The 50,543-nt window shown below is 37.6% G+C and overlaps 3 protein-coding genes across 6 annotated transcripts in view; all 3 read left to right on the top strand.

The window, feature by feature from the left end:
• Positions 1-451: 451 nt before the first annotated feature.
• Positions 452-33,519, top strand: scarb2b (scavenger receptor class B, member 2b). The gene is made up of 12 exons (XM_060890411.1): positions 452-925; positions 9,526-9,683; positions 13,872-14,016; positions 15,737-15,931; positions 16,084-16,175; positions 17,193-17,312; positions 20,121-20,305; positions 26,445-26,563; positions 26,844-26,917; positions 27,187-27,238; positions 27,764-27,916; positions 30,017-33,519. Exons 1-12 carry the CDS (start codon positions 800-802, stop codon positions 30,122-30,124), a joined length of 1,527 nt encoding a protein of 508 aa, XP_060746394.1. The 5' UTR covers positions 452-799; the 3' UTR covers positions 30,125-33,519.
• A 2,080-nt stretch (positions 33,520-35,599) lies between these two features.
• Positions 35,600-40,407, top strand: LOC132860372 (UPF0729 protein C18orf32 homolog). The gene is made up of 3 exons (XM_060891560.1): positions 35,600-35,724; positions 39,580-39,779; positions 40,038-40,407. Exons 2-3 carry the CDS (start codon positions 39,600-39,602, stop codon positions 40,110-40,112), a joined length of 255 nt encoding a protein of 84 aa, XP_060747543.1. The 5' UTR covers positions 35,600-35,724; positions 39,580-39,599; the 3' UTR covers positions 40,113-40,407.
• Positions 40,408-41,905: 1,498 nt separating this feature from the next.
• ric1 (RIC1 homolog, RAB6A GEF complex partner 1) overlaps positions 41,906-50,543 on the top strand; it is a 46,428-nt gene continuing 37,790 nt past the window's right edge. For 2 of the 4 annotated variants that reach the window (XM_060890795.1, XM_060890793.1), the window contains exons 1-2: positions 41,907-42,372; positions 49,929-50,036. In XM_060890795.1, the coding sequence (XP_060746778.1) occupies positions 42,232-42,372; positions 49,929-50,036 (249 nt within the window). In that variant the 5' untranslated portion in view covers positions 41,907-42,231. Of the gene's footprint in view, positions 42,373-49,928; positions 50,037-50,543 lie in introns of all 4 variants that reach the window. The other 2 variants (XM_060890794.1, XM_060890796.1) reach the window with 2 other exon arrangements.

The following is a 50,543-nucleotide window of genomic DNA, read 5'->3' as shown; positions in this document are numbered from 1 at the left end:
TAGGATTTTTAAATATTATTTACTGTTTTTAAATCTTTTCTTGAGTTTATAAGCCATGACCCATAATGACATTTATTACATTTTATAATTTATTTTTATGTATTATTATTTAAACCAAAGTTAACTAATTATTGTAATCTATCTAAAATTAGTAGTATTATATTATCTGTTAGAAGCAGTGAACTCTGGCAAATCTGGCATTTTGACTGCTTCAGCTACTCAAAATAACATCTCTGACTAATTATATCAGTCTTGAAGAGTTTTTGGCAGCTGTTAAGGATGCAATCCATACAATCCATGCAGTTGTTTTTAATCAATTCTGGGGAATCTGATGGAAAAGATTTCAAACTTGTAGTCCTGCATAACAACTTTGAACTATTTAATCTGGCAACCCAGCTCAGTTTAGTCCCTCCCTCTACCCACACTGCTCATTCATAGGAACGGCTGAGCACGCTGGACCTGCAGATAGCATGCTTCTGAAGTCGCACAAACTTCTGAAGTATTTCAAACCTAAAGTTTGAGGTTAAACTTTTTGCCTTTTTCAAGCTGCTACCTCCCTTTGCGACGATCTTATCTAAATAGATTCCCTGAATGTTTTTGCTTAGGGGGAACAAAAAAAGTGAACTTGAGAAAACACATGGTTTCAGACTGAGTGTGGACTTTTGAGTTTACCAGAGATTTGGCTTTAGACTTTTTAAGAATTCAGAGCTTTATGCTCTGTTGTGTTTATAGTTTTAGATTTTTTTAACTTTAGATTCTTTCACTTTTGAGGTTTTTTTTTGAGATTCCCAATATTTGGATGATGACGTGCAAGACCTGTTTAATCTATGCCTCTATAGTAACAGGTGTGCTCATGCTCGTAGCAGGCTTTGGCATCCTCTTGGCTGTTGATCTGAAAACACGGATGGAGCAGAAGCTGAAAGCAGTAAGTTTTTACAAACACCATTGTACAACACATACCTGCATCCTCTTTGTGAGATTTTATTTGAGACTCTGTGACAATCAGAGGCTTTCGTTGAAATGTCTGGCGTTCTTTCATGTGCCTTGGTGTTTTCCTTCTCTATGATGCAATGACAAAAATAAAACGGACCAGCGATTTTACTTGCAGGAAATGGAATACAATGTTAAATTAGCCCTTTGTCTAGTTCTTTTATTTTTTGTTTTTTTATTTTATTGTTTGCTGTGATCATTGATTTCTCACTAGGTACTCAGCAGTGTCCTATTTCTTCACTTTCTGGCTATATGTACAGTTTTATACTGAACGTCACACAGGCACTGTTACTATTTAAACATAGCAACATATCTTTCATACACTTTGAAAAATCATTAATAATGGACTTGGATTGAATTATGGAATTTCTAGGCAGTTTCAGAACGGTGGGCTCTTGTCTGCATTTATAACAGAGCACATTATATTTTGGCTGATTTTCAAAGTTGTAAAATAAAATGCTATTGTAATTGTAATTGTAATTGACTTGTGGTTGCAGTTTCTCAGTGTGTATGATGTCCTACTGAAAAGAAGGTCATGAGCTCCCTGTTTTGTACTGCTGAGCCTTTGACCCTGGTCCTTAAACTAAAAATTATGATACAGTGAATAATCTAGTGGCACAATCATTTCTCACTAAAATGAGTAATGACCTGACACCTTTTACAAATCTTTTTTAAGATCTGATTCTTGTATTTACACAGCTGTTAAAAAAAATCACCTCAATAGCAATTATGTGTAAAAAAGTGACTTATTTATTCCAAATAAGAGCAAACAGATGGGCCACCTTGATGAGTCAGTAAAATGCATCACTTGGGGGTGACGGTGCACTGGGCAGTGAGTTAAGATTCTGTAAATAGCAAGAACCAGCTACTGGGCATGATATTTTTTAACACAATTATGGCAGATGGCACACACTCTTATCGAGAGTGTTTTGCAATTACTGCATTTATGAGCAGTACAGCAGTGATACTTTGGTGGTCCTGGGATTTTTCTCACAACCTCCAGACCATTAGTTCTACACCTTAACCACTGAGCTACCACTTCTTATTTTTTAACACAAAATGTGCTTTACCAGGCAACCAGTAAGTTATAACACTTTAGTTATACACTTCTTATTCTTCAGGCAGGGATGAGTGAATGGAATAAGGAAGGCATGTCCAATCATATCTGCAAAGGGCCAGCAAAGGGTCTGGGGGCAGGTTTTCATTTTAATCACTCCGGAGCCAGACCTTGTACACGCTGACTAATGAAATACTTGCCAGGAAGTGTCGACGATATAAAACACATGCCAGATCTTTCAGAACGTGTCATTAATTAAAAGAATGAGAATAAAACATTAATATCAGTAATCTGCTGCTGGCTGTTTGGAGGTGCACATACTTCAGCTTCATTTTCCATTTAAGTTTGCATTACTGATTACAGACAATTTGCTAATCAAATGGTGTGCAGATTTCATCTAAGTGTAAAAAGTTCATCATAATAGTTATGTTCAGTTCAATACCTTACTTTTGTGTACTTTTGAGTCCCTCAGCCCAGTCCCTGCAGGAAAATACCCTCCAAGGTGGTGCATATCACATGAGACCAGCTTGAACATATTATAACACATATATTTAAGGCTAAATCGATTTCAGAATGTTATTAATGGGTCATCATGTAGTTAACCAAAATCAATAGAATGTCTAACATAACGAATTAAACACAAGACATCGATTTTTATTGCTGTCATATTGACAGGAAATTAGCCAGCATACAATAAATCAGGATATACAGCACATTCACCTTCTTTTTATTTAACTAAGTAATCTTAACAAAGGATTACAGGACAAAAGAATTTACTGAAAAGGAATAAATAAAGTATTTCTGATTTCTTATAAATGCTATGTCTATGGAATTATACATATACAGCTAGAGGTTATTTCATCCAGAGCATCATTTCCACTACTAAAATATGATCCACATCTTGAAAATGTATTTGTTGTAACTCAACCACTTCTTACATTCACACCACCTGTGGCTTATCAAATAAATACCAAAAAGATATTTCAGCCCACACCCATATATACCACCAATACCAACCACACCCATATAAAATCACTGATATGATGTGATGCTCTTGGGATTATGATCATACACTCCAGGCTTACAATGACATTCATTATGAGCTATTATTAAGACCTATTCAGATTAAAGTGGAGTCACTGTTACTAGCCTAATTCCATTATGCCACAGCTAACTTGTGTCTCAATTAATTAGTTAGTTGTAATAGGAATATGTGTAAAAAATCGTTAAGGAGTGAGCCTTAAGTTAAAGGCACTTCATTTTAATGACAGTTCTGTTTGTATCAAAGTTAAATTGGAGAAACTGCAGACGTTTGCATGAAATTAAGCTTGAGTTTGCAACTCGAGTTTGCTCAAAAATAAATTTGGTCTAGCATGACTGAAAAAGGAAATCCCTCTTGTCTTAGAAATAATGCTGACAAGCCTTAAAAAACATGTTTCAGGTGCAGATGTTTGCATAAAAGTGTATCAGCATGTCTTTTTTGTTATCACATACCAGAGTTGCTTTTGTGTTTTTGTGTTTTTTAAACAATGGACATTGTCTCAAAGCAGCTTTACAGGACATAAGAAACATAATACAATATATATATATATATATATATATATATATATATATATATATATATATATATATATATATATATACATACACACACACATATATATATATACATACACACACACATATATATATATATATATATATAATACAAACATTAATAGAATACAAAAATTCAAGATTAATACTAGACTTAATTATTTAAACGTGTTTGTATTTATATTAAATGAACAAGCTTGAGGTGACTGAGGCAACTAATTACAAATATATTCATTCGAATATATTCAATTAGACTATAGAGGAGAAAGAAAATATTTCAAATGCTGCTTTTGTATGTACAGGATATCACTCTGAATTTCTCAATAATTACATTTAGTTAGTAATTACATAACAACACTTGGTTAGTTGTATTAATTTATAGTTACGTTTAATACTGTGGAACATCCGCAAATCAACTTTGTTCCTCTTTATCACTTATTTTATGGTCGAATTCAACAGCACTGTGTAGTAAAGTTTGTATTTGTTTTGCACACGCTGAATCTGTGCACAAACAAACTTCAAAAAAAAAAATCAAAATGATGTTCAAAAAGAAATAAATAGGGTTAAAACAATGTTAAATTGTGACTTACATGTAAAATTTGTTAGATTTTAGTGTGGCTATAGAAAACTGATTATTATTATAGATATATAAATGTATTTTAGTTTTATTACGGCTGTGCGTGATTGGCAAGCAGAGACACTTGGATTATAAACCTAACAATCGTTTCATACATCTCATTTCTCGTTCAAACCATTTAAACCGTTATCTGTAACTCTTTTTCTTTATCCATGGGAAAGCATTTATGTAGCCACATTCACACACTCCCACCCAACCCCCAACCACCACCATTCACCCCTCCAACCACTGAAAAAAATCCACAGACCCTGCGCCCCTGTTTCACACACTTCATTCTTGTTCACTTTCAACTACACACCCTCTCGTATCTGTTTCATGTCTTTCCCCTCCCTTGATCTAAGGAATGCAAACTACAATAAGTGCTGTACTTGGAGAGAAAGACTGTTGATGATGGATGAAAACAGATAGTAATTTGCATAAATTTGTATACAATAAATCTAATCAGGAGGGGGAGGGGAATCCACATCAAACTGAGACTCAACAGTCTAAAAATAAAAACCCAAACAAACAACGCTGTAGTTGTTATGAAAGAGAAATTCCTTTTTTTGGTATAATGTTTGTCCTGGACGTTGAAGACAATGTTTTGTTTTTTTTTCTTCAAAGTTGAAAAAATCCTTTTGATCTTAAAATACGACAAAAACAAACAAACAAAAAAAAAAATGAACATTCACACACACACACACACACACACACACGGAGCCAAAGGGCCCCTGAACACTGTCAGATATTCTTGTGGGAACATCTGTCTGGTCCCCCTTACGATTTAAAAACATTCCCACCCAGACATCACACAGAAAGCTGTACACACCAAAACAAATCACAAACCAAAACATTCATACCCTACGCACTCTCTCAGTTTTCCTCTCTCTCTAAATTTCACATTGTAAGTAAATTAATTTTATTTCATAAAGCACACATAAAAACAAGGAAAGCAACACACAAAGATCACACACACAAATGTGTGTTTAAAGACATCCACTGACATGAATATTAATGCTGATTGTTTTATAACCTTGACAAATCTCACTTTCTCATTATTATATGCATAAATTTTAGTGAGGTATTAATATTATACATGTATATTAATATATAACCCAGATGATTTTCAGATGATTTATAAACACTTGTTGACTCAATTCACTTGTTTGTTTAACCTCAGCTATTCGGCGTGGCCTCGAGTCATATAATTTGCTGACTTCTGACTTGACTTCACATAATGAACGAACACTTGACATGACTTTGCAACAGACTACTCAATTACCCATACTTTCATAGTTAAAAAGATTGCCTATAAAGTCTATATGATTTGCGTATATTTACTGTAGTATTTATTATTATGACTCCATTATGTCTAATATAAGCCTTGAAATGTAAAGTTGAAGATGAGGCAAACTTGACTTATTAATAACATCAGTTGAATGGCAAGACTTTGAGCTTACTTGCGATTTGCAGAAACAATGAATAGGTCCTAGCTTTGTGCACGGATACTACAGCAGTTCCTCAAGTCGTTGCATTCACATGTTCCCCTTTTGAAATTAGTCATGTCATGGAAATGTATATATTGTGTTCCACTGTGTAAATAGATAATAAATCTTTGCGAAACTGCGATCAGTTAATTTATGCTTTTATTCACACTCCTTTACACATCCATTCTATCTCTTTGTTTTATCATGGACAGTATCTTACCTGCATATTTATTATTTTTGGTGGCATTTTTGAAGTTCTCTCACTCACTCACTCATTTTCTACTGCTTATCCGAACTACCTCGGGTCACGGGGAGCCTGTGCCCATCTCAGGCGTCATCGGGCCATTTTTGAAGTTATTTTTGATTTTGAAGATATTTCTGAATTGATATCAGTTTTAAATTGTTATGTTATGGCTTTAATGTATTGTTATGGCATTAATGTTGATTCAAGGTGTTGAAATTTTACCAAAAACTTGCACTCTTATATTGGAACACATTATTGGTTCTATAATAACAACCTAGTAATAACACAGTAACAATAACACAGTAATTTAAATGATGGCTGAACCATGTAAATTTATGAAGTTTAGTTGCTGGTTCAGTTTTCTCTGTGTGTGTGTGTGTGTGTGTGTGTGTGTGTGTGTGTGTGTTTTTGGTGTCGCCTTTTGTATTTTTAACAAGCTGTCTTTTTTGTCTTAATAATCTGCATGTTGACGGACAAATGGTTTATATCTGTTATAATTAATAACAAGAGTTCATACTGTAGATGTTACTGCACATCGAATGCTAATAGAGAAAAAGTATGAAGTGCCATTTTCATCAGTAATGAAGATTTCTTGGGGGCACAGTGGCTTTGTGGTTAGCATGTTTTGATTAGCGTTTACATGTTCTCTTCATGCTTCTGGGTTTCCTCCAGGTCATCTGGTTTCCATCCCAGTCCAAACATTTGTTGTAGGCTAGTTGGCCTATCTAAAATTATATGTAGTATGTGTGTGCTCTACGATTGGTTGGCATCCTGTCCAGTGTGTCCCCTGGGACCCTATGTAGGATAAGTGGTACAGAATATGGGTGGATGAATGGATGAATGGATGATGGTGGTGCTATATTGTGGTATAAGAGCAATAAGCGCATGCTGTTATTGGAAAATCAATTTCAAGGTAGATCCGAATCACGTTTTAGTCTTCATTTATACCATAATACTGTTGAATTCTCAATTTTAATTGGTAACAAGGTGTTAATTTGTTATAACAGTAGCTCTGAAACTCAGATTATTTATTAAATAAAGTAAGTAAAGCGAATTAAATGATGGAAACTATAATAGTCATCATTTGAAGAAGAGGGCACGATAGATTGTGTAAGATGGTTTGGAAACACAGACATGGATGTCATAACATGAATCAAGGACATTCTTGGCAAATTGAAACACTATATGTTTGCACCCTGGTGAACTGGACAAACATGTCGATGGTGACATAAATAAGTCTCTTGGAGAAATAACTGAGTATAAAGTTATAACAAATATCAAAACAATAATTGTAGAAATAAAGAAATTTAGAAACATGATTAAATTGTATTGCAAATGAAATTTGGTTAATGAAACTAAAACTAAAACAAACATAAAGCAGCAAAAACAACTAAAAGAGAGAGTTGTGTATGGCAGGAAAATTGGAAGCAAATGTTTTTCCCTGAAATAAAAAATTGAAAAATGAATACTCATTTTTGAATTTCTAAAGAAAAACTTTTTCTCCCAATTTTCTTGCCATACACAACTCTGCTGTTTTATGTTTGTTTTAGCTTTAGTTTCATTAACCAAATTTCATTTGCAATACAATTTAATCATGTTTCTAGATTAAAAAAAAAATCTAAATAATTAAAAAGAAATAAAAAATGTAAAAATTAATACACATTTTTGAATTTCTAAATTAAAATCAGATTAAAACGCTTAATCTCTCTGCTTGTGATGAACTTTATTTGAGCAAATAAACTTCCCTTCTGGACTTTATCACTGTTTGAAAGACTCCGGAAAATTTGGGAAACATCCTGAATGTTTACATAGCCAGTATTTTACAGGCCAAATTTTATAGCCTGCTTTTTCTTGTTTTTACTTGTTTTAATGAACCTGAAATATCATTGTTGTTTTCATGTTTGTCTCATAGTGATCATTATCAGGGAATAACGAGAAAAGTGTTATTAGTGTTAAGTGTTATTAATTTGCTGTTACCCTCCTGCCAACACATTGTGAGAAACAAGCTTGTGCCTAATTTCCTTAGGTTTTTTTTGTTTAAGTCTCACTGATCCGATAATAATCTACATTGTGTATTGTATATTAAACAGTATAGTTGTGTGGCATATAATCTAGGGAGCTTTTCTGTGTTGCTGGGACACATACTTGCTAGGCAATGAACAATAAAGGGACTAATTATTGCCCTTGAATCTTTTTTTTACTGATTTAACTGTAACAACAACGTTGACTTGGTTTTGTTCAATCAATGTGACGTTATTCTCAAACAACCACAAACACCCTCTGTTTGCTCTTTACAGTATATGACTTCATGTGTGTTACTTAATGTTCCCAGTGGGTCTAAATTTCTCCGTCTCAATTTCTGTTTACTTCACAAATGTGTTAATACTAATAAAGTTTTAAGGACTTTCTCCCTCTCTTTGTCTGTGTTTCATGTTTGTATCTTTTTTATCAATGCCTTTCTCTATCTATCTATCTATCTATCTATCTATCTATCTATCTATCTATCTATCTATCTATCTATCTATCTATCTATCTATCTGTCTTCTGTCTGTCTGTCTCGATTTCTCATGTGAAAGGAGTGTGAATATCACCAGATGTCACAAAATGTCACATTCTTTTATGGGAGTGGTGCAATGATCTTTGTGGTAGTAAGAGTGTTTGAGAACTTTCAGAGAAATCTTCACACGTTCATAATATACAGTAAGCACTTTATGATATCCATCCCCTTTTTCACTTATCCTCTCTCTCTCTCTCTCTCTCTCTCTCTCTCTCTCTCTCTCTCTCTCTCTCACACACACACACACACACACACACCATTTATTCATCGCTCCTAATTCTTTCCCTCTTTGTCCCCCCTTGTCACTTTCTCCCACTTTAACTGTGCTCCTCTCACTCTCATGCATTTCACATTTCTCTTCCTCCGTTTTTTTTTACCTTATCCATCTTTTCCATATCTCTCTCTCTCTCACACACACACACACACACACGCTCTACTACCTATGCTCCTTTCTGTCTACTGTGAAACTATTAACTAGTCCACTTAATGAATACATGGCCACTGTTCAGTAGCAGGAATTTTGAGACTAAAGATTGTGATGGGAATCTTTTCACAGAATAACCCTAGTTTGCTTCTGGCATTTTCCATCCGTGGGACTGAAGAAACCTTTTTACGCATGAGAACTTGTCTCTTGCATGCAAATTTCTCTAACAAAAACAAAAAAGCACTGCTTCAAATGAAGCCTGGTGGTGCGCTGATATGCTGCTGTGATAGTGGTTTTTGAACAAGACATGTAAAACAGCTGTTGTGTACGCACACTAAGCTAATATGTATAGATAAATACATGACACATTTCTTGTGGATGTTATAAATGCTTATTTCTTACTACAGTGCTATATTGTTGTGCTAGAGGTCATGTACATTGTGCTGTTGTTGCCATGGGAGACAGTGATGGCAGCTGGGTGTCTGAATGCACACGGGTCACGTGATTGTCACCAACTAAAGTGGAATGTGTGTGTGTGTGTGTGTGTGTTGTAGGAGATCACGCTGACTGAGGGCAGTAAAGTGTTCCAGTCATGGAAGAATCCTCCCCCTCCTGTCTTCATGGAGTTTTTCTTCTTCAATGTCACAAACCCAGATGGATTCATGGATGGAGAGAAGCCACACCTCACACAAATGGGACCATACACTTACAGGTAACACACAAACATGGCATATAGACTGCTTTAGACATTAATAATTGATCTGAAAAGGAGGTGTAAGTAAACACCTATTATACAGACCCAGATAAAATTAATAATCACCAAATAAATCACCAAACTAAAATGAATTAACTTACAGCATACCAAGGCCAATTTATTATTAGGTTGTTTATTTTATTTTTTTTTCCGGTTAAACGGCTCTATACAACTTCTATCTCACTTAAGTGTGCAGTTGGTCTCTAGATCAAACTGTGCTCGAAAGGCAGTCTGTACACACAAGGGCTTTTACAGGCAGGAACAGCAGATAGCAGCCAGTCCACAAAGGACATATCTGGCATGTGTTCCTGTACACCACGCTAGACAAAGTCCAATCCTGCAGGGTCTCCTTTTATAAAGTTTTCTTTTTCTTTAATCACAATTAATGCTACAAATCAAACTATATTACACAAAAAGTTTAATTCAATAAGGAATTCCAATGCTTGGTGGAACATTTACTTTTATATTTTTCTGCAACTCAAATTAAAATAATAAATAAATAAATAAGAGTGTCTTTTGAAAGGCATTTGCATGCCTATAGATAAGGAACAGTGACGACTGATGCGTCCTTCGGTGGAAGCACAGCATCGCTTTCATCTTTTGGGCTGGTTTCCTGTTTAATTCTCAAAATTAAGAGCATCCGGAGAAAGTTGATCTGATCGGTTATGTTATGCTAAAAAGTAGCTATATACTTACAGCTATCTATTTAAATAATTGGAACAATGTATAAATAAATAAACTGGAATTTGTGGGAACAAACATGTTGCCCATGTAGTCTTAAAACAAGTGTCAAAGCCAGATAGATATTATTATTATTATTATTATTATTATTATTATTATTATTATTATTAACATTAAAGCATAAATACATGCTGTGCTTAAATTTAGTGTTCGATTAGAGTGATTTTTTATTTAGATTTGATTTGGGTTCTTCCAATAAAATATTAATTTGAAACATTTCTCAATTCACATATTACTATTTCTTGATTTAAATGCATATAAAAGGGGGCACGGTGGCTTAGTGGTTAGCACGTTCGCCTCACACCTCCAGGGTCGGGGTTCGATTCCCGCCTCCGCCTTGTGTGTGTGGAGTTTGCATGTTCTCCCCGTGCCTCGGGGGTTTCCTCCGGGTACTCCGGTTTCCTCCCTCGGTCCAAAGACATGCATGGTAGGTTGATTGGCATCTCTGGAAAATTGTCCGTAGTGTGTGATTGCGTGAGTGAATGAGAGTGTGTGTGTGCCCTGCGATGGGTTGGCACTCCGTCCAGGGTGTATCCTGCCTTGATGCCCGATGACGCCTGAGATAGGCACAGGCTCACCGTGACCCGAGGTAGTTCAGATAAGCGGTAGAAAATGAGTGAGTGAGTGAAATGCATATAATAAAATATTGTATAAAAAAGAGCTGACTGGCAGTGTAGCCACCTACAAACAGACTCTTAGATTGACTTATTTTAATCTCTTATCACATGTCTGCAAAGTCTGACGCACATGAAATCATGTAAGTTAGATCAGCTTTCACAGATGAAGCTCTCTAGCAGCACATATGTAAGTCTGTTATTTTGGTATCAACTTCTCTCAATGAGCGTGTAGGCAACTTATGTGAATATGCTTCAGTGCACAACCTTAACTTTTACTCGAACAGAAGTCACATATCAAATTTCTTTCTTTTGTGGTCTTCTTTTTGTCTCTGTTTTTGCATAAAAGTTAGATTTGATGGTTTGACGATAGATTTGATGATATATCTTATCATTAGCAGTGCATAATGAAATAGAGCAGAGCAACATCAAAAAATATCAAATATTAGTGGGGGGAGCAGTTTGATTATTTCAGGGGACGTGTCCTTTCAATATTTATTGCCACTATATAACATATTTCATTGAAATAAAAACACATAACAGAGTGTTATTAGTTGTTAAGTGACCTTAATCAGTTTCATTCAATTATATTTTTTATATCTTTATTATACCATTACACCAATCCAGAGATTGTACAATATAACAAAGCACCGGTTCTGTCAGGTTCTGGTGCAAGACATTAGACAAAAAGAGTACCTAAAAAATACAGAACAGGTGCACAGACAGTGAGTACAAGACATGTGCAGTGACAGTAAGTGCAGGTCATAGTAGATTACTTTACCATTGACTCAGCTGGTACTATCTCCTCTGTGTGTTATTTTATGTGTTATCTCTACCACTTTTAGTTAATATGCTGGAACAGCTATATTACAGATAACACAAGTGAAAATCCTTTAGTGTATATATTCATCACATGCTTTACATAATTTAAACAATCAGGCCTTTCAGTTCTCCAATCTTGCCACAGGGGTTGCAAGCCAGTTATTTCTAATTTCTGATGGTCAGAAGGAGCTGCACTGCGTCATTGGATTTAGAGAAATCGTTCGACAGAGTGCCGGGAGAGGAGCTATGGTACTGTGAGAAGTGGCAGAGAAGTACATCAGCGTAGTTCAGGATATGAGAGACGTGTGTGAGCAGTGAGATGTGCCATTGGTCAGACAGAGGAGTTCAAGGTGGAGGTGGGGCTACATCAAGGATCGTTATTGAGTCCCTTCTTGTTTGCTATGATGATGCTTGCGGATGACATTGTGATCTGTAGTGAGAGTAGGGAGCAGGTGGAGAGCACCTGGAAAGGTGGAGGTCTTCTCTGTAAAGAGGAGGAATGAAAGTCAGTCAAAGTATGACAGAATACATGTGTATGAACTAGAGGGCGGGAAGTAGAACAGTAAGGTCACAGGGGGCTGAGGTCAAGAAGGTGCAGGAGTATTTGGGGTCAACCATCCAGTATGACGGGGAGTGTAGAAAAGAGGTGAAGAGGGGAGTGCAGGCGGGTAGGAGTGGGTGGAGAAAATTGTCAGCAAGAATCAAGGGAAAGGTTTAAAAGACAGTAGTGAGAGCAGCTATGCTGTGTGTGTTAGATACTGTAGCAGTGAGGAAAAGACATGAGGCAGAGATGAAGGTAGCAGAGATGAGGATGTTAAGGTTCTCTTCAGGAGTGACGAGGATGGACAGGATTAGGAACGAGCACATCAGAGGGACGGCTCAGGTTGGCTGTTTTGGGAACAAGGTCAGAGAGACTAGATTGAGATGGTTTGGACATGTACAGAGGAGGGAGATGATTATATTGGTAGAAGGATGTTGGAGATGGAGCTGCCAGGTAAGAGGAAGGACAAAGAAGAGATATATGGATGTGTTAAATGAGGACATGAAGTTAATTGGTGCTAGAGTAGAGGATGCCGTGGATAGAGTTAGGTGGAAACAGATGATTCGGTGTGGCGACCCCTAAAGGGAAAGGCCCAAAGTGAAAGAAGAAGGCCTTTCAGTTCTCCAAGTGAAGAATAATGGGATATTGTTTGTGAACTTTTCTTCACTGTAACGATGTACGAGTATGTAACCATGTAACTGATTCTTGGTATTGGTCTAATACACTGAATGTGGTTAAGTTCTTCTGCTCTTCTGAGCCTTTTATCATTCAGAAATACTACACAAATAAATCTAATGTGTTAACTACCGGACTGCAAAAATGAGCTTATTATTGTAAATGTTTTAAATACTTTAGAACATCTGACACATTAAATCTCTACTTGGTTAAACTGGTTAACACTTAAAGTGACGTTCTGATAAACATGGATTTAACACTTTTGCAGTTTCAGTTTGACATAAACAACTAAACATTTCTCTAATTTGAAGGGAGAAAACTGATTCAAATTCTTGAATTCTTGAACTGATTCAAATTCTACTTTAATCCCTTAAATAACATTTTACAATATTGGAGAAAATATCACTTCAACGTCTAATATACATTCTGTTCATCATGATTTTATATTATGAAATTTTTTTTTTATATTTGAAATTTGTATAAATATTATATATGTATGTAATACATACATACATATATAAAACATTACTGAAATATTAATGAACACTTTATGAACTATCCTTTTATTTTTTATTATTACTTTATTCTTATCCTTACATATCTATTATAGACTTAAATGCTGAATGATCTGGTCACATTTATTTCTTTTAAAAGATTTCTACAGAAATGTGCAGATAAATAGTGTGGTCTGATTTGCCTGACAACAGTGTCTTTCTTGAATTACATTGTATTGCGTTGCATTGATTTATTTAGGGAGTACAGACCCAAGGACAATGTCACCTTTGTGGGAAATGGAACAGTTTCTGCTCTGACCACCAAAACCTTTGTGTTTGTGCCTGAAATGTCAGCTGGAGACCCGAGTTCGGATCTCGTAACTACTGTTAACATCCCAGCTGTGGTAAGTGTGTGTGTGTGTGTGTGTGTGTGTGTGTGTGTGTGTGTGTGTGCGTGCGTGCGCGCATAAAATATAGTTCCGTATACGATAAAAGCTATAATATAAATGTTATAATGTTTTTTGGATTACAATAGAGTGATTAAAAGATGCTCCATTAAATCTTCCTGTGTGAGCTGACCTTCAATAGCCACAAATTACCTTTTAACAAATAAAATAATGAGCTATATTTAGTAAGTGTTTGGGTGAAGAAGCCTATTCATGTTGGGGGAATAAAGCCTATTCATGTGATTTTGGAAAAATAAAACAACGTTGTGAATTGGCACAACAATTATAAACTTGTGCTTGAAGTCAGGAATATACCACCTTAACTCCTTGTGTCTGTGGTATGAAGGTCTCTCAGGAGTAGTGAAAAGTCCACTTCCGAACTCCATTCATGCAGCACATTCATTCATGAACAAAATAGCAACATCAGGTATTAACCAACAATATATTTCAATTTCTCAGCAATAAAATAAGAGCATGTACATGCCTGGTACAAGCATGCTAACTGTTAGCACTTCTGAAAGTTTTCAATGATCCAGTGCATTTAGAAATTATCTAGTAGTAATAAGCTTGAGTGTCAGGACTTGTGTAAGTTTGCAAAATCTTTCTCTGTTCAGTGTGGACACATCTTTGATGATAAGAAATCACGATTACCAAACTAGTCCAGTCATTATTACACAGTATTGCATTACCAGTCAGCAGCAGTTCAGTGGGGTAAATACATAGCAGCCCATTAATCAGCCCATGTCAGTCCTCAGCTTTAAGGAAATCTACAAAAGCCAGTCACACATTCATTGGTATATAAATAATGTTATCACAAAAAAAGACATTATGTCTAGTAAAGATTAATAGTATGTAGATTTATTTAAGCCAAGTTGAAATACTACACCGGCCAGCTAAGAGATCGAGAATGGAGTGTTTTCCCTTAAACCTCACTGCTCCAGGGGTGTTTTATCATGACTGGACCCATGAGCCCTACTTCCAAAGTTAAAAAAATTTCACTATGCTGTAATATATATGTGACAAAATATATAAATAAAATAACAGTGAGTTAAGATTAAAATGTTTTGGTGTAAAGTAGACAGCTTGGGGTTTTCAGTGTTTGATGTTGATTTGGTTTAGACAGTTAGATATGAGATATGTCTCTGCAGAATGAGTGAATTACAGCAATCAACATTGCTGAGTATCTTACACAGATCACTACACTTCCTGCTTCAAATCAGCACTAATACCAAACCAAATCTCACAAATTTCTACCAAACCTGTTTAAATACTCTCTAGCTTGTCATGTTACCAAGAAAGAGTCTCCAGTGACTGAAAACATACTGACTATTTCAAAGCACTGACACCAGAGACTCCTTCCATAAGTTTTAGATACTGTAAATGTCTCCTCACTGAATATATTTTTTAATGTGTTCATTATTGTCTTTATGTTTTTAATAGTGTAGTCCCTGTAAAAAAGCTTTAACTGCACAGACAATATTAGCATGAAAGTATTGAAATACACCTCTTTGGAAATATAGCTGACTCAATTACCATCGCTGCTGTTTTAGAAAATTAATCAAGATCTTCTTAGCAATCAGATCAAAACTGAAGCAGTGAAATGGTATGATGTGTAGTCAGCACATATCACCTGCTAAAAAGTAATTCAGCTCTACATTGTCTGTTTCTTTTTTTTCAGGCGGTGATGAATAAATTAAAGGATGTGGGTTTTTTGATCAGATCAAGCATTGCTATGTTCATGTCTTCAATGAAAACCACCATGTTTATGACCCACACTGTGGATGAGCTGTTGTGGGGCTTTAAGGATCCTCTGCTCAGTCGTTTACGCTCTGTAAAACCTGAGGTGGACGAGAACTTTGGCCTCATGCTATATGTACGTATCACTCACTCTATTTGTTTGTAATTAAGAATATCATGAATATAACATGGTTACTGCTGTATGTATCACTGTTTATTTATTTGTCTGTCCATTGTCTGTCCGGATTCATATTAAACAGAAGTTTATGTTGTTTCCTTTGTACACAGAAAAATGGAAGTAACGATGGCGAGTTTGTTTACTACACCGGAGAAAATAACTACTTGGACTACGGCCGAATCCACACTTGGAAGGGTGAAAAGTAATGATCTTTTATCATCTCTACCCATTTTTTACTAGCATGCCAGGACAATAGAGGGAAGGAAAAGGAGGGGGGGGGGGGGGGGGGTGTTCCTCTTTATAAAGTGTTTTATTCCTCTTCTAATACAGCAATTTGACAACAATTGTCAATTTTTTTTTAGAATGTTTTATCAATTTATGGTTAGATTTAATGTGGAATATCTACAAAAGCTACATCCTAATTGCTTATAAATTGTCATGTTTTGACAATCACACAAAATAAAGTTTTCCTAAATAAAGTTTTAGCCATAGATAATACAGAACATCCAGCATACAACTCTCTGTATGAGCTCTAACGTTATAAACTGTAACATATTTGAATGAGCACATTGCTATAAAACTGTGATTTGCATTACACTAGTGTCAGAGCTGCTTAAATATATTGGGAAATTAAAGACAAACGAATCATTTCACAGCACTGTGGAACAATGAAAATAATGTTAACTGGATGGATTGTATGATCCATATGATCCTTTTTTTATGTCACATTTCAGATAATAATTATTTGAAAGTACTTATATTCATCTTTATTAGTAATAAAATAAGCGACATTATTTGACATAAAGACAAACCATGGCCAAGACATCAGAGTATACTTAATTTCTCTTATTTCATAGAAATATTTATGAACTCTAAGCCTAATTTTTGAACTTGTATGTATGTATCATATAACAATTTCCAGTGTCTATTTTCTAGTTTATAAATTTGTTAATATAACAAATAGAACCAATAATAGAATTGGAAGTCAAGCATGTTTTTTAATGTATATAAACAGAAGTGTCATACATTATGTAGATAATAACCAGACATAAACACGGACGTCTTCGGACAGTAAATAGACAACAGTATTTAAATACCTTACCATCAAAACATTAAAGAGTTACCATTGGAAAGAATTATAATTATATAATTATAATTATTTTACTGATTAATGATCTTATATATTTGGGGTATTGATGATATATATGTTTACATTCAGGTTGATGTCGTATTGGGCCACCAGACAGAGTAACATGATTAACGGGTCAGACGGTAGTGCTTTTCACCCATTCCTGACTAAAGAGGAGCGACTAAATGTATTCACAGCAGATCTCTGCAGGTAAAGTAGTTAATTATTAATCACACTATATTCTCTACACAGATGTTTAGTCTTTGGTTTGATGATAAAATGCAGGTGTTTTTTTTTTATTATATTAAAATATGGGTTGATGGTTCTTATTAATTATGTCAGTTATCAAACGTTAATACATTTGAAACTGCAGCCCATGTTAGTCACATGTGGAGATGGTGGTGGTGGGGTAGTGATGGTGGTGGTATGTGGTGGTAGTGGGGGTGATGGGGTGTTGGTTATGTGGTTGTGCCGGTGATGGGTTGGGGTTAATGGGGTGTTGGTTATAGTGGGAGATTGGGGGTTGGTGGTAATGGGGTTGGGAGTGATGGGGTATTGGTGATGGTGGTGATAGTGGTGGTGGTTAGGGTGGTGGGGATTGTGGTGTTGGTGGAAGTGTGGGTTTATGTGATCCCTGGCCTGTTTATGTGATCCCTGGCAAGTTTTGTCAGAGTTTTAAAAAAGGAACTTTCTTCACTTGGCGGCAATTGCTGTTCTCATGAAATATATCCTGCCTTTTGTTGGGTCGGATACTTTAACTGGCGGAGGGCCAACGGCACAGAGAATATTGTGTACTGATGGAAGTGTGATCTTCAAACACTCTTTGTTTAGAAGGAAATTATGGCATTGCAGGTTGTAGAATGAAAATAAGATTACAAATTTTAGGAAGTCAGGTTCCTTGTTCTTACATACGCCCGTAACAAATTACAGACGTCAAATTAAATATGTATAAAAAAAAGATGGGAAAAAAATAAAACCATTGGGAGGATGCTGGAACTAATAGAAAGGAAATTAGAATATAAAAGCACTTTCCATGTTCCACACAGACTTTCTGACAATCCTTTAGTTAAAAATTCAATTGATTTTTCAGTGCAAGCTGAGTTTTACTTCCTAGTTAAAACTCAACATTTTTTATCTATTTTAACCTTTTGACTTATATTATGAAATAAGCATGAAATTGGGTCATAGGTCTCTTAGTTTCCAGTGGAACAGTGAAACACATCCACAACTATGCCACAACTATTTGTTAAAGGTTAGACAGCTGAGATCCCACATAACAACGAGGAGAAAGAAAATGGAGGATCGGAAAGATGACGCTAAAAACAAATGAAATTTATAATAAAAATTAATAAATTATAATTAACTAAATAAAAACACAGCAATTCCAGTTGAAAAATACTCAAAATTAGTATCATTTATAATTGTATATGATGTTATGTTAATATTTCTGATGTTCAGTCATTTTTTAGCATTTTATATTACTGTATGATACGAAGTGAACAATTTGTTCAATTAATTTTTCTGGGAAAGCTTCCCAACAGTTTTTGCCATGTGGTTGTGGAGATAGTGTGTCCAATCAGCTACAATAGCAGAAGGGGTTGAGCACTGATGACAGACGAGAAGCTCTGGCACAAACTTATTGTTCCATTTCATCCAAAGATATTCAGTGGGGTTGAGGTCAGGGCTGTCTACACGTCAAACATGGAACAGCATGTCTTTTTTGTTTGTACACAAGGTTATTGTCATGCTGGAACATGTTTGGGTTCTGCCTCATAATTCCATTGAAGGGAAATTCTAATGCTACAACAAAGAAATTGTAGTGTTTGGGGAAGACCTTTATATGAGTGTTATGGTTAACAAACTTTTTGGGCTTCTACAATTCAAATATTGAGCTCATTTGTGGGGTTTTTTTTGCTTGTTTTTTTCTCTTGGCAGAACTCGGATTTTGGATTTGCATTAAATAACTGTCTATTTATATGATAAATCAATATAAATACTTTGCTGATGTTGGCTTGTGGTTTTTAATGATAATATTGACATCATCCAACTGTAGTAAACCTTTGGAAAATATTCAGTTTTAAGTTAAGATTAAAAAACCTTTTCCTCCAGCTGTTTTATATTTTTAGTTTTTTTGTTTATTATGTAACTGTTATTCCTGACCTCCAACCTAGGTATCTGTCATACTCATTTTTACAATGACGGAGGGTTTATTTTCAGTGAGACCCTTGCCCTAAATGTACACACCCCATCCCTTCTTTGTTCAGCGTGGAAAGAATCTGCATGACGCTCATTCTCCTAGTGTTTGGACCTATGACAGCAAAAAAAAATTCACGTACCTACGATGTTAAGGAATTCTTCAAGGGCTTATAAGAGTTAAACAAATATTTAGACAATCATTACCAACAAGTATAAAACAGTCTTTCTAAAATATTTCCAAAGAAAGTGGTAATATGTGATACAATATGAATAACTGGTCTGTAATTGGATCATAACATTGCTATGTAGTGAACAGAGCACTTACTGTACATTAATGGCTTGTTTGTTTTCTGTTTTCATCCCACTGAACTTTCCCCTGATTTTTCTTTTTAAACCGGAAAAAGGGAACAAACTGTTTACCTTGTTCATAGGTTATCTCATTTCAAATCTCAACTGATTTTCCTGTATGGAAAGGAATAACTTCCCATAATTCTAAACATTGGGATAAACAAAGACATTAGAAAAAAGTCAGACCGCTTTCATTTATTCATCTTGTCAAGTGGGATAAATGTTAAAATCCTGTGGATAAATCCTCAAGATCTTTAATATAACCAAATAATCTATCATTTGTTTAATATAAATGAATAAAATGTCACAACTTTTTCTGTAGTATTAGTTCTTTATTATTTATTACTCTTATTATTAGTTATTAACAGTTTACTTTTTGAATAATGCTTTCCTGGTTAAACGTCTTAAATGTCTATAAACAGTAATGGTGTGTTTTATTCTTGTCATTCTTATTTACTCATGTACTTATTTTAGGTCCATCTACATGCTGTTTGAGAAAGAGGTGACTGTGAAGGGGATTCCAGCGTATCGTTACACTCCTCCTCGTGCTGTATTAGCCAGTGGAAAGAACAATCCTGAAAATGAAGGTTTCTGCCTTGAGACAGACAAAGAAAAATGCCTGGATGATGGAGTCTTAAACGTAGCAGTGTGTCGTAAAGGTAATACTGTGTACATTATATGGACTTAAAGTGTTTGGACAGCTGGACATTTACGCTTTATAAAAAATCTCGCCCCAGAGTTGGTCCGTTTGCTGCCTATAACAGATCCCATTTTTCTGGGAAGGCTTTCCACTAAATACAACCACTAGAGAATTTGTAGAGTCAGGCATTGGTAATAATAATAAGAATAATAATAATAATAAGAAGAAGAAGAAGAAGAAGAAGAAGAAGAAGAAGATGATGATGAAAAAGATGCAATTTTTTAAATTAAAAAGCACAAAATATTATTTACTACTACTATTTTTAACACTAATGGATGAATCCACAAAATGTGGTGCAATTTAAACTTTAAAAACCATAAAATTACATTTTTCATCGTTATACTTTTTTTAAAATATTTTTTTATTTCTAATATCGAATCTAATAAAATGTGCAAGGTTTTTTAGCTATCAGGATAGATAGATAGATAGAGAGATAGAGAGAGAGAGAGAGAGAGAGAGAGAAAGAGAGAGAGAGAGAGAGAGAGAGAGAGAGAGAGAGAGAGAGATGGATGGATGGATGGATGGATGGATGGATGGATAGATAGATAGATAGATAGATAGATAGATAGATAGATAGATAGATAGATAGATAGATAGATAGATAGATAGAAAGATAGAATAACATTAAAGTTTAATGTAAGAATATAGCCTATAATATATAAATATAGCCTATAATGTACACACCAAACACATTTAAAATAGACCTTACAAGTAAATCAATAATCTGCAATAAAAACTATTAATTTAAAAAAAAATAATAAAAGAAATTATGACAATTATCACCAAATTCACAGTGAATCCATGAAGGTCATTAGACATGCATCACTTAGAAAACACCAGTGGCTATGTTAGCTTAGTTATCAGTATTTAAGTTAAATATTATCCAGGTGTTAATGATTATCCTAAGACCAGCTGTGTGTGAGCTACTCACATTGGTTGGATTTTTATTATGAACACTTGAATAACCAAATACACCAAATTTGCATGCTTCATTTTTGTTTTACTTCCCAAAATGAATGTAAATCAATTTTAGCCAGATGTTTAGTACGTATGTGTGTGCGGTTGAGACCGTTAATGATAATCGGCAAACAGTCCAAAACTTTAGGTAAGATCTTCCTCCTCCTGACCAAAGACATGTTGTAGGATGACTAACATCTCTAAATTGTCCATAATGTGTGAGTAGGTGTGTGAACGTGCCTGAGATGGGTTCAGGGAGTGTCTCCACCTGAAAATGGATGGATGGATGATTTATTCACTTTCTAAAATGTCATTTCATTCATTGTAACTCTAAGCACTCTAAGCCCCTGAACCCTTATGAATGAATCTTAACTTCCCCTTCCCCAAAATGCTGTTTCAGTGTTTCTTTATAGAGCAAAAGTAATGACGTGGCATCAGTTAACCATGAAAAAGTCATCCTGTTATAATAATTCAGCTTCAGCTTACAGTGAAATGTATACATCAGATATGGGTTTCTAAATAAACACCTTCTGTCAGAGCTTAGGCATGTGATGCCCTAACCAAAACACACACACACACACACACACTAGGTACTCTCTAAACCTTGTCACCTGACACAGAGGTCCTGGCTCATTTCTAAGCTTCCACCTGCTGTGTGTGTATGTATGTGTGTGTGTGTGTGGGGGGGTGTTTCCATTGCCTCAGGTTGTGTGACCTTGGCTTCATTTTGCACAGTCCTCTCAGACATAAGTGTTAACTATTAGTAAATCATTATGGTGTGTATATTTCAAGATTATGCTCAATTCATTTTTTTTGCAGTAATCATTTATATGGAGTCTAATTTCAGTCCCTCTCTCTTACATACTCCACTTGCACCAAGTTTTCATTTGTGGTCAAACACACACACTGGAAAACAGTCCCCTTTATCCCACTAAGACGTTCTATAAGTGTTCTATGACTCTATCTCTCTCTCTCTCTCTCTCTCTCTCTCTCTCTCTCTCTCTCTCTCTCTCTCTCTCTCTCTGTGTGTGTGTGTGTGTGTGTGTGTGTGTGTGTGTGAGCAAGTGTGTGCATGTGACTGAGTGTGTTATGTGCCATTTATTTCAGTCTTGTGACCTTGTACCGTGTTTTACATGGAAGATCCAAATGATATTTGGCAACTTGGTGTGGAACAGAAAAATCAGTTCAGAGCTTGATAACCATTTAACACAATAGGTTTACCAAACATCACATTATCACCTTCAGCTTCTCAATTTCTCAACGTATAATTCTGTGGCAGTCCAGAAATTCTGTTATCCAATTGGGAAAACAGCTCAGATGCATAAAGCCTTCGGGATTTTATTAAATACACTGTTTGTGTAGTGTATTAGTTTTACTGATCAACCTGTCATGCTGGTTTATAGTGTCTCGTGACAGATTTTATTTTTTAAAACCAAGTAAATGTTTTTTAGTAATAACCTGTCGGCTTTTATCTAAAAGAAATCAAATGATTAGGTTATGGTTAAGAGGTTATTGGTAAGTAGGTATATGATTATGGCAATATGTAGCTACAGGAATACAGAAGTCAATAGAAGCTCCTTACAAACAGCCAAACATTCAGTGTGTGTGTGTGTGTGTGTGTGTGTGTGTGTGTGTGTGTGTGTGTGTGTGTGTGTGTGTGTGTGTGTGTGAAGTCTGATGATTACTCACTTGCTTTTTTAAAGGTTGTTGACCGTTATGTTATAAGAGAAGGGTTGAAGGGGTGTATCACGCAGACCTGTGTGTGTGTGACGGTACATTCACCGTTCACTTTATTAGGAACATCTATACTCCTTCACAATTATGCAGTTATCTAATCTGCCAATCATGTAGCAGCAGAACGATGCAAAAATTACAATGCAGATACAGGTCGGGAGTTTCAGTCAATGTTCACATCAAACATCAGAATAAAGAAAAAACATGGACTCTGTGTCCCTGTGACTTGTTGATAAGAGTTCAGAGTAAAAAGGTCAGCTGCCAGGAAGGTTATAGAAACTCGAATGACCAGAAAAGCATCTCAGGTGGATGAGCTACAACAGCATAGGGTTCCGACGCGGTCTTCTGCTGAAGCGCATCCTCCTCATGGTCAACGTTTTGTGCTTTCTGAGATGCTTTTCTGCTTGTCACACTTTTTTTTCTCATGTGCACATTAACTGAAGCTCTTGACCTGCATGATTTTACTGTGCTGCTGCCACACGATTGATCAGATAACATCATGAATGAATTCAGTGCATTATTAAATGTCTCATTAGAGAATTTACTTGTCCTGCAATCTTTGTATACAGGAACATTGTGTAATGAACATTGTGTAAAGAACATTGTCTCAGAAGGTATTTGGATCATAGAGCACACAGTGCAATCATAGACAAGCATCATGTAATTTGGGGTTATAAAAATAACGGGAAATTAAACCGACAGCCAAAACGTCTAGAAAGTCTGGCTGAGGTTATTGGACATGATGGTATTGTGACAAAGGTCACACCCTTGGAAAGCTTGAGCAATTAAAACAGCTCGGATTCTTTCATGTAAATATCTAAGGAAATAACTTCACTGACATTGTTCTTGCTGCGAACATCAAACACAATGGTGTGATGTACTGCTCATTTCCAAATGATCAGATATGTTGATAAGAACAAGTGATATTAAAATTAGCACAATGGGATGATGCTTTAAATGATGCACTGATTGTACTGAAGTTTGGCAACTTAAAAAAATGCACTACAAATTTTGCAAGGATACCAAAACCTGAAGCTCTAATCCTTATTTGTATATAAGTCCTCAGTTTCCCAACCCTGGTCCTTTAGACCCTCAGGTCTAGCGCTGTTGAGTATTTTCCCTGCTTCCAAAACCCCTGTTTCACTAATCATTGAAGTGGGTGTGTGACATCAGGACCAGGAGAAAACCTCAGGTCCACCAAGCTGTAACTGCTGGGCTTCTGATCAAAGCCCTTAACATTCAATTGCTTAGTTGTATAAAATGAGATAAAAATGTATGTAGTAAATGTAAGTTGAAGTGGTTGTGTAACAGCAGTAAAAACACCAATCAGTATACAGTAAAACCAAGGTTCTCCAGGGTTCTCCAGGATTGCGGAACTGGGGAATATACCATACTCAATTGTGCAAGCGGTTTTTGATTTGTAACACTGCAAAAATTTTATGGATAGAATTTTTGTCCTCCCATACTTTTTCTCACTAAAGAAAGTAAAGTTTATCTTATAAGGAAATAGAAAGATGAAAAAGCAAGCAGACGTTGCGGTTATGTCAAAGGTTCCACTGGTGATGTGAATTCCCTTGTAATTTTTAAAGTATGTGTCACTGTTAACTAAAAAAAAGTGCTTTATATATATATATATATTGTAATTATGGGGTTTGATGGGAGTGTTTGATGGAAAACAAGATATTTTTGCAGGGTTATTAGGAGCTACATTGGTGGCTATATTAATGCCCGAATCAGTAAAGTAAGGGTGAAATTTTTTACCACAAAACCAACTTCTCTCAGTTTGCATTCAAAAATAGGAAAAATCAATAAAAAAACACATAAGCCTGATCACATGGGCCCATATTCATGAAAAGTGTAAAGAGTTGTGTAAAGAGTGTAAAGAGTTGCTCCTAGTGACGTAATTCTACGAAAGTTCTTCAAATTAAAGAGAAGATCCAAGTAAAGAAAAAAGTTATTCATGAAGCATCTTAACCCTTAAAAGAGCTCAAAAGGTCAAAAAATGTTAGGAGTAGTGAGGAGGACTTTTAAGAGGCTTAAGAGTTTCTTTATCAGAGGAGAAAATGGCCGATAGGTGAAGAGGGAGAAGAAAACTATTGTATACAGTATTTAATAATAATAATAGTGAGTTAATAAAATGATACAGATTAGATCATGTAGGGATTATTTTTTGTGACCAAGAGCAGAAATTCCATAGCAGCAGAAATGATATAATTTATTTCTATGACATTTCTGTTGTGTCAGAGATATTTACATTTACATTTACATTACAATTACAACATACAGATGTTAGTGCATGTCTAATATGATCGGTCATGAACGTAACCCCTACACGATATAGTCTCAAATATCTTAACATAGAGACAAAATGAAGACTTACAATAGACCAGATTTTAAAAGCGCTTCTTTTTTTTTTTATTATGCAACCAATCACAGTCTTCAAAAGAATGTGTCATACCTAGCAGCAGGCTAAGCCCCGCCTCCTCTCTAAGATTTTTTTATATAGTTATTTTTTGAACCAAATTAATAGCTCTATGAGATCATGCTTAGTATCTTCATGAACACGGTCTCTTATCAGTATCAGGTACTATGCAGTGGTCCTATGGTTTACACTTTTCATTGATAAAGAAATGATATTTACTTTTCACCTTACCTACTGTAACGTTAAGGCAGATGTGTTTAAACTCAGTGTGTACTTTCATAAGGGCAATTCATGAATCAAGAAAACAGGCAAGGCCCCAAAACAGGAAAAACAATACACGGAACTATGAAATAATGCACAAGGGAATCAAAGGTTACACATAATAACATGAATGAGTAGTAACAAAGAGACAAAGCAGCAGCAGGATATAAATAGACAAACGAAATAAGGAATAAACACAGAACAGGTGAACACAATAAGGTAGCAGGTATGTAATAAATGATGACAGGATGTGGCGACGAAAACAGAAAAGATGACACAAATGCAGTGCTGGGAAACTTAATGCCGGCGTGGGAGAGAGAATTAGTGACTCCTAAGTTAGCTAGCTTTGTGCAATGATCAAATTGAGACCCATATTGAGAAAAGTCAAGACGGGTAACGATGTCTAAAACCTTGCTGGCTTAGTGTCTTTTTCTCATGCAGTGAATGTTAAGCTTTTATCAAGTTGTTGGATGATTACATATCATTTATGAGGAAAATTTCAAAATGCTTTTTAAATGCAGTTTTCTCCTGATTAAGATCCATGCAAAAAACTAATAATAACAACATGCCATTGTTACTGCTATATTATCAGGTCCATAATTACTATTACTATTTTTTTTTTTGCTTGTTATATAACAATTATCTTTTCTCCATGTCTTCTCTCTTCTCTTACATTCTCTTCTCCTGTAAATGTTTTCATCTTAGATGTTTTTTTGTCCTCCAGGTGCTCCAGTCATCGTCTCATTCCCTCATTTCTACTTGGCTGATGAGAAATATGTCGAAGACATAGAGGGAGTTTCACCAGTCCATGAACATCATCAGACTTTCCTCGATCTGAACCCGGTAAGAATCTGAACAATTGATCTGTGGATCAAATAAACTTCCTAAACCCGTTCTGTATGTCTGATTCTCTTACGTCAGGAAGTCGGCCAGAATATCGATGCTTTTACACGCTTTTATTTGATTTTATTTATCAGCACTGTATATTTTATTTAAATGTATTTTATTACATTTTTCACTTTTATAAATTACAACTAGATTTTAGAGTAACGTGTTTGTGTGTGTATGTGTGTGTGTGTGTGTGTGTGTGTGTGTGTGTGTGTGTGTGTGTGTGTGTGTGCAGACCACAGGTTTGCCAGTTCGTGCTGCTAAAAGAGCCCAGATCAACATTAAACTGGATAGAATAACCGGATTTCCGTAAGAAATTTTTTTTTTAATAAACCTGCACTTTTTCAATTTTTTTCTGTTCACGTGTTTTCCATATTTAACTGTTCATACATGCCATACATATTACTGTATGTAAACTGTTACATATTTTCCTAAAATAGTTCCTCTTTGCTTCCTGTGTTTAAGGTTAGGGTTAAGTTATATTATATATGGGGTTTAATTAATTATATTCAGTAATCATTAAGCCAATGTGTGTGTGTGTGTGTGTGTGTGTGTGTGTGTGTGTGTGTGTTCTGCAGAATGACCAGAAAACTCATTGGCACCATCTTCCCTGTCATGTTCCTAAACGAGGTAAGAAATGTCACTATGACGGTCAAATAAAAAAAAAAGTTCAAATTAAAAAATTATTTTGTACTTTTTTTGTACCTAAAGCTAGTTGATCAACCAGGACATGTTTGTCTAGCATTTGGTGCTTTAGTTTTCTCCTGGAGCTACAAGACTACAGTAGCTACAGTAGACTACAGTAGCAATAGACTAAACAGCTAAATGAATATAAAATGCAGGAACACAAGACTCCTTTGGTTAAAAACTAAAACGAAAAAGTCTTTGTATTGAAAGCTGAATCAGATCAGCAATTATGGACCATTTGAAAAATTTGTTTCTGTATAGCATCCACCGTTCAAATCCCTGAAATTATATCACATTACAACAAACAGTTACAGAAAATGAATCATCTGTTGAACGAATGATTCAATTGTGATGTATAACAGAGAGTTTTGTCATCATTTTTGTTGATATTTGCTGTAATTGTCTATTAGCCTGCTTGTATTGCAGTGTGCATTGTTTGTTAATGGTGTGTGTGTGTGTGTTTTATAGTCTGTTGTGATTGATGATGCATCAGCTCAGAGACTGCAGAACCTCCTTTTCATTGTGAAGCTTGTTCCAAACTTCCCCTTCGTTCTGCTGGCTCTGGGAGCCATCATGTTAATCATCGGCCTTGTCTTCTTCTTCCTCGCCCGCCAGAAAAAGGTAAACGAGTCTGTGATTGTTGTGTGTGTGTGTGTGTGTGTGTGTGAAGACATTTTGAACATGTGAAGATTTCTCAAAAAGTTCTCAGACACTCTTACTAGCACATATTTTTTCACCACTCTCTATTCCCATAAAGAAGACATTTTAACATCTGGTGACATTCACACTCCTTTCACATGACTGAAAACTGACGAATCCGTTATTTCTAACACTGCTGCTAGCTCTCTGGTATGTGTGACAATGTTTCAGCAGACTTTTAGCAGACTTCTTAGTCATGCGGGATAAAAAATGGGGAACCTTTCAAGCCTTATTGCACAAACCATATTGGCCTTTGAGATAGAAATCAGGCTGGAAAGGACTGGATGTGTTGAAATATTGTGGATCTGCTTCCACTCAGATGAGTGATTTCTCAGCAGGGCTTCTTGGTATTGTCTCTGAATATTTTTTTTTTTTACTTTATTCTGTCTTTGGTTAGAGATTATGGATTTGCCCTTTTTTGATGTTTTTCTTATCGATCATACAGTGAATGATATTTGGGGAAACTCACACTAATGGCATGTTATATTTGGGACATTTCCGTGCCAGACCACCAGAGGGCAATCATGCATGTTTGAGTTAAAGTCATCTTTAGTTGTGTATTTTGGTTCCTGTATTCTCTGTGCTCATGTGTACTGTGTTTGATGATTAATCACCTGATTTTCACATTGTCTTTGTTGAGCTACAGTCTTGCTCTAGTCTGTGTGTTTGAAGCCATGATCTTAGTTATGTTCTATCTGGCTGTGTGTCACAGTTTAGTTGTTTCTGTTCTTTATGAAAGAAATTCTACATTTATGCCCACCATCAAGTTAATATAAAGTTTATCATCATGTCCTCTTCTTCCCTTTGTTACATTCAGTATCGTAGTATGTTATTCATGCGTGTTAGCGTGTTAACTTAGGCTTAAAATCTTTACAGTTACTTTTTCATTCATTCATTCATTTTCTACCGCTTATCCGAACTACCTCGGGTCACGGGGAGCCTGTGCCTATCTCAGGCATCATCGGGCATCAAGGCAGGATACACCCTGGACGGAGTGCCAACCCATCGCAGGGCACACACACACTCTCATTCACTCACACACTAGGGACAATTTTCCAGAGATGCCAATCAACCTACCATGCATGTCTTTGGACCGGGGGAGGAAACCGGAGTACCCGGAGGAAACCCCGAGGCACGGGGAGAACATGCAAACTCCACACACACAAGGCGGAGGCGGGAATCGAACTCCCAACCCTGGAGGTGTGAGGCGAACGTGCTAACCACTAAGCCACCGTGCCCCCACAGTTACTTTTAATTTTTAATTATTAAAATTTATTTAATGTGCATTTTAAGTTGATGCACACACACCACACACTCACACACAAACCTTGTGTTCACCTGGCTAAGGGTTTTTAAAGAACTAATGGATCTGGGGGTTTTTTTTTCCTAAATGTTTTAAAGCTTTTGTTTTGCTAAAGCTGCTTCACATGATGCTAGTGATAGGGTGAATACACACATATACAACATTAACAGACACTCTTATCTGGAGTGACTTACATTTTTAGTTCAAATTGTACATCTGAGAAATTGAGGGTTATGGGCCTTGCTCAGGGGCCCAGCAGTGAAACATTGGTGGACCTGGGATTTGAACTCATAACCTTCTGACCAATAGAACTCAAGACCTACCGATCCAACACCTTAACCACTAGGCTACCACATCCCACACAACCCATAACGCTCTGGCATCGAATTTACAAAATCTTCTCACTGAAATCTTCATATTCTTACTTTTATGTGGTCTGTCAGAGATACAATGCCGTGTTGAAGACGTTACTATAGAATCAGTACCGTGTTAGAACGAGTGCACTTATAAATCATGTAGCTGGTGCAGTAATCTGGATGCTGGTATGGAAAATGAATGAAAACTTTCTGACCAATCAGCAACAGAGCTGAGAACAAAAACCACCAATGGACTTGTTACAAAATTATTATTTGTATAACTATATATTTTTGTATGTGCATCTAACAGTGTGATTAAATTAAAATAAATAATATTCTTCCACTTTATTCGTTTTCATGTAGGACTCCTCAAAGACAGAAACATCGTACTCTCCTGTCACCACTAAAGATGAAGACTCGGTCGGGAAGAACGGCGCTTTCATCGGCATGACGCCTGTGGAGAAGTCTTGAACAGGATGTGTGTGTGTGTGTGTGTGTGTGTGTGTGTGTGTGTGTGTGTGAGAGAGAGAGAGTATGAGAGGGAGTATCATACAAATTCTGGTGTTCCTAAAAATGCTGTTTTTTTTTTTTAAACTATCAACTTATTCAAGTTGTAAATGTGACATCAACAGGCTTCCACTCAGGATGACCATGGAGCCCTGAATGAATGAATGAGTGTGTGTGTTTAGGTGTGTTTCTGTGAGTGAGTGTGTGAGTGAGTGAGTGAGTGAGAGTCCAGTGTCTTGGACTGAATTGAAATATTTTGTTTAATGAGTTGCTGAAGCACCTGGCAGGGTATTTCATGTCAGGCAAACATTTCAGTTTCAGAGGTCAATGGAGTTGGAGAGAGATTTTTAATGGAAAATTCCTATTTTTTCAGACTGTTATTTCTCAGTACAGGGATGCAGCAGTTGCTACTGTAACAATGTGGCTGCTTTTGTGCCTTACAGTCGCATCCAAAAGACTGAATCCACTTTTGTGAACTTTAGATTTCATCATTATTCAAAAATAAGCTCAATTCCAGTAAAGTGAGAAGCATGTTAGGGTTAAACGGAGGACTAAACTAATCAGATTCGGTATCAGTTGTTAGTCCAGAATAAAGTCCTGAAGTCCAGAATAAATGTCAGTGTTAATGTAGGAGAAAATGTTTCAGTGACAATTTACGCAGATGCTAAAATCAATTTTCTGGGCTTCTGTGTGTGATGTTCACGCCTGCGTTTTAAGCAGCCTTTAGTGGCCACAGTGGGCTTCTGATTAAAGACCGCAGACGATTGCCATAAAAATCGTAATCTATTTTTATCACACTTTTCATTTGCTGTGATGATTTTTCAAATGAACACAATATTGCCTTTATTTTTGTTCATTCATGCGATTTCCCATAAAGAACAGATACGTCGCTGTCTCCCTCTGTGTCCTTGGTTTAAAGGGCCAAATCTATTCATCATTAATCATGTCTCACATTAAAACAATAGAATATGTGGTCAGTCAGATTTAAGAGAACGTAGTATGTATTACGTTTAGATTAAAAAAAAAAAAGATTCTCAAAAAAAATTTTTAGAGGTGATTTTATTGCTGCAACTAAACTTTATTTCAACCTTTTTTGAGTTTCTAATTACCAGATTGAATTATAGAACCAGTTCATGTACGATGAACGTAAACCGATTAGATTTACATTTACAGCGTTCGGCAGACACTGTTCAGAGTTTTTTTTTATATATATATATATATATATATATATATATATATATATATATATATATATATATATACATACAGGGGAAAAAGTTCTAGTTCAAGTATTTCATGAAGAAGTAGGTCTTCAACCTAGATGTGTATTAAAATAGCGCAGTAGTACTGCGGCTGTGGCAAAACACCAGCAAACCTGGTTTCCGGCCCTCGGTTCAAGTGAGAGCTTAGATTTTATTCAGGGTTTTGAAGAATGATGGTCACCGACTGTGTAATATGTATAAAAACAAACTCATTTCAATAATGTGGAACAGATGTATGCAGTTTATTACTGTAATTTTTTACATTTCGAGAGTTTGTATTTTCTGTCACTGTTTCTGTCAAGTGCTGTTTAAGTGTCCAGAACATACATTTCAGTATGACAGACTGGTACAGGATTTAAATCGTTACTCACTTGAGTCGATAACAAACAAGAAGAAATCATGCACAACCGAGACACATCGATGTTTTACTCAAACTATTCCCCACATGCATAATTCTCAAATAACTTTTGTGTAGCTGAGGCCTGTATGCTGATGTTGTGTATTTTTAGTTAACAATTCTGAATACAAACTTCAAAAGACCACAACAGTTAACGCTCTGTTAAAAGATGACACGTGCTCCAATCTTGTAATAATCTAAATATTCAGAGTTTAATCATATGAGCTTGTTTTTTTTTTTTTTTGTTTGTTTTTTTTTAAAAAGTATTAGTTGAGTCGGCGGTCATTTTTTAGTAGTGATTTTAATCTTTCAGATCTTCTTATGAGCAGATTATGAGCCATTCATTTTCAAATGCACTGAGCATTGTTACGTATGAGTCTGGTCACATATCATGTATTTCAACCACAATATCACGTGGGAATAAGGAAGCGAGACGGATTGCGTTTTTTTCGCATTTTGTGTTACTATTTTGTCTTTTTTTTCAAATGTTTGAACAAAAGAAAAAAGAGGAATTAACTATCATTTAATTCCGTCTTGTTTTTTGTTTTGTTTTGTTTTGTTTTTTTCCGTTTTGCTGTATTCTTTTGTCTGACGAAGATGCTGGCTTGATTGATCGTGTTGGTATCTGCAGTAAATCCGCTGTACCAAATGAAAGTCGATGTTTTTATTGGAATAGTAAGGTCATGCTAACATTTCAGATTTCAGACTATTGTTACTGTGTATATTTTAGCTGCTTTTCTAAACCTGTTTCTGTTGAATTAAATATTAACACATACTATGTAGTCATGTTGCACTAAAAGCACCCAGTGTTAATTTATGTTAATGTGTGTATCATCATTGCTAATTAAATGTTATATTCATTTGCATTGCGTTCCGTTCCTTAAAGCCCCTGTTCTGTTACTTTATAATACTTAACACTGGTGTTTCCAATTAACTCAGATTTTACTTTTAGATTTTATGGCAATACATTTACTTTTATCATTAAATTTGTATTATTAGATGTTTTTTCTTCTCAATGTGAACAGAATTGATCATAACAGACTTCTCGTGTTTGGCGATTCTCCTGACGGCAGGTGTGTTTGTATAGAAATGACAGAATTGAACATCTAATGTGTAAAATAAACCCTATTTTGGTTGAAATTTACAATCACCAGCTATTATCTCAGGTTCGAAATGACCCGAACGCCATCAGAGTCGTGTAAATAATAATTTCTTTTCATATTCTTTGGCGCTATTGAGCCAAACAAACATTAAAATCCCTTGCCAATTTTTTAATAGTATGCAGAGTAAACTGTTTTTCAGATTTTAGCATGAGTGTGGAATTATTAAACAACTGCATTGCAATCAAAAATTCTATTTAAATGGGGAAAAAAACAAAAACCTGTATTCACATTCTCATATTGACCATTTTTATGTCTACTTTTTCCTTTTTACTCTATTAAAACTATCCGTAATTATCAAGTTCTGGTTCAAACCATATTTATAATGTGATTAAAAATTCTAAATTGTGCCACATTTGTACAATTCTTGATGTTAGCAGATTTATTAAAGTTTATTTCGGAATGTTTTTTGCCTAATGTGCCATATAATACAAGCCCTGCATTTCAAATTGTAGAAATGTCTATACAATATTTTGTATATTTGATAAGCCACTGTGTGTGTCATACATCCAATATAAATAAAATTAAATCTGTTGGAAATGATTGTTATTATTGGAATTATACTATTTGAATTATTAATATAATTAGTGTTTATGTTTCCTTATGAGGTGTAGTGTACACTCTTGGAAAGAAATGTTTTTGACGGACCCTAAAGAGTTGTTTTCCTTCTGCATGGAGGATCCTTTAACTCATGGCCTGTTTGTCAAGAAAAAAAACTGAAAATCAATCTTGAGTCACGAGTCAAAATGTAAAATCCTTTTCCCTTCACCGTGTAGACAGACGTCCTTTGTGTCTAAGGTAAGACACTTAGTTTGACGTACATGTGCAGATGACGCATTCATACAAAATTTCCACCGGTTCTGACCTCACAGTGCTGCCTATGAATAATTAGTTTATTATTAGGATTAATAGGACCAGTCAAGGTCGTAACAGCCAGTTGCAATGCAAAGCATAAACCGATGCTGGAAACCCCAAATTACCACCAAATTCATGCAAATAAAATAAACAGAAAAATTCATACATACAGTAAGGTGATGTAAAAAAAAAAATTAGGACACCCCATTAAATATTCTTTAATTTGCACAAAAAATTCTTTATTAAGAAATGTCAACACGTCAATTTCTGATCTTGTTTTAATTTGTACCTGTAGATGAAAGTGATATTATTGCTAGGAAAAAAAAATTATCAAAAAAAAATTTATCAAAAATCACTTATTAAAAAAAATGAGTATTTCACCTGAGGAAAAAGTTAGGACACCCTGTGCCATAATAGCTAGTGTTTCCCCCTTTGGCTGAAATAAGCTCTGTGAGACATTTCTTGTATCCATCTACCAGTTTCTGACATCAACTGGAAGAAAGTTTCCCCCACTCGTCAATGCAGAATTCTTTCAGGCGTGTGATGTTTGAGGGGTTTCTTGCATGCACAGTCCATTTTAAATCACCACACAGGAACTTTTCAGCCAGTCCTTGGTGGAATTACTGGTATGTTTTTGTCATGTTGTAAGGTACAGTTTCTCTTCAGCTTTTAAACAGGTTTCTCAAGCACCTACTGAAACGATGTGGATTCTACGATAAAGAGTTCATCAATAGTTCACTGATAAACAGTATATCCTACTGTATAACGGACAGTTATTTTTTTCTTTCAATCGTAATATATGTAACATCTCTAATTGTATACTTGCACTGGCCACTTTTCACATCCTGCATTAGTGCACAATTCATGTCTCTATTCTTGTTAACATCCAATTGCTTGTTTTTTTTGTAAATCTTTATGTTTATATACATTATTATGTTGGCGTGTAGAAGCCAACATTCTGTTTTGCTTATTCTTCTTAGACAAAAATGTATTAATTTGATCCTCCTAGAGCTTTTGAGCCACACGCACCAAAATCGGATACGTCGTAGACCCTGGTCTGATGTTACTTGCTTTTAGTTTTCTAAGCAATCCGAGTTCTGGTACTTACAGTACCGGGTCTCAGAATGGCCTTTTTTGCCATAGAGTTTTATAACTTGGCAAGCTTTCGATCTATCTACACCGAACTCGGCCAGCTTCTTTAGGATGATACTCTGGACAAAGGTTTAAATTGGTGTACTATCTGGCCTTTCGGTCCCCCCAAAATATGCAAAATCAAAAAAACTTTCCACAACAATGACATGTGACGTCTCAAAATACTCACTCAACAATTAGAGGAACTTCCTCGCAGGTATTCGGATGTCATCACATGCTCGTATCCACGCTCCTCCAAAGTATTGGCACCCTAGCATACCGGCCATCGTGAATACATGCTCCGACAAGCAAACATCAAAGTTTGTCACAAGTTTATCAGAGTGAAATCATAAGAATGGTGATGTGGAACTGCAAAAACAAGTTTATTTGTTGGTCACAGTTGAAAAAACTTCGATGGGAAAATGTATACAAACTTATGCAAATTTATGTATTTTGTAGACAGCTACAAAATAAACAAATAAATAAATAAACCCAAAACAGAAAACATATTTATCAGATTTTATTTTATTAGCTATATATTTTTCCTTATTAGATAATTGTTTTCTTAGCTAAAACTAATTGATTAGCATTAAACCTGACGGCTTACTGTGTGTCCTCCGGTCCACTAGGTGGCGCTGATGATTATGATACGTTTCTTTTCCACAAGGAAATTCATTGGCGTCACTAACAACGTAAACACTCCTGACAAGAGAAAGAAAAGAAAGAAAGAAAGAAAAGAAATAAAGAAGGGAATCATCGGTGAGTCGAACGAGTCCCCGTTCTGTTCCTTTGGTTCTGTTGAGGTTTTTTGCACAGGCGCGGATGACAGACCGGTTTGTTGTTGTTAGCTTGTTGGCTAATGTTTACAAACCTGGTGACAATTTCGTAGAAAAGATTTATACCTTTATATCTTCTATATTTTAATAGACGCAAAAGGGAATGTTTGATTTAATTGTCTGTTGCTGGATTAATATAAATATAGACACGTTTAAGTCTGAGTCAGAATGTTCTAGAAATGTGTTTAGCCTCAGTGACTTTCATTCTGTTCATTAACACTTTAAAGACAACATGGTAAGAGATTGTAGTTATATAACACGTTTCATACAGAGTGCAAAGAATAAGAGCAGGTAGGAAATAAAGATCATTTGTGAGTATTTTATGGCAGAGAATGTTAATTATAATGTTAACTAGATTTGTAAATGTTGGCTTGTAGGAGCAAGTATTCCCGAAGGCCGGTATGCTAATACTTTTGGAGGCGAGCGGATACGAGCAAGTGACGTCACCCGAACACCCGTGACGTAGTTCCCCCTTATTGTTCTGAGTGTTTTGATATGTCACATGTCCATGTTGTGGTAATTTGTTTATTTTGGGGGCGGGGCTGATTCGTGGTCAGCAAATGAAATAATATCAGCATCAGAATGAGAATCGGGTTTATTTCCAGGTACCGTAGGGTTTAGATGTATAGGACATTGTCTCGGTGTTTTGGTGCATAGTAATAACAGAGAAGAAGCATAAACATAAGAAACAACGGTTATAATAATAAAAAATATAGCTGCCAGCAGCGATGGCGGGCCCTCGCACGGTTTTTTATCGCTATACGGTGCCTCCCAGAAAACATGCACGGTGGGCAAGTGCATCAAGTTTGTTAAATATCAGTGGATTATTTTATGTTGTTACTGACCCATTTGGGGACTGTAGGTAAATGAAACCCCACATTTTAGACAAACGGGGGCGCTAGTGAGCCACTTAAGAGACACACCTTTGTCTGACCTTTTTGTCCACACTTAACAGCCGACAAATGTGATGTATGTGTCAGATTTCAAGTTAATCTAAGCACGCCAAAAGCCTTAAATATGCCTGAAATAAAAGTAAAATTTGACACGATGCCATGGCAACAGTGTTTGAGATATCAAAAATCCGTTCGCAATCTCGCATCTTCAATATCTCTGCATCATGGTGGCCAAGTCTGGTCTCAATTGCATGAATCCCCTAGGAGGAGTATTTAAAAGTTTACCGCATGCAGCTGTCAAAAAATCCACCTTTGTGACTGACACACTTCCTGGGGCCTGTTGGTGGCGCTATACCCGGGACTCACAATAAGCACATCGATGCGATCGGAATCCTTGGCCGAACATACACACCGCGTGTCATCACAATAAGACATTTTTTGCATTAGATATTAGACACTTCCTGTTTCTCTGAATTCGCCTTAACTTTGTCGCCTCACCATGGCAGCACCGTTCGAGACATCAAAAATCCCTTCGCAATTTAGCAAGTGCAATGTCTCGGCATCATGTTCATCACTTTTGATGTCAATTGCATGAATTCCCTAGGAGGAGTATTTAAAAGTTCACCACATGCACTTATAAAACAATCCAAAATGGCCGACTTCCTGTTGGCCGGAGCTCATAGTTTAGAGCGCGAAAGTTTTTCGGGTCGATGAGATCTATATGCGTACCAACTCTCGTACATGTGCGTACATAATTGCCCGATCTGTGCACCAATGTTTGTTTTTGCATTACAGGGGGCGCTACAGAGCCCCCCTGCCACGCCCGTATTCCAGCCTTTACCCGAGCCTAGTGTCGCACGACTCTGACGTGCCAAATTTCAAGAGTTTTCGAGCATGTTAAGGGACCCCAATTGGCCAATGTGTGCAAAAAATAAAAATAAATAAATAAATAATAAACCCGGGGGGGTAACGGTGGCTTAGTGGTTAGCACGTTCGCCTCACACCTCCAGGGTCGGGGTTCGATTCCCGCCTCCGCCTTGTGTGTGTGGAGTTTGCATGTTCTCCCCGTGCCTCGGGGGTTTCCTCCGGGTACTCCGGTTTCCTCCCCCAGTCCAAAGACATGCATGGTAGGTTGATTGGCATCTCTGGAAAATTGTCCGTAGTGTGTGATTGCGTGAGTGAATGAGTGTGTGTGTGTGCCCTGCGATGGGTTGGCACTCCGTCCAGGGTGTATCCTGCCTTGATGCCCAATGATGCCTGAGATAGGCACAGGCTCCCCGTGACCCGAGGTAGTTCAGATAAGCGGTAGAAGATGAATGAATGAATGAATAATAAACCAGAGCAAAAACAATAGGGCTTCGCACCTTTCCGTGCTCAGGCCCTAATAACTAGAACGTACATTTCCTGAAGAAAATGTGAATGCTGCATGCACGTGAGGAAGTTCCTCTAATTGTTCTGAGTGTTTTGATATGTCAAATGTCCATGTTGTAAAAAGTTTTTTGATTCTGCATATATTGGGGCGAGGCTGCGGCACAACCGGAAGGCCAGTCGGTACACCAATTTAAAAGTTTGTTCAGAGTATCACCCTAAAGGAGCTGGACGAGTTTGGTGTAGATAATTCGAAAGCTTGCCGAGTTATAAACCTCCAAAGTTTATAATGGGAGTCTATGGGGGAAAAAAGGCCACTTTGAGACCCGGTACTGGAAGTACCGGAAATAATAATAATAATAATAATAATAATAATAATAACTAGATTTGTAAAGTTCGTCATGACAAACGTTGATGTTGGCTTGTCGGAGCAAGTATTCACAAAGGCCGGTATGCTAGCGTGCCAATACTTAGGAGGAGAGCGGATACGAGCATGTGATATCATCCGAATACCCGCGAGGAAGTTCCTCTAATTGTTCTGAGTGTTTTGATACGTCACATGTCAATGTTGTGGAAAGTTTTTTTGATTTTGCATATTTTGGGGCTGCAGGAAAACCGAAAGGCCAGATAGTACACCACTTTAAACCTTAGTCCAGAGTATCACCCTAAAGAAGCTGGCCGAGTTCAGTGTAGATAGATTGAAAGCTTGACGAGTTATAAACCTCTAAAGTTTATAATGGGTGTCATTGGCAAAAAAAAGGCCAATCCGAGACCCAAACTTTAGACCAGGGTCTACGACATATCCGATTTTGGTGCATGTGGCTCAAAAGCTCTAGGAGAAGCAGCAATTAATACATTTTTGTCTAAGAACAATAAGCAAAACAGAATGTTAGCTTCTACACACCAACATAATAATTTGCACATAATATTGATAAATAAACTAAGCTGTACATTGTCAGTGTTTGGCAAGACGTAGACAAAAGCCTTACCTCTGTGTATATATAATAATTATTACAAAATTATATTTGGAGCTGTTTTTTTTTTTTTTTTAAATAGTATCTTGTGTGGTACGATGTAGCGTGATCTAGTCACGTGTCAACAAGTCGTGGGCACGACATAATGGTAGAGGGATGTGGTAGCTCAGTGGTTAAGGTGTTGGGCTACTGATCGGAAGGTCATGGGTTCGAACCCCAGGTCCACCAAGCTGCCACTGCTGGGCCCCTGAGCAAGGCCCCTTAACCCTCAGTTGCTTGGTTGTAAGTCACTCTGGATAAGGGTGTCTGCTAAATGCCGTAAATGTAAACGTAATGCTCGTGCTCAGTAGTTATACCATTAAGGAAACTTTTTTAACGAGCCTTGACACTATACATGTGAAAGGGTTAAGATTATAACATATCCTTCTTGTCAGAGTCCATGATAAAGATCCTCTAACTTTAGATATGTGATTGAAGAAATCAGGTCATTCTTTCATACTTCAGTATGTTTTAACCACCTGGTTTCAATTTTTCTCTCTTCAGTGCAAATTTGAGCAGCAGTCATGGTGTGCATCCCCTGCATCGTTATCCCTGTCCTCCTGTGGGTTTACAAACGCTTCCTGGAGCCCATCGTTTATCCCTTCATCGCCCCATTCATCAACCGATTCTGGACCAAAACGGCTGTGCAGGAGACGGGAACAAACAACACGAAAGGCAACCAAACGAACAACCAACCAACCAAAGTAAACTCATATTCAACATGTGCTGTATTGTTATTGTGTTAAAATTTCAGGCAATACCTCTGACATGTTCCTGAAAAAAAAAAAAAAAAAACAGAAGGTCTTTCAGGAGTTTCTTATTCTGAAGCAAGTTTAAGAAGCATCGCTTGTGTCAATTTTAGCTTCTTTCACTAGTCCATGTCTGACTGAACTCTCTATATCACTGTTATGATGTCACATTTTAAATCTCATCTAAGGTGTGTTATTTCCTATTTTCTTCAGACTGAATGCACTGGAAATGCAAACGTGTGCACAGCCAACGGGACAACAGCCGTCTCAGATAAAAAGAAGGACTGACACCGTATGGACCAGTGTGAACATCTATCATGTTTTTTTGCAGCGTACCATAGATACTTTGAATGTAAATCATGTTATGATACAAGGTTATGTATAACAAGATAACTTCACTCTCACTTATCATTTCCTTTCATGGAATAATTGTAATATAATTTAATTTAATATATTGATTAGTTATGTTACTTACTCTTCATTCCCTGAAGACTTCAGACCAGATTCAGATGTTTATTTGATATGTTTCCAGAATGGTTTTGGACTTAGTTTGTAAAAGAGAAATAAATATTTACATTTCAAAGCTTTTCATTGTCTTTTTGTGTGTGTGGCTTTTATATTCACAGCATTTAGCAGACACCCTTACATTTAAGTTATTGACCTGAGTAATTGAGTAGTAGTCCAAGGCCTCAATAGTCCAAGGCCTCAACCGCTGAGCTACCGCTTTCACTTCATATTTATATTCTGATTTATAAATCAGATTTTGAGATTATTTGTATATGTTGATGAAGCCTTGGTCAAGGAAAGTAATTTGAAGTCAAATGCACAGAAATGTACACTTGAGGAGGGAACCTCAACCTTTTTGGCATTTTATTGTCATTTCAACGATATATTGCAGTACACGGTGATATTAAACTTTTCTCTGAATGTTGGAATGTTGTTTTATTTCACTGTGTACTGCGACAGCTATATACGGTTGGAATGACAAATAAAGCTACTTGACTTGAACACAATACAGTATTTACCAAATACAATAAAATGGCAAAAAGTATTAAATAAAAAAAAAAAAAAAATATATATATATATATATATATATATATATATATATATATATATACTACTCATTATTATTACTAATCATTATTATTATTATTATTAATCATTTAATTTGTTTTCTTTATTATTAGTATTTTTTATTTGTAGTATTTATTATTATTTATTATTATATTTTTTCTTTATTAGTAGTATTTTTTATTAGTAGTATTTTTTATTTTTTTATTATTATCATCATTCATTCATTCATTCATCTTCTACCGCTTATCCGAACTACCTCGGGTCACGGGGAGCCTGTGCCTATCTCAGGCGTCATTGGGCATCAAGGCAGGATACACCCTGGACGGAGTGCCAACCCATCGCAGGGCACACACACACTCATTCACTCACGCAATCACACACTAGGGACAATTTTCCAGAGATTATTATCATCATCATCATCTGAAACCAAGTTCTATGTTGGGGTACGGTGGCTTAGTGGTTAGCACGTTCGCCTCACACCTCCAGGGTCGGGGTTCGATTCCTGCCTCCACCTTGTGTGTGTGGAGTTTGCATGTTCTCCCCGTGCCTCGGGGGTTTCCTCCGGGTACTCCGGTTTCCTCCCCCGGTCCAAAGACATGCATGGTAGGTTGATTGGCATCTCTGGAAAAATTGTCCGCAGTGCGTGAGTGAATGAGAGTGTGTGTGTGTGTGTGTGTGTGTGTGTGCCCTGCGATGGGTTGGCACTCCGTCCAGGGTGTATCCTGCCTTGATGCCCGATGACGCCTGAGATAGGCACAGGCTCCCCGTGACCCGAGATAGTTCAGATAAGCGGTAGAAAATGAATGAATGAATGAATGAATGAATGAAAAGTTCTACGTTGCATCTATAATTATATAAGCAGGTTACACCACTAGATGGAGCCCTTGAACCTTTTTGGGTAAATGAGAAACCAGGTCGAAGCGTGGCTATTAACCCCGCCTTCTCCTTTTGGGATTAACCAATGGAATTTGAGATCCATATAAAGGCCAAAGATGGCGTCGCTGGGACGTCGCGCGAGAGAAATCAGACGCCGAAGTTCGCTTCAAAACAAACGTCGCTCCCGTTATATCGGGTCGCTGCTTGCTGAGTGAAAAATGGCGTCGGGTTAAAGGATCAATGCATTTTATTTCCTGGATATTTTCCCAAAGCAGTTCCACCGAGCCTTTGGAGCGCTTATATGTAAATATAGACATTTAAAGCGACTGGTTAATAATGAACTGATCATCTGCACCGACTGTTAGCCACAATGCTAACCGGCTAACTAGCTAAACAGCTAGCTGACGCGGATTAGCCTGTGAGCGCTGAGATCAGTTTAAAACACGGATTGTTCACCATGTATTTTCTGACGGCTTGGCCGCGGAGGCTGCTGTGTCCGCTGCAGAGCGCCGAGGAGCCCTTTAACATCCAGCCGAGCTCTCAGCGCTTTTACCTCGCCGTGCTGTCGGACACACAGATCAGCATCTGGTTCAGCAGAGTAAGTGACGCTCTGATCAAATACGCGATCGAGTCTGTGAGTGTTGGCTGTTTTGTAGTGAGCAAACAATGCTAAAGGTTGAGCTCAGAGAATCCGGCTGATCACTTAGCCTTGTTAGCATCCGGCTGATCACTTAGCCTTGTTAGCATCCGGCTGATCACTTAGCCCTGTTAGCATCCGGCTGATCACTTAGCCCTGTTAGCATCCGGCTGATCACTTAGCCCTGTTAGCATCCGGCTGATCACTTAGCCCTGTTAGCATCCGGCTGATCACTTAGCCCTGTTAGCATCCGGCTGATCACTTAGCCTTGTTAGCATCCGGCTGATCACTTAGCCCTGTTGGCATCCGGCTGATCACTTAGCCCTGTTGGCATCCGGCTGATCACTTAGCCCTGTTAGCAGCCGGCTGATCACTTAGCCCTGTTAGCAGCCGGCTGATCACTTAGCCCTGTTAGCATCCGGCTGATCACTTAGCCCTGTTAGCAGCCGGCTGATCACTTAGCCCTGTTAGCAGCCGGCTGATCACTTAGCCCTGTTAGCAGCCGGCTGATCACTTAGCCCTGTTAGCATCCGGCTGATCACTTAGCCCTGTTAGCATCCGGCTGATCACTTAGCCTTGTTAGCATCCGGCTGATCACTTAGCCTTGTTAGCATCCGGCTGATCACTTAGCCCTGTTAGCATCCGGCTGATCACTTAGCCTTGTTAGCATCCGGCTGATCACTTAGCCCTGTTAGCATCCGGCTGATCACTTAGCCCTGTTGGCATCCGGCTGATCACTTAGCCCTGTTAGCATCCGGCTGATCACTTAGCCCTGTTAGCAGCCGGCTGATCACTTACCCCTGTTAGCATCCACTCCAGATGATCATTTAGCCTTGCTAGTTCACAGCAGAATTCAGCAGCTGCTCAGATTAAAATAATTATTCTTATGAAGTCTTGTACAACATTTCATTTTTTGGGATTGTATTAGTCTTTGTGTGATTATTCATTGTTATTTGTAAACTAAGAATTAAACATTTTTCATTTCCATAGCTAGAGCAACTTATTAGGATCGGCGTAGCGTTTAGGTGGACTGGGATCGGCGTAGCGTTTAGGTGGACTGGGATCGGCGTAGCGTTTAGGTGGACTGGGATCGGCGTAGCGTTTAGGTGGACTGGGATCGGCGTAGCGTTTAGGTGGACTGGGATCGGCGTAGCGTTTAGGTGGACTGGGATCGGCGTAGAGTTTAGGTGGACTGGGATCGGCGTAGAGTTTAGGTGGACCGGGATCGGCGTAGCGTTTAGGTGGAACAGCTGAACAAACTGAGAAATTACATTTCCATCTTCAGTGATTTAAGCCATGAGATTAACCATGAGGGGGGGGAAGAGTGTGGTTAATGTTAAAAATTAATTGATAAAAAATCTGTACATAGTGTTTATTTGCATCTGTACCAGACCTTAACATTTTCTTTTGGCTGAGCTGAATTAATTTCATACTGAAACGAAGACCATCAAACCGTGCTCTCCTTATAGCTCCATGACCAGCTTATTTGTTTATTTATTTGCATTTGGGAGATATTTCTAACTTGTTGGTAGCCTGGATGTTCAACTCTGGCTTCATCAGCATCCAGAAGTGAGACTGAACTTGCTTGAAATGCCAACGTAGTCTCTAAACTAGCTGGGATACCGGCGTAGCATCCTGTAGCGCTCTTTCACACGGCTTAAAGTGGAATTCGGATTAGTTTTAAAAGTAGGACAGAAGTTTTGTTAAAAAATAAAAAACAATGAACACCTTTACACTTTATAGAAAGTGATATGTAAGTGAACATTGCGTTAAAGAGAAAAGAGTAAAAAAGAGTAAAAAAGACGTTTTATTTTTCAACATTCTCCAGTTTCTGTCTAATTTGGGCTTCGTCTAGTATGAATTTTTTAGACTAAGTACTAAGACTAAGTGCCATTGCTTTTAAGATTTATGAGTTTGAGCTTGTCATAACTTTCACTTTTAGCTTGAACGGGCTTCAAGTCACCGCTAAGGTTAATTTGTAACTTGTGCATGGGGATTTCCTTCATTTACATTTCTGTACTCCTCAGGGACACGTACTGTACAGCTCCTCAGAAAACCTGTCGCTTTATTGATCATGGAGACTTCCATCACTGTGCTGATGTTAAAAGGCCAAAGTTCTCTCAGTTTGTCCACAAAAACAACAACCGTGAACTGAACCATACGGACGGGTCGTAAACTTTTGATGTAAATTCATCACTAAGTCGTTCTTTTTGGGTTTGATGTTGTGTGTGTGTGTCCGGTGTCCAGGCTTTATGCTCAGCTTGTGAAAGGTTAATGCATTTTCGTCGTACTGTGTGTTTTCACTTTCACACTGCGCTTTCACCGCACTTTAGAAAGCAGACAGTGGAGTGACTGCTGAATGCCTGGGAAAAAACCAGAAGCTGCGTTTGTTGTTTTCGCCTAAAGCACGAACATCTAGATACATCTAGAAAAACTGTAGACGTTTTGAATCGGCCCAGCGTTTTGGCATTAAATTAACGCTGTAGATGGGGTTGTTTTAAATGGAAAAGGAGAAGCTCATACAAACACAGTGGAACCAAGACACTAAAGCAGCACACACTCATCTTACAAGCAGGATTCTGCTTTTCCTCATCATGGTGTCCGTTCCTAATCAGGAACCTTTCAAGCTTTTCTGCCTGAAGACAGAACAGGTACTTGAACTGCAATTTTGTCTTCAGCTCTACAGATAGGATTCTGAGTCACGACGTTACGTTGTCGGAACTCGAGAGTCCAATTTGAAAGCAAGACTTAAAGGTGGGGTCTCCGTTGTTTAAGAAATGCTTTGGAAAACTGCGTCGGGCCACAAAACAAAAACAAAATTAACATGTAGCCAATGAGCAGAAAGGGGCGTGTCTTGTCAATATGTGCGGAGAGAGTGTTCAGTGCGCATGTGTGACATTAGCAGAAAGCGGTTTTAACATTGACATGGAGGATAAAAAGAAAGAAAGAAAGCGAAGAAAGGCTTCCGATAAGGCAAGAAGTAGGACCCGTGTTAATATAGGATCAGCTTTCCAGCGCTGGAGAGAACTGAACATCTTTCACGTGAAACGGAGATAAACCTTTCACAGTACAACACACAGTACTACAAAAACACATTTGTATTACCATAGTATTACTCATTGAGCTCATTTTTTGATAAAAAATATACCCTCGGTCAGCTGCCCCAACAGGTTCCACCATAATACTTGTCTGGGTTGTAATTGGGTTCTACTTGTCTGGTGTATGTGTGGAGCGGAGCTATCAATACAGGGGTGGGACCCATTTGTGTTAGGGGCGTGTTTGTTTTGGTGATTTCAAATGTCAACATCGGCTTTCAAACAACGGAGACCCCACCTTTAAATATTTCAGCAGTAATTTTGGTGGAATGGTGAATTCAGCAAGCAACCCGTTCTTAAAGACGCCCGATAGACAGTGATTTGGTAGAGCGGTGACACGCGTGACTGTCTATGGCACTTATTATATAATTATCTTCTACGTTTCCTGACAAAGTCACACCTCGTCTCCTCTTGCACGCTGTGCTACATCACACCGCAAGCGATCGATGCGTTTTCTTGTTATGCGTCATCTTTGTCTCGCCTCACCTCGTCTCGGGAAGTTAACACGTTTTATAGTTAACCCAAGCTTGAGCAGCTAGTCAGTAAAGGCTTAGACATTTTACAATTTACTCCTTTGCTTTCTCAGGTGCCGAAAACACCTGCTTTAGAAATAGCCATTTAGAACGATATGGGGCATGGCTGTGATGGGACAGTGATTGTGTTTGTGTGTTACACCTGCAGAATGCAGTACAGCAGAGTGTTTCTTTCATTTTAAAAAATTTCACCGGAGATCAAGCAAAGACACGTCGCAGAGAAGTTTTTTCCGCATGCCACGAATCATAAGCACCACCGCTTACGTATTGTATTTTGGTCTTTCAGTGATTGGATCAGTGATTGATTTTTCTTTGCTAAACAGAGTGCGTTAGATTGTTTTGGAAGGTAAATTTAATTCATTTTTGGCACCAATCCAATACCGAATCCATAAATGGTCTTAAATAGATTTTTCTTCGAATGTAAAAGGTAACGTGGCCTCAGAGCGACGCGGCGAGGTTGTGCTTTTCAACGCGGCATGTCGTCCTGAACGTAAAGCCGTCACGTTAAAAAAAGTGAGTCACAATAAGACACCTATTCTGATACAAACCTCACAAGCACAATGTTTACACAAAGAAATGCATTGTGTCGAAGGAAATAAAGATCAAGTTTTAATATAATGTCCTGCAGCGGCGACGGCGGCCCTCCGGCTTAACTCTTTTTGCCGATCTCAAGCCCGTATTAAATGGAAGGTTTGCGTCAGGATGTGCATCCGGCGTAAAACTACTGTAAGTACCTTCAGATGGCTGTGCTACAGATTTGCTGTTAATTCTGGATAGTGGGATAAGTTTCCGCATCATTTTTAAAGCTATTATTTTAAATGCATATCTTTTTAGATAAATGTTAACGTTTCAGTCCGGTCAAATTTCTCTCTACTAGTATTTTGTATTGTGATTTGTCTAGACTAAGTAATTGTGGCCCAGTGTGTTTATTGTATTCACACGTGGTTGCTTTTTGCTTTAGGATGAAATAAAAATTTTTTCCAAATGATTTGACCGCTATCCTTCGTACACAATGTCTGTCTAAGCGACAATATTTTATTAAATACAAGTTCAATATTCATATTTTGAGGGAAACTCTCTGTTTTTGAAGTCAGTAAATGTCTCAGGTGGTCTAAGAAGTGAACAAAATAAGGCCGGTATTCTTTTGAGTCCCATAGGAAATACCCAGGCGTGCTTCCTTTTTTTCTGATCTTCTTTGCTCTTCCTGATTGGCCTGTTGGGTAGAGGAACAGGAAGTCTGCAAAAAGAATTCCCCCCCCAAAAAAAAAAAAAACCAAAAACATTCCTGCGTGCAAACGTGCTTGTTTACTTGTGCTGTTTAATTCCACACAAAGGCACACCGAGTTCTTGTCTCTATTCCATCAGACACACACCTAAAGAAATCACGCTCCGTATTTGTTTTCTGTAAACATCGTTTTCTGTCTGTTCTTTGCGTCTGCTCGGGCCATCACGGTCGCCATGGTTACTTAATCCAATGCTCTTTTTTTCTGTAAGCATCAGTTTCCTTTCACGCGAGCTTGCGTATTAGTTTGGATTGCAGTAATTTTACAGCAGCTTGTGACCTCAAGAGCAAATGCTAGAAAGCAATTAGCGATTAAATCAGTAAACTTGTTTGTGTACAGAAATACCTTTCAGCATTTCAGTGCTAATCATGTGACATCTCTGCAAGTATTTTGTCTTCAGTTTGTCGTGCTATTTCATTAGAGTGATGTAATTACTGATAATGTTTGGTAATGACAGTGAGCACGGTTTGTGATCATGCTAATCCTTATCATGTTGGAAGTTACTGCTGTTCACGCTTCCTCATTTATCATCAGTCTCCAGGAATAATGTGCTTCTGTTACTGCTGACTGAATCAGATTCATTTCTCTCTCTCTGTCTGTCTCTGTCTCTCTCTGTCTCTCTCTGTCTCTCTCTGTCTCTCTCTTTATCTTTCACTATCTTTTGCACACACAAAATCATTGAGCAAAGTGAATCTAGGCATCTTGGTTTGTTAGTTTGTGTGGGATATATTAAGTAAGCGGATCATCCAGGATCAGTCCTCTGTGTCACTCCTGCTGAACTGACCCGGGATCAGTCCTCTGTGTCACTCCTGCTGAACTGACCCGGGATCAGTCCTCTGTGTCACTCCTGCTGAACTGACCCAGGATCAGTCCTCTGTGTCACTCCTGCTGAACTGACCCAGGATCAGTCCTCTGTGTCACTCCTGCTGAACTGACCCAGGATCAGTCCTCTGTGTCACTCCTGCTGAACTGACCCCGGATCAGTCCTCTGTGTCACTCCTGCTGAACTGACCCCGGATCAGTCCTCTGTGTCACTCCTGCTGAACTGACCCAGGATCAGTCCTGGGTCCCCCCCCCCCCCCCTCTCTGTCTCTCTCTCACTCTATCTGTCTCTGTCTGTCTCTCTCTCTCTCTCTCTCTCTCTCTATCTGTCTGTCTCTTTCTCTCTCGGTCTGTCTCTTTCTGTCTGTCTCTGTCTGTCTGTCTGTGTCTCTGTCTCTCTCTCTCTCTATCTGTCTCCTGAATCTGTCCTTCGTGTTACTCGTCCCACCCTGTCTCTCTCTCTCTCTACAGCAGTAAATGCCCGTCTCTTTCCTCAGCCTGTACTAGACAAATTTGTGCCCATGTCTCACTCACCCCCATAAACAAACTGCTCATCTAGCTGCTAGTTAGGAACAAACACGGGGCGTTGGTTTACTTTCCTGCTTGCTCTTCCCTTTATAAACACCACGTCATCTGCTCTCATCTCCACTCCAAAATCTGTCAGTCTTTTTGAGCAGGTTTGCGTATAGGACTCCTCAGACTTTACTTTTTGCAGCTAGTGTTTCCTACAAGCGGAAGAAAATCCACACCTTTCTTAGATATTTCTTTTACGATCACACAACAGTTAGTTTGGTGATTGGATGAGTAGCATCATAAGGACATGGTAATAAAATTGAAGCAGGTGAAATAAGATGTTATGCTTCTCAGGCTCGGCTATAACGTGGAGCATAAAAACCCACTTTATTTATTTATTTTTCCCCGTCGATTTAATCTGTCTGCTTGATCCAAGTCATTTTAGTCTCCATAATTTTGCCTGACTTTATTCCAATCATGAGAAGCGGCGTGTTACAATCGTAGCGTATTGACCTGATTTACTACGTTTTTGTTGAAACTCGTCCAAGCGGTGACAAAAAACCCATTACATGGACTGTAATTATGAAATGCGCACTACTCTGATTGAGGAAACACCTGGGTTTAAAAACCGTAGTGTTTATAAACTGATCAGTTAGAAAGTGCTTCATTGAGGATAGTTAATGCATTCAGCTGCAGAAAATAAAATGAAGATTAATTCCTAAACCTGGAGCCTGTCCCTGGGGTACAAGAACGAGGTGAACGAGGTGCCAATTTAGCACAGTTCACGCACACTGTGGGAGGACCCACACACACACACACACACACACACATGCAGAAGCAGAACTCAAACCCACAACCATGAAGGTGTGAGGCAGATGTGCTCACATCACCCTTAAAACAAATGGGTTTTTGTTTTGGAGAAACTGAACGTAAAACCTTGTTGACCAAAGTTTATTTCTCAGTCAGCTTGACAAAGTTTTGGTTTTATTTTCTAGGTTGTAACGTGTAACGTTTATTACATTTCTACAAACAGTTTGGCCGTATTTACGGTGTTGTTTATGCTATGCTTTGTATGCTGTTTGTATCTTACTGTCTTGAAGCGTTGCTGTCGCTTGCGTTATGACAACAGAGGGGGAAAAAAAAACAAATTAAAGGAAATTAATTGTTGGTAAAAATAATTTCTCAGGTGACCCTTGTGAAAGCAATGATGCTGATCAGTTTAATAGTTGAATGCTTTATCTCTCTGCCTCTTTCTCTTTGTTTCTCTGTAGCCCAGCGTTCTGATAGTGACTTATATCGAATCGGAGAAGGCATCTGCTCAGTTTGGCTTCTATCAGCAGGCCGAATGGAAAGCAGACGACTCCATGATCGCAGTAGCGGTAAGTGGTGCTCAAGTCATTTCAGCTTTCACTTTCAGTCACTGTGGAATCTCAGGCTTGACCTCAGTTGTGTGTGAGTTTCTGTGCATCTGCACCTGTGTATGTTTGCTCCGTTCACATTCGCTGGGGTTTTTAAAACCAGGATGAAATGAGCAGGTAAAGTGATGCACAGAGAAAATGCGGTTTTCCTCGAGTGGTCAGATCAGTTACATATCAGATACATATCAGTTACATACAGATTAGTTAACATAATACAGGCTCCAGCAGTGGGGGCGGAGTCGGGTGCAGCGGGCGGTGGGGGGCGGAGTCGGGTGCAGCGGGCGGTGGGGGGCGGAGTCGGGTGCAGCGGGCGGTGGGGGGCGGAGTCGGGTGCAGCGTGTCAAGTGTCCTGCTAGTTTCATTGCTGCTGTTATACTTTACGGCACTGTGTTTTGCTCATTCTAGTTTTCACTTCCCTTTATGTTCCTGATTTTGCAAATGTGGTGTTTTTTTTTTTCTTTCTTTCTT

This window comes from Tachysurus vachellii, chromosome 17 (genome assembly GCF_030014155.1).
Source record: "Tachysurus vachellii isolate PV-2020 chromosome 17, HZAU_Pvac_v1, whole genome shotgun sequence".
Lineage (NCBI taxonomy): Eukaryota > Metazoa > Chordata > Actinopteri > Siluriformes > Bagridae > Tachysurus > Tachysurus vachellii.
This window is presented reverse-complemented; position numbering and strand designations above follow the sequence as displayed.

Bases quoted from the DNA above. Each gene is read 5' to 3' on its own strand.
- scarb2b (XM_060890411.1), top strand. From the start codon at position 800: ATGATGACGTGCAAGACCTGTTTAATCTATGCCTCTATAGTAACAGGT. The intron at 17,313-20,120 runs GTAAAGTAGTTA...TACTTATTTTAG, and splicing joins TTCACAGCAGATCTCTGCAG to GTCCATCTACATGCTGTTTG. The intron at 27,239-27,763 runs GTAAGAAATGTC...TGTGTTTTATAG, and splicing joins CTGTCATGTTCCTAAACGAG to TCTGTTGTGATTGATGATGC.
- LOC132860372 (XM_060891560.1), top strand. From the start codon at position 39,600: ATGGTGTGCATCCCCTGCATCGTTATCCCTGTCCTCCTGTGGGTTTAC. The intron at 39,780-40,037 runs GTAAACTCATAT...TATTTTCTTCAG, and splicing joins CGAACAACCAACCAACCAAA to ACTGAATGCACTGGAAATGC.